The sequence below is a fragment of the Saccoglossus kowalevskii genome, chromosome 22, assembly GCF_978046115.1.
Source record: "Saccoglossus kowalevskii chromosome 22, keSacKowa6.1, whole genome shotgun sequence".
Classification (NCBI taxonomy): domain Eukaryota; kingdom Metazoa; phylum Hemichordata; class Enteropneusta; family Harrimaniidae; genus Saccoglossus; species Saccoglossus kowalevskii.
In genome coordinates, this window is record NC_140662.1 from 13,258,486 (window position 1) to 13,330,574 (window position 72,089).

General features: G+C 33.5%; 3 protein-coding genes and 6 long non-coding RNA genes across 9 annotated transcripts; all 9 read left to right on the plus strand.

Moving 5' to 3' along the window:
• The first annotated feature begins 6,131 nt into the window (after window positions 1–6,131).
• Window positions 6,132–6,862, plus strand: LOC146729018 (uncharacterized). The gene is made up of 2 exons (XR_014928224.1): window positions 6,132–6,309; window positions 6,686–6,862. It is a non-coding gene; the product is annotated as an uncharacterized LOC146729018 (long non-coding RNA).
• A 3,442-nt stretch (window positions 6,863–10,304) lies between these two features.
• On the plus strand, window positions 10,305–12,202 carry LOC146729019 (uncharacterized). The gene is made up of 3 exons (XR_014928220.1): window positions 10,305–10,379; window positions 11,509–11,649; window positions 12,026–12,202. It is a non-coding gene; the product is annotated as an uncharacterized LOC146729019 (long non-coding RNA).
• A 3,406-nt stretch (window positions 12,203–15,608) lies between these two features.
• LOC102801016 (uncharacterized) lies at window positions 15,609–17,538 on the plus strand. Its single transcript, XR_438068.3, has 3 exons — window positions 15,609–15,715; window positions 16,845–16,985; window positions 17,362–17,538. It is a non-coding gene; the product is annotated as an uncharacterized LOC102801016 (long non-coding RNA).
• Window positions 17,539–20,756: 3,218 nt separating this feature from the next.
• Window positions 20,757–22,865, plus strand: LOC146729020 (uncharacterized). The gene is made up of 3 exons (XM_085495755.1): window positions 20,757–21,043; window positions 22,172–22,312; window positions 22,689–22,865. Exons 1-3 carry the CDS (start codon window positions 20,757–20,759, stop codon window positions 22,756–22,758), a joined length of 498 nt encoding a protein of 165 aa, XP_085351881.1. The 3' UTR covers window positions 22,759–22,865.
• Window positions 22,866–26,094: 3,229 nt separating this feature from the next.
• Window positions 26,095–28,204, plus strand: LOC146729021 (uncharacterized). The gene is made up of 3 exons (XM_085495756.1): window positions 26,095–26,381; window positions 27,511–27,651; window positions 28,028–28,204. Exons 1-3 carry the CDS (start codon window positions 26,095–26,097, stop codon window positions 28,095–28,097), a joined length of 498 nt encoding a protein of 165 aa, XP_085351882.1. The 3' UTR covers window positions 28,098–28,204.
• Window positions 28,205–31,767: 3,563 nt separating this feature from the next.
• LOC146729022 (uncharacterized) lies at window positions 31,768–35,318 on the plus strand. The gene is made up of 3 exons (XR_014928268.1): window positions 31,768–31,787; window positions 34,624–34,764; window positions 35,141–35,318. It is a non-coding gene; the product is annotated as an uncharacterized LOC146729022 (long non-coding RNA).
• Window positions 35,319–41,729: 6,411 nt separating this feature from the next.
• Window positions 41,730–42,418, plus strand: LOC146729023 (uncharacterized). The gene is made up of 2 exons (XR_014928245.1): window positions 41,730–41,867; window positions 42,244–42,418. It is a non-coding gene; the product is annotated as an uncharacterized LOC146729023 (long non-coding RNA).
• Window positions 42,419–54,019: 11,601 nt separating this feature from the next.
• Window positions 54,020–54,750, plus strand: LOC146729024 (uncharacterized). The gene is made up of 2 exons (XR_014928237.1): window positions 54,020–54,197; window positions 54,574–54,750. It is a non-coding gene; the product is annotated as an uncharacterized LOC146729024 (long non-coding RNA).
• A 3,213-nt stretch (window positions 54,751–57,963) lies between these two features.
• Window positions 57,964–60,052, plus strand: LOC102801104 (uncharacterized). Its single transcript, XM_085495758.1, has 3 exons — window positions 57,964–58,250; window positions 59,359–59,499; window positions 59,876–60,052. The coding sequence occupies exons 1-3, from the start codon at window positions 57,964–57,966 to the stop codon at window positions 59,943–59,945; spliced, it is 498 nt and encodes a 165-aa protein (XP_085351884.1). The 3' UTR covers window positions 59,946–60,052.
• Window positions 60,053–72,089: the final 12,037 nt, after the last annotated feature.

The following is a 72,089-nucleotide window of genomic DNA, read 5'->3' on the forward strand; positions in this document are numbered from 1 at the left end:
CACTGTAAATCATGAATATAATGTTCACCTGAGGCAAACGATGCGAGACTTGCTGTTTAAAAACTAGAAGCATGTAATTAGCAAAATAATAAAAATTGCAACCTATCAAAAAAATTAGTTAAATGTAGCTTAAAATAGTACAGTACAGTACAGACTAGTGATAATCCCTTAAGATGACGTTGTAGGGAAAATGCATTTAGGAGTGAGATTTAACTTTTCAACTTTTTATACAACAGAAAACGTCCTTATTCTTGTGTGAACATTTCAAAATTCTATTGTGAGTTGAACACCCAATAAACTAGGTTTAAATTATTGTCTTAATTTAAATACGTCTTGCATAATTACTGTTTGGGGAAGACGAGTTTAGTTTCCTGTGTATTTCATTTCACAAACGCCGTTCATATGCACATCGCCTTATTTATAATACACAACAATGCCACGCGGAGAGAAAGGGAGAAGAGGTTCGAAAAAAAGACGGACACTATGTCAGAAGAATCATACCGTGGTTCCTATCATAACCAAAGAGAAGACCATTTTTGGTGCATATTATACCGAAAATGACAGCTCTACAATAGAGTCCGACTCGCAGTATGAAACAGACACAGGATCATACATCGGTACAGTAGAGGAAACAGATATGCCAATTTCTGCCTCGGCAAACAAAGTGGGCCGTAATGACAATGTAATGGAAGAAGATTTTGAAGTTCTGAAAATAATCGAGGTTATGTCCCTGAACGAATGTTTGAACTGTGCCCTCTGTGGGAAAGGAACTTAGATGAAAAATCGCGACTGGAGGAGTTTTCTCGAGTTGAGATGTTTGAATGGCGACTGTCGTCGAGCTGTCGAGATGACTTCTTCAAAACAAAATGAAAAACATTTCGAGATTAACAGGAAGAAAATTCTGGGAATGAGAGCAATCAGCAAAAGAAGTTTTGTTGGACTTCCGCCACCAATTTTCGCTCACCCACACAAAAACACCGCCATTTTGGCATTCCAGGGTATAGTGATGAATTACAGTTAATGGCTTCTGCACAACAACAATGAATAAAAACAGGAGTCTTGCTTGCAGAGGAATGGTGTTATTCTGGAGAGCACCGGTGAAAGCAGGGGATCGCAGATCAGTTCATACAAGTCTCACAGAATGATGGTTGATGCCTGTATCAATTGTCTCACAATATTGCAGCAGCAACATACAGGGTACTCAGTGAAATGAAAGACCACAATGTCCTCAGTCTAGTCTATTTATAGGCAAATTTAGGTACACCAGCTAGGTTTCCATATGAGCTAATTAGAATGTGGTCTTGCTAGCAGCTGTCTCACGTAGGCAAGTCAGTAGATTGTAAACATCTTTTGTTATGTAAATCACAAGCACACCTGGTAGACTCCAAATGTCCTCACAGGGTTGAAAACAAGTATGACCTGTCAATCACCTTTAAGACAGTTATCACGATGCATACTGTTTCTTCCCATGATTCCATGCACATATTTTAGTTGTAGGGTTTGAGGTAATATGACAAAAAACATTGAATAAAGGATGCTAACAACCTGTTTGAAATACAAAATTGGTTAAAACCCGACCAAAGGCAGTTGAAAGCAAATGGATGTGAATGTGAACAACAGTCTAATTGCTCATTTTAGTCCAAGGTATGACACTTGGTTTTAGCATATCAAAGAAACGATACTGACAGACAAGACCCTGGTCACAAGTACTCATTCCATTGTTCAATCCAATGGTTATAAAGGCTTCACCCGTGTACTTGCATTCACAATGCATTTCATCTACCAAGTACATTTTACCCAACACGTAATATATCTGAATTTGCATTATTATTCATAATAGATTTGCCTGGTTTACTTGACAAGTATGAAATTGCATCAACAAAACTCTTATTTGATTTACTAGCAATAGTAATACTTTGGTAATTAAAACTATTTGCTGTTTTGATATGCTAGTAATAATGTTTATTCTGTCATTGTATTGCATGATATTTTCAACACTGTGTTTCACGTCACTTGAGTTATTATGCATTCAAACCACATTACAACAGTTCATGTATTCAGGTCACTTTACATCAGTTTGTATCATTTGAGTTCATGCATACAGGTTATATTACAACAGTTCACGCAATCAGGTCACATTACAACAGTTCATGTATTCAGGTCACTTTACATCAGTTTGTATCATTTGAGTTCATGCATACAGGTTATATTACAACAGTTCACGCAATCAGGTCACATTACAACAGTTCATGTATTCAGGTCACTTTACAACAATTCATGTATTCGGCAAAATTACGATGAAAACGAAAAATAAATGAAAACAACATGTAACCCATTATACCTAGCCTTTGTACAAAATTCAACCCAAATCTGTACAATCATCTCTGTAAAATGAGACGAACACTTGGAAAAACAAAATCCACCAGTCCGCCATTTTGAATCGAATCACGAAAAAAATTACGTGCATCAGTAACCCACCATAACAGATGTTAATGCCAAGTTTGAATGAAATCCAATGTCCAAGAAACAGTTGATGACATGTATAAATGCTGATTTTTGGTGTTTTTTAGGACAAAATGGCCACCAGTCTGTCAAAGATCCACCAAATCAAAAATAAATCGATGTGCACATGTCTCCCATTATGACTTGTCGTTGTACCAGCTTTGAAGAAAATCTGTCCAGGCCAGGCGACTCTGAGAAATGACGATGAACACGGACGGACGCACGGTCGGACGAAACCCATAACATAGGTCCCCGTTTTGGATTACTTAAAATTTATTCTAGATTGATTGACCCTGAATTAAAAATTACCTTTGCAATGCAATAATCGTCGAGCATTTTTTACGTTCGGTTGACAAAATGTATGACACGGTTGTACTGATCGGACCTGAGTATTAATTAATATAATATAATATTGTTTTTGTTGTTATTTTGTTCGTTTTTCCGATAATAAATTATCAACAGAACGTAGCAGTTACAATTTGTAAATCGTCGTTTAATTGTCGTTCTGGTTTTCACAGGCGCTAAAGTTAAATATTTTCAGTTTTAACTATCCATTTCTTACCTTACAATGAAAAAAAAAATCATGAGTATTCCGACATAAAAATTATTGAAAATGTGTTTGTGGTTTTCAGATTGTGATCCAAGCAGGTTGTTGTACCATTCAATCACCCTTGTACTAATTCACTTGTTCTTAGTGCTGTGATGTTCGACTGAGATTCATATTTCGGTATATTTCGACAAAAGAGAAGGATATGACCTCAGTTCAAAAAAATAGACTGAGATACATTAGTGTAGTACATGGCGAATACGTTTATTTGCAAATTGTGAAAATGAAGACAACCAGACTATGTTTTTTTTCAAACTGTTCATCGACCGACCACCAAATATTTACGGCTACATCTAAATTTAGCAATTTGTTTATTCCTGGAGCCCAATAAATTATTTATACATGTCATGTCGCTCGTTTTTACTTGCTTGGTTGTGAGAATGCCTTGACAACACTGATAGTTGCCTAATTTTGATGTCAAAATTTACCAGACCGACGTGGCATTGGATTTGTTATTTTTAGGGAGAACACATCACTATTTTCCTAGTTTTCTTTTGAAACACGGTCCACTCACTAACGTCTTGTTAAAAATTGTAATAATAGTTGTATCTTCAAATTTTACCATTCAAACCAAAATTTGGACCAATCATGTGCCAGAGAATAATGTTCGGGCGAGCGGTCGGTGTTTTTAATGAGCAAGAAAAGAAAGCGATACAAATGTGTTTTTTTCGGTTGGAAGAGACCGCGCAGTCGAAAATTAGGACATACCTATACAGAATTTGATTTGCCAGTAATTAATCCATTTTTAAAACCTTGTCTACTCTATTGACATTGGCTGTTTATCCTATTGATTTAGTTAGCACTTGAGTTGATAACAAATAAGTTGTAAGCACAATTGTTCATATGAAGTCATGTGATTCCGTGAGGTGGCATGGCAAAGTTGTTTCATCCATCGTAACTCATAAAAACAGAATATATGAGGATAAATGTTGCACTTTCGTATTCAACCAAAAGCAATCTGTGTTACATGGACAGGATCCTATCCTATGGTGCATTTTAATAATAAATCAACTCGACATAACCCTTCGACAGGTAAGCACTAAAACATTGATCCGTAGATTTATTCCTATATGATAACTGTTTTTCATTAAATGTGCATTTGTCCGCCTATATTGTGTTCTGCATTATCTGCAATTTGCTACTGTACACTTAGTATTGCATGTGAAATGTCACTTAACAATTTGGGCATACGGCATTGTAAATAATCATCAAAGCTTATTCAGTTTAAGGATGATAATTCACATTTCAGATTGTACCATATTGTGTCATATTGATTCGTTTGCCGAAGTTGTAATATAGTGCTTGTTTGTAATGTATCGTTAATTGTCATTATATACCTATAATAAAACAATAATTCGTAGCTGCGATTGACTGTGTATACTTGCCTTTTTTTGTTTGCACGTTGACTGATACACACACTCCTCTGAGCTGGTTCCATCTTTTTATATAATCGTGTATTCACAGAGGCCTGCTGATAAACCTGTATAAATCACGTATATATTGCTCACTTTGGGCAAACAATATGGGAATTAAAATAAAATACGTCAAAAATTACTCCTGAAAAACTAGCCGCATTTAAATATCAAAATAATAAAAATTGCCGAAAAACAACCCGTCACATGATAACGTATCTTAAAATAGCACAGTACAGAATAATATGTCATAAAATCAACAACAAAAAAGTTCATGGCCTCAGAATATAATCAGTGCAATCATTCAATAAGATATGTTGAAGAATTAATGGATAATTAAATAATAACACATGCTGTAAGGGTAATATCAAAATTGTTTGCCTGCCCAAAGGATGGTCGTGACCAACATTTATCATATCGAACAGACATCAACCATTCACAAACACATCTACCATACATCACTCACATCCGCTCTCCCACAAAATAACATTTATATTTGAAGTAGGCAATATTTTATCTATTATAACAAGTTTCACACTACTTAATAACATAGATACATTGTTTGCTAAAAAAAAATGAAATACACTCAGTATGTTATTTTCAGCCACGGATACATCATATAGTAACCGTGTTTCAGCAGTGTGAATCATATATTACATAACAGAATCACATCCCTGTGATGAATAATCACAATATGGTCCAAATAGTGCTCATAATAGTCGTCAAGGCTCACTCAGTTTCTGAACAGTCACAGTTTCCGGACATTTGAATTTTGGGTTGTTTTTCCATCTTCGATAGTTTTAAGTAATAGATTTAACGTGGGCACTATGATATAGGGCTTGTTGGAATACAATTTTAATTTGAAAATTATTTTGACATTTATCGTAAATTGTCATTATATACCTCTATATATTGTTCACCAGAATCAGATTTGGGTGGAAAATACATGATATTATCATTACTCTTGAAAAAATAGGCGTATGTGCATATAAACATAATAACAACCCGTCAAATTAATTAGTTAAACATGTCTCAAAATAAAACAGTAGAGTAAAGGCTAGTAAAAATTCCATACTACTATAACTCGATTGTGAACCACAAATAAAAAATGCTTCTGGCGAGTTGTTTTGTTTTTTGCTGAAATATTATACAGATTTTACAGGTTACACCAATCCGCATACCGAGTGTACTATGCAGCAGTGGAATAAGTAAAAAAATAGACCTGCGCATGTGGACTGAATTTATTCGTCCGGTCACAGCCTAATTAGTGATAAATCCCATGGAAAGCAATATTCATAAACCTCAGAATAAAATCAGTTTTATCATGAGATAAAATATGTTGGGAAATAATATAAATACCATACATATTTTCCTAATGATCACGATAAGAAACTACATAGCTCATTTAGCAAGAATTTTTTAAAGTGATACTCAAGTAATTTCAAGAAGTGAAAGGAAAGATTGCTCGCTCCATACTCGAATACTCCTGACACAATAGAAAGAAAACTAAGTTCTGCAGTTGATCAGAATTTCCAACAAGAAGTTATCTATATTTAGCATTTTTGTTCTATCAAATTGGGCCAACATGTATGTTATGTTAATTATGTCTTCTTTTCCGTATAAGTATTATTTTATTCTGGTATGCAGGGACTCTTATTCATACATCGTGCCATTGTCCAATATGAAGAAACTAGTGTTGATTCTGATCATGTTACTTATTGTGACTTCGTTTATTGATAATGGTGGTACCACTCGTCGACAACGATTATTGAACAAAAAACACCTCACGTAAGTTCCTGTAATTGTCCATGCAGTAAATACCAAAAAAATGGTCGAATAAATCTAAACTGCAAAAAACACTATCATGCCATGGTTTTACATATTAATTAAATGTCGCATGACAAAATCACATTATTTAGTAAATTCATTGAATCTAAGTGTCATGTTAACACGAATTCGTCAAATTAATTTTACAAATGTAAGAATACAAGGGTGTAAAAAAGTTACCTAAAACAGCACACCTACCTGTATTAAACAATTCCTAGTGTACTTAAATTTACAGATTGAACAGATGATTTTAATCTGAGATTGTTGGTAGAATTTGATTGCACATACTATAATATAAATATAATTCGTCACTATCAATTAATACCTTTACTTTCAGTGACAACATACAAGAAGTCGTGGATTTGGAAGAAAGGGTAAAAGAATTACAAGGTCGAGAAAGCGGAAGATACTATCTCAATCAAGAAATGGAAACACCATGTTGCTGTTGGCTTATACATACTATCTTGTTTAGATGGTAGATTATGTCAATAAAAATATGGCCTTATAACTTGCATATCATGTTATGACTTTTTATAGTGGGATTGCGTTTTGGGAATGTTTTGATATATGCTAATATGCCACACCCTCTATAGAAGCGTTTCTCTAAAGAAGGAGGTTGTCAGTAAAACTGTTTAAATATGTTTAGCTATGTTTGGTTGTGAAGCTGTGGTTATACATTACACCACATAAACCATGATGAAAACAGTATAGACACTCTGACCTCAGAGAAAATATATGTAAAAGAGGAGAGTTTCGGTAGAGGGTGCTATATATAGGGCAGTTGTTTGACATGTGTTTAGAGTGAATGCACAATTGTGGTTTAAATTCCACGAAGGTTACAATGCTAGTATATTACTTTCCATCAAGACATTTTGGATAACATTGTCAGTGCATACCCTGGTGGTTTGAAACATTGTGACAAATAAACTAAAGTTAAAGACAGAAGAGTTCCGAGAACAACAATTTATTCTGATCAACTTCTGATTCTGACATCGAATCGGCATCATTCTTTTTTTCTAAAAGTATTTAAATTGTCATAATGAGTCCAGATTAAACTATAGGACATCCACAAAAGGCTAACTTTTGCAAATTCAGCAAAGATCTGTTCTTTTGTTTATTTGTCTTGTTATTTGGACATTTGTCATTGTTATCACTATATTCACTCCAATTCACTGGAACATTATGTAGATATCACCATCAAACTTAGAGTGACTTTATGTCCCTGATTTCATGTTTACAATGATACATATACGGGAATGAAAACATAATTAACATGACATACAAGTTGACCTTTTTTGGTAGATGAAATTAACTGAATATATAAAACATTTTGTTGGACCTTTGGATGAGTTGTAGAATTTAATTTGCCTTTGTATCGTGTTAGGAGTATTCGAGTATGGGGCGAGGAGCTTTTCCTTTTCACTTATTGAAAAGCATGAGTATTACTTTAAACCATTTTTGAGCGAAAGGCTAAGCAATCTCTTATGATGATCATTAGGATATATGAATGTTTATCTATACATTTTTCAACATATCTTATTCAATGAGTGCACTGATTTTATTCTGAGGCCATGAACATTGTTTTTTCTAGGATTTATGACTAGTTAACCTGGGAAAGAAACACACAATATTCTGTCAACATTCGCGCCAAACAAATGTGCGGGTTTACTTTTTTCCCGTATTCTACCACTGCAAAGTGTTCTTGGTTGGCGCATTGATGTACCAATGCAATTTGCATAATATTTCATCAAAAAACAAATAGTCGCATGATTTTGGGAAAAAAATCTGAGCAGATCTGTTGTGAGATCGAATGTCGTCATTATTCTATATTGTACTGTGCTATTTTGAGATACGTTATAATGTGGCGGGTTGTTTGTCAGCAATTGTTATTATTTTGATATTTAGATGCGGCTAGTTTTTCAAAAGTAATTTTTGACAATTTGTATTTTGTAAATCGTTTGCCCCAGATTAAACTATAGGATACCCACAAAAGGCAAACTTTTGCAAATTCAGCAATGATTTGCTCTTATGTTTACTTTGTCTGGCTATTTGGACATTTGTAATTGTTATCACTATATTCACTCCAATTCGATCAAAAATTAGGCAATCATTATTTCCTCTTAGTATGTATAATATTGTAACTTGTAACCTTGAGGTTTACGCTCATGGTATTGCAATGTGCGACAACTGCTGGACATCAATTCCCGATACTAAATTACCGTCAGACATGTTATAATTCAATATGTCTATGCTAAGGACAACAATATAAAATGTCAAAAGACACCGGTATATATGCATCCCGGTAGTCAGCTGCATATTTAAAGATAGCGGAGTAAGTGTGGTTGGGTACAAACAAAGGAAGCTAGAAGAAATATTTAAGACAACTGAGAAACTTTGATTTCCATTTGAAAAACAGATGATTTTTCAGAGAAAATGAACTGAAATAGAAATGGTACGTGTGTGTTACGTGTTTAATGTGTCAATAGCAACTGCATCTTTCACATACACTGAGCGTCATGAAATATGCCAATAAGATCATTATATTACATTTTTCTACCCTTAGCTAAAACTTACATTTTGTTTCTCAAAATTATTTTTTTATAACACCATTCAGAATTAAACGTCTAACAGTCAATTTTAACAAGACTGTACGTATAACAAGCAACATTTGTGTAAATACTTTTTGTTTGTATCTATTAATACAACATTCTTAAATCTTTCTGGTATTTTTATCTCGCTTCTTGATCTACTCACTGAAATACTATCTTTCTCACACGCCTCTATATTTCAGTGAAAAATTGGAAATAGACCCCTGTGTTGAGTTATTGTAAGAAGTGTTTTAGACTCTTCATCTAAAAATAATTAATTGCCAGCATCGGACAAATCATGTTTTGTAAATCTTTCACCACCTGCCAGTTGTGACATCAAATACTCGAAAGGAGGAATAGGATATTGTTCAACAGATGATGCTTTGTTGTATATCCACCAGAATTTGAATTGCTAGACTTCCCAAGTAGTTGATCGGATAGGCAGTGCCCAAAAACATTGTCATATATTATGGTTGGGTATCACTGCTCGCTCCTTCTGATTCAGTCATGTGATCGGCAGCCTTAAATCGCTTAAGCTTTTCACATGCAACTTTAATGTGTCCACTTCTCTTATAATAGTGAAAAATTTCATTTTAAAATTTGCAAACATTTTGTAGATGCTTTTTATTAGTGCCCACATTTCTTTTCCGATATGGTGCTTGCTTGCCAGGCTTTCGTTTCTATTTTTACGTCTTGAACGCATTCACACTGCCAGAAGGAGGAATATAGTCTACATAGCTCATGCCATGTCACCCATGGTGCTGTGTAGTAATAAATGAACACCGTAAATCATGAATATATTTTTCATCTGAGGCAAACGATGTGGGACTTACTGTTTAAAAACTAGATGCATGTAATAAGCAAAATAATAAAAATTTCTGGTAAACAAGCCGCAAAGGATTTAGTTAAATGTATCTTTAAATAGTACAGTACAGTACTGTACAGAATAGTGATAATCCCCTAGGCTGGCGGTACAGGAAAAATGCATTTAGATATGAAATTTCATTTTTTCAACTTTATATATAGCACACAACGTCTTTGTTCCTGATTGAACATTTCAAAATTCTATTGTGACACGTAATAAACCAGGTTTAAATTTTTTACAAACATATTTTCTTACTTTAACAGTTTAATTTGCATACAAATTTCATAATTAATGTTGATTGATTGCTGGAGTTTAACAGTAATATGCAAATCATGTTTCGGGAAGACCAGTTTTGTTTTCTGTGTACTTCATTTCACAAACACTTATCAATTATTTCCTTACGAGCACGGCAAAACTGTTTTATCCATCATTGTAGCAACTTTCATAAATTATTATAATAGAATAAAAGCTGCAGTTTTGTTTCCTACCAATAGCAATCTGTGTTACGTAGAGCAGATTTGCTATGCTATCCCATGGTGTTGCCTAATAATAAATCACTCAACAGAATCCTTCGACAGGTAAGCATTCAAATATATTTCATGTAGATGTGTTCCTAGATGACAACTTTTGTTAATTAACTGTGCACCTGCCTGTTAACCTCTTAGATTATTCGGTATTATTCACAATTTTCTATTGTAGACGTAGTGTAATATTACATAACAGAATCACATCCCTGTGATGAATAATCACAATATGGTCCAAATAGTGCTCATAATAGTCGTCAAGGCTCACTCAGTTTCTGAACAGTCACAGTTTCCGGACATTTGAATTTTGGGTTGTTTTTCCATCTTCGATAGTTTTAAGTAATAGATTTAACGTGGGCACTATGATATAGGGCTTGTTGGGAATACAATTTTAATTTGAACATTATTTTGACATTTATCGTAAATTGTCATTATATACCTCTATATATTGTTCACCAGAATCAGATTTGGGTGGAAAATACATAATATTATCATTACTCTTGAAAAAATAGGCGTATGTGAATATAAACATAATAACAACCCGTCAAATTAATTAGTTAAACATGTCTCAAAATAAAACAGTAGAGTAAAGGCTAGTAAAAATTCCATACTACTATAACTCGATTGTGAACCACAAATAAAAAATGCTTCTGGCGAGTTGTTTTGTTTTTTGCTGAAATATTATACAGATTTTACAGGTTACACCAATCCGCATACCGAGTGTACTATGCAGCAGTGGAATAAGTAAAAAAATAGACCTGAGCATGTGGACTGAATTTATTCGTCCGGTCACAGCCTAATTAGTGATAAATCCCATGGAAAGCAATATTCATGAACCTCAGAATAAAATCAGTTTTATCATGAGATAAAATATGTTGGGAAATAATATAAATACCATACATATTTTCCTAATGATCACGATAAGAAACTACATAGCTCATTTAGCAAGAATTTTTTAAAGTGATACTCAAGTAATTTCAAGAAGTGAAAGGAAAGATTGCTCGCTCCATACTCGAATACTCCTGACACAATAGAAAGAAAACTAAGTTCTGCAGTTGATCAGAATTTCCAACAAGAAGTTATCTATATTTAGCATTTTTGTTCTATCAAATTGGGCCAACATGTATGTTATGTTAATTATGTCTTCTTTTCCGTATAAGAATTATTTTATTCTGGTATGCAGGGACTCTTATTCATACATCGTGCCATTGTCCAATATGAAGAAACTAGTGTTGATTCTGATCATGTTACTTATTGTGACTTCGTTTATTGATAATGGTGGTACCACTCGTCGACAACGATTATTGAACAAAAAACGCCTCACGTAAGTTCCTGTAATTGTCCATGCAGTAAATACCAAAAAAATGGTCGAATAAATCTAAACTGCAAAAAACACTATCATGCCATGGTTTTACATATTAATTAAATGTCGCATGACAAAAGCACATTATTTAGTAAATTCATTGAATCTAAGTGTCATGTTAACACGAATTCGTCAAATTAATTTTACAAATGTAAGAATACAAGGGTGTAAAAAAGTTACCTAAAACAGCACACCTACCTGTATTAAACAATTCCTAGTGTACTTAAATTTAGAGGTTGAACAGATAATTTTAATCTGAGATTGTTGGTAGAATTTGATTGTACATACTATAATATAAATATAATTCGTCTCTATCAATTAATACCTTTACTTTCAGTGACAACATACAAGAAGTCGTGGATTTGGAAGAAAGGGTAAAAGAATTACAAGGTCGAGAAAGCGGATGATACTATCTCAATCAAGAAATGGAAACACCATGTTGCTGTTGGCTTATACATACTATCTTGTTTAGATGGTAGATTATGTCAATAAAAATATGGCCTTATAACTTGCATATCATGTTATGACTTTTTATAGTGGGATTGCGTTTTGGGAATGTTTTGATATATGCTAATATGCCACACCCTCTATAGAAGCGTTTCTCTAAAGAAGGAGGTTGTCAGTAAAACTGTTTAAATATGTTTAGCTATGTTTGGTTGTGTAGCTGTGGTTATACATTACACCACATAAACCATGATGAAAACAGTATAGACACTCTGACCTCAGAGAAAATATATGTAAAAGAGGAGAGTTTCGGTAGAGGGTGCTATATAAAGGGCAGTTGTTTGACATGTGTTTAGAGTGAATGCACAATTGTGGTTTAAATTCCACGAAGGTTACAATGCTAGTATATTACTTTCCATCAAGACATTTTGGATAACATTGTCAGTGCATACCCTGGTGGTTTGAAACATTGTGACAAATAAACTAAAGTTAAAAACTGAAGAGTTCCGAGAACAACAATTTATTCTGATCAACTTCTGATTCTGACATCGAATCGGCATCATTCTTTTTTTCTAAAAGTATTTAAATTGTCATGATGAGTCCAGATTAAACTATAGGACATCCACAAAAGGCTAACTTTTGCAAATTCAGCAAAGATCTGTTCTTTTGTTTATTTGTCTTGTTATTTGGACATTTGTCATTGTTATCACTATATTCACTCCAATTCACTGGAACATTATGTAGATATCACCATCAAACTTAGAGTGACTTTATGTCCCTGATTTCATGTTTACAATGATACATATACGGGAATGAAAACATAATTAACATGACATACAAGTTGACCTTTTTTGGTAGATGAAATTAACTGAATATATAAAACATTTTGTTGGACCTTTGGATGAGTTGTAGAATTTAATTTGCCTTTGTATCGTGTTAGGAGTATTCGAGTATGGGGCGAGGAGCTTTTCCTTTTCACTTATTGAAAAGCATGAGTATTACTTTAAATCATTTTTGAGCGAAAGGCTAAGCAATCTCTTATGATGATCATTAGGATATATGAATGTTTATCTATACATTTTTCAACATATCTTATTCAATGAGTGCACTGATTTTATTCTGAGGCCATGAACATTGTTTTTTCTAGGATTTATGACTAGTTAACCTGGGAAAGAAACACACAATATTCTGTCAACATTCGCGCCAAACAAATGTGCGGGTTTACTTTTTTCCCGTATCCTACCACTGCAAAGTGTTCTTGGTTGGCGCATTGATGTACCAATGCAATTTGCATAATATTTCATCAAAAAAACAAATAGTCGCATGATTTTGGGAAAAAAATCTGAGCAGATCTGTTGTGAGATCGAATGTCGTCATTATTCTATATTGTACTGTGCTATTTTGAGATACGTTATAATGTGGCGGGTTGTTTGTCAGCAATTGTTATTATTTTGATATGTAGATGCGGCTAGTTTTTCAAAAGTAATTTTTGACAATTTGTATTTTGTAAATCGTTTGCCCCAGATTAAACTATAGGATACCCACAAAAGGCAAACTTTTGCAAATTCAGCAATGATTTGCTCTTATGTTTACTTTGTCTGGCTATTTGGACATTTGTAATTGTTATCACTATATTCACTCCAATTCGATCAAAAATTAGGCAATCATTATTTCCTCTTAGTATGTATAATATTGTAACTTGTAACCTTGAGGTTTACGCTCATGGTATTGCAATGTGCGACAACTGCTTGACATCAATTCCCGATACTAAATTACCGTCAGACATGTTATAATTCAATATGTCTATGCTAAGGACAACAATATAAAATGTCAAAAGACACCGATATATATGCATCCCGGTAGTCAGCTGCATATTTAAAGATAGCGGAGTAAGTGTGGTTGGGTACAAACAAAGGAAGCTAGAAGAAATATTTAAGACAACTGAGAAACTTTGATTTCCATTTGAAAAACAGATGATTTTTCAGAGAAAATGAACTGAAATAGAAATGGTACGTGTGTGTTACGTGTTTAATGTGTCAATAGCAACTGCATCTTTTACATACACTGAGCGTCATGAAATATGCCAATAAGACCATTATATTACATTTTTCTACCCTTAGCTAAAACTTACATTTTGTTTCTCAAAATTATTTTTTTATAACACCATTCAGAATTAAACGTCTAACAGTCAATTTTAACAAGACTGTATAACAAGCAACATTTGTGTAAATACTTTTTGTTTGTATCTATTAATACAACATTCTTAAATCTTTCTGGTATTTTTATCTCGCTTCTTGATCTACTCACTGAAATACTATCTTTCTCACACGCCTCTATATTTCAGTGAAAAATTGGAAATAGACCCCTGTGTTGAGTTATTGTAAGAAGTGTTTTAGACTCTTCATCTAAAAATAATTAATTGCCAGCATCGGACAAATCATGTTTTGTAAATTTTCACCACCTGCCAGTTGTGACATCAAATACTCGAAAGGAGGAATAGGATATTGTTCAACAGATGATGCTTTGTTGTATATCCACCAGAATTTGAATTGCTAGACTTCCCAAGTAGTTGATCGGATAGGCAGTGCCCAAAAACATTGTCATATATTATGGTTGGGTATCACTGCTCGCTCCTTCTGATTCAGTCATGTGATCGGCAGCCTTAAATCGCTTAAGCTTTTCACATGCAACTTTAATGTGTCCACTTCTCTTATAATAGTGAAAAATTTCATTTTAAAATTTGCAAACATTTTGTAGATGCTTTTTATTAGTGCCCACATTTCTTTTCCGATATGGTGCTTGCTTGCCAGGCTTTCGTTTCTATTTTTACGTCTCGAACGCATTCACACTGCCAGATGGAGGAATATAGTCTACATAGCTCATGCCATGTCACCCATGGTGCTGTGTAGTAATAAATGAACACCGTAAATCATGAATATATTTTTCATCTGAGGCAAACGATGTGGGACTTACTGTTTAAAAACTAGATGCATGTAATAAGCAAAATAATAAAAATTTCTGGTAAATAAGCCGCAAAGGATTTTGTTAAATGTATCTTTAAATAGTACAGTACAGTACTGTACAGAATAGTGATAATCCCCTAGGCTGGCGGTACAGGAAAAATGCATTTAGATATGAAATTTCATTTTTTCAACTTTATATATAGCACACAACGTCTTTGTTCCTGATTGAACATTTCAAAATTCTATTGTGACACGTAATAAACCAGGTTTAAATTCTTTACAAACATATTTTCTTACTTTAACAGTTTAATTTGCATACAAATTTCATAATTAATGTTGATTGATTGCTGGAGTTTAACAGTAATATGCAAATCATGTTTCGGGAAGACCAGTTTTGTTTTCTGTGTACTTCATTTCACAAACACTTATCAATTATTTCCTTACGAGCACGGCAAAACTGTTTTATCCATCATTGTAGCAACTTTCATAAATTATTATAATAGAATAAAAGCTGCAGTGTTGTTTCCTACCAATAGCAATCTGTGTTACATAGAGCGGATTTGCTATGCTATCCCATGGTGTTGCCTAATAATAAATCACTCAACAGAATCCTTCGACAGGTAAGCATTCAAATATATTTCATGTAGATGTGTTCCTAGATGACAACTTTTGTTAATTAACTGTGCACCTGCCTGTTAACCTCTTAGATTATTCGGTATTATTCACAATTTTCTATTGTAGACGTAGTGTAATATTACATAACAGAATCACATCCCTGTGATGAATAATCACAATATGGTCCAAATAGTGCTCATAATAGTCGTCAAGGCTCACTCAGTTTCTGAACAGTCACAGTTTCCGGACATTTGAATTTTGGGTTGTTTTTCCATCTTCGATAGTTTTAAGTAATAGATTTAACGTGGGCACTATGATATAGGGCTTGTTGGGAATACAATTTTAATTTGAACATTATTTTGACATTTATCGTAAATTGTCATTATATACCTCTATATATTGTTCACCAGAATCAGATTTGGGTGGAAAATACATAATATTATCATTACTCTTGAAAAAATAGGCGTATGTGAATATAAACATAATAACAACCCGTCAAATCAATTAGTTAAACATGTCTCAAAATAAAACAGTAGAGTAAAGGCTAGTAAAAATTCCATACTACTATAACTCGATTGTGAACCACAAATAAAAAATGCTTCTGGCGAGTTGTTTTGTTTTTTGCTGAAATATTATACAGATTTTACAGGTTACACCAATCCGCATACCGAGTGTACTATGCAGCAGTGGAATAAGTAAAAACATAGACCTGCGCATGTGGACTGAATTTATTCGTCCGGTCACAGCCTAATTAGTGATAAATCCCATGGAAAGCAATATTCATGAACCTCAGAATAAAATCAGTTTTATCATGAGATAAAATATGTTGGGAAATAATATAAATACCATACATATTTTCCTAATGATCACGATAAGAAACTACATAGCTCATTTAGCAAGAATTTTTTAAAGTGATACTCAAGTAATTTGAAGAAGTGAAAGGAAAGATTGCTCGCTCCATACTCGAATACTCCTGACACAATAGAAAGAAAACTAAGTTCTGCAGTTGATCAGAATTTCCAACAAGAAGTTATCTATATTTAGCATTTTTGTTCTATCAAATTGGGCCAACATGTATGTTATGTTAATTATGTCTTCTTTTCCGTATAAGTATTATTTTATTCTGGTATGCAGGGACTCTTATTCATACATCGTGCCATTGTCCAATATGAAGAAACTAGTGTTGATTCTGATCATGTTACTTATTGTGACTTCGTTTATTGATAATGGTGGTACCACTCGTCGACAACGATTATTGAACAAAAAACACCTCACGTAAGTTCCTGTAATTGTCCATGCAGTAAATACCAAAAAAATGGTCGAATAAATCTAAACTGCAAAAAACACTATCATGCCATGGTTTTACATATTAATTAAATGTCGCATGACAAAAGCACATTATTTAGTAAATTCATTGAATCTAAGTGTCATGTTAACACGAATTCGTCAAATTAATTTTACAAATGTAAGAATACAAGGGTGTAAAAAAGTTACCTAAAACAGCACACCTACCTGTATTAAACAATTCCTAGTGTACTTAAATTTAGAGGTTGAACAGATAATTTTAATCTGAGATTGTTGGTAGAATTTGATTGTACATACTATAATATAAATATAATTCGTCACTATCAATTAATACCTTTACTTTCAGTGACAACATACAAGAAGTCGTGGATTTGGAAGAAAGGGTAAAAGAATTACAAGGTCGAGAAAGCGGATGATACTATCTCAATCAAGAAATGGAAACACCATGTTGCTGTTGGCTTATACATACTATCTTGTTTAGATGGTAGATTATGTCAATAAAAATATGGCCTTATAACTTGCATATCATGTTATGACTTTTTATAGTGGGATGGCGTTTTGGGAATGTTTTGATAGATGCTAATATGCCACACCCTCTATAGAAGCGTTTCTCTAAAGAAGGAGGTTGTCAGTAAAACTGTTTAAATATGTTTAGCTATGTTTGGTTGTGTAGCTGTGGTTATACATTACACCACATAAACCATGATGAAAACAGTATAGACACTCTGACCTTAGGAAAATATATGTAAAAGAGGAGAGTTTCGGTAGAGGGTGCTATATATAGGGCAGTTGTTTGACATGTGTTTAGAGTGAATGCACAATTGTGGTTTAAATTCCACGAAGGTTATAATGCTAGTGTATTACTTTCCATCAAGACATTTTGGATAACATTGTCAGTGCATACCCTGGTGGTTTGAAACATTGTGACAAATAAACTAAAGTTAAAGACAGAAGAGTTCCGAGAACAACAATTTATTCTGATCAACTTCTGATTCTGACATCGAATCGGCATCATTCTTTTTTTCTAAAAGTATTTAAATTGTCATGATGAGTCCAGATTAAACTATAGGACATCCACAAAAGGCTAACTTTTGCAAATTCAGCAAAGATCTGTTCTTTTGTTTATTTGTCCGGCTATTTGGACATTTGTCATTGTTATCACTATATTCACTCCAATTCACTGGAACATTATGTAGATATCACCATCAAACTTAGAGTGACTTTATGTCCCTGATTTCATGTTTACACTGATACATATACGGGAATGAAAACATAATTAACATGACATACAAGTTGACCTTTTTTGGTAGATGAAATTAACTGAATATATAAAACATTTTGTTGGACCTTTGGATGAGTTGTAGAATTTAATTTGCCTTTGTATCGTGTTAGGAGTATTCGAGTATGGGGCGAGGAGCTTTTCCTTTTCACTTATTGAAAAGCATGAGTATTACTTTAAATCATTTTTGAGCGAAAGGCTAAGCAATCTCTTATGATGATCATTAGGATATATGAATGTTTATCTATACATTTTTCAACATATCTTATTCAATGAGTGCACTGATTTTATTCTGAGGCCATGAACATTGTTTTTTCTAGGATTTATGACTAGTTAACCTGGGAAAGAAACACACAATATTCTGTCAACATTCGCGCCAAACAAATGTGCGGGTTTACTTTTTTCCCGTATTCTACCACTGCAAAGTGTTCTTGGTTGGCGCATTGATGTACCAATGCAATTTGCATAATATTTCATCAAAAAAACAAATAGTCGCATGATTTTGTGAAAAAAATCTGAGCAGATCTGTTGTGAGATCGAATGTCGTCATTATTCTATATTGTACTGTGCTATTTTGAGATACGTTATAATGTGGCGGGTTGTTGTTATTATTTTGATATTTAGATGCGGCTAGTTTTTCAAAAGTAATTTTTGACAATTTGTATTTTGTAAATCGTTTGCCCCAGATTAAACTATAGGATACCCACAAAAGGCAAACTTTTGCAAATTCAGCAATGATTTGCTCTTATGTTTACTTTGTCTGGCTATTTGGACATTTGTAATTGTTATCACTATATTCACTCCAATTCGATCAAAAATTAGGCAATCATTATTTCCTCTTAGTATGTATAATATTGTAACTTGTAACCTTGAGGTTTACGTCCATGGTATTGCAATGTGCGACAACTGCTGGACATCAATTCCCGATACTAAATTACCGTCAGACATGTTATAATTCAATATGTCTATGCTAAGGACAACAATATAAAATGTCAAAAGACACCGGTATATATGCATCCCGGTAGTCAGCTGCATATTTAAAGATAGCGGAGTAAGTGTGGTTGGGTACAAACAAAGGAAGCTAGAGGAAATATTTAAGACAACTGAGAAACTTTGATTTCCATTTGAAAAAAAGATGATTTTTCAGAGAAAATGAACTGAAATAGAAATGGTACGTGTGTGTTACGTGTTTAATGTGTCAATAGCAACTGCATCTTTTACATACACTGAGCGTCATGAAATATGTCAATAAGACCATTATATTACATTTTTCTACCCTTAGCTAAAACTTACATTTTGTTTCTCAAAATTATTTTTTTATAACACCATTCAGAATTAAACGTCTAACAGTCAATTTTAACAAGACTGTACGTATAACAAGCAACATTTGTGTAAATACTTTTTGTTTGTATCTATTAATACAACATTCTTAAATCTTTCTGGTATTTTTATCTCGCTTCTTGATCTACTCACTGAAATACTATCTTTCTCACACGCCTCTATATTTCAGTGAAAAATTGGAAATAGACCCCTGTGTTGAGTTATTGTAAGAAGTGTTTTAGACTCTTCATCTAAAAATAATTAATTGCCAGCATCGGACAAATCATGTTTTGTAAATTTTCACCACCTGCCAGTTGTGACATCAAATACTCGAAAGGAGGAATAGGATATTGTTCAACAGATGATGCTTTGTTGTATATCCACCAGAATTTGAATTGCTAGACTTCCCAAGTAGTTGATCGGATAGGCAGTGCCCAAAAACATTGTCATATATTATGGTTGGGTATCACTGCTCGCTCCTTCTGATTCAGTCATGTGATCGGCAGCCTTAAATCGCTTAAGCTTTTTACATGCAACTTTAATGTGTCCACTTCTCTTATAATAGTGAAAAATTTCATTTTAAAATTTGCAAACATTTTGTAGATGCTTTTTATTAGTGCCCACATTTCTTTTCCGATATGGTGCTTGCTTGCCAGGCTTTCGTTTCTATTTTTACGTCTTGAACGCATTCACACTGCCAGAAGGAGGAATATAGTCTACATAGCTCGTGCCATGTCACCCATGGTGCTGTGTAATAATAAATGAACACCGTAAATCATGAATATATTTTTCATCTGAGGCAAACGATGTGGGACTTACTGTTTAAAAACTAGATGCATATAATAAGCAAAATAATAAAAATTTCTGGTAAACAAGCCGCAAAGGATTTTGTTAAATGTATCTTTAAATAGTACAGTACAGTACTGTACAGAATAGTGATAATCCCCTAGGCTGGCGGTACAGGAAAAATGCATTTAGATATGAAATTTCATTTTTTCAACTTTATATATAGCACACAACGTCTTTGTTCCTGATTGAACATTTCAAAATTCTATTGTGACACGTAATAAACCAGGTTTAAATTCTTTACAAACATATTTTCTTACTTTAACAGTTTAATTTGCATACAAATTTCATAATTAATGTTGATTGATTGCTGGAGTTTAACAGTAATATGCAAATCATGTTTCGGGAAGACCAGTTTTGTTTTCTGTGTACTTCATTTCACAAACACTTATCAATTATTTCCTTACGAGCACGGCAAAACTGTTTTATCCATCATTGTAGCAACTTTCATAAATTATTATAATAGAATAAAAGCTGCAGTTTTGTTTCCTACCAATAGCAATCTGTGTTACATAGAGCGGATTTGCTATGCTATCCCATGGTGTTGCCTAATAATAAATCACTCAACAGAATCCTTCGACAGGTAAGCATTCAAATATATTTCATGTAGATGTGTTCCTAGATGACAACTTTTGTTAATTAACTGTGCACCTGCCTGTTAACCTCTTAGATTATTCGGTATTATTCACAATTTTCTATTGTAGACGTAGTGTAATATTACATAACAGAATCACATCCCTGTGATGAATAATCACAATATGGTCCAAATAGTGCTCATAATAGTCGTCAAGGCTCACTCAGTTTCTGAACAGTCACAGTTTCCGGACATTTGAATTTTGGGTTGTTTTTCCATCTTCGATAGTTTTAAGTAATAGATTTAACGTGGGCACTATGATATAGGGCTTGTTGGGAATACAATTTTAATTTGAACATTATTTTGACATTTATCGTAAATTGTCATTATATACCTCTATATAATGTTCACCAGAATCAGATTTGGGTGGAAAATACATAATATTATCATTACTCTTGAAAAAATAGGCGTATGTGAATATAAACATAATAACAACCCGTCAAATTAATTAGTTAAACATGTCTCAAAATAAAACAGTAGAGTAAAGGCTAGTAAAAATTCCATACTACTATAACTCGATTGTGAACCACAAATAAAAAATGCTTCTGCGAGTTGTTTTGTTTTTTGCTGAAATATTATACAGATTTTACAGGTTACACCAATCCGCATACCGAGTGTACTATGCAGCAGTGGAATAAGTAAAAAAATAGACCTGCGCATGTGGACTGAATTTATTCGTCCGGTCACAGCCTAATTAGTGATAAATCCCATGGAAAGCAATATTCATGAACCTCAGAATAAAATCAGTTTTATCATGAGATAAAATATGTTGGGAAATAATATAAATACCATACATATTTTCCTAATGATCACGATAAGAAACTACATAGCTCATTTAGCAAGAATTTTTTAAAGTGATACTCAAGTAATTTCAAGAAGTGAAAGGAAAGATTGCTCGCTCCATACTCGAATACTCCTGACACAATAGAAAGAAAACTAAGTTCTGCAGTTGATCAGAATTTCCAACAAGAAGTTATCTATATTTAGCATTTTTGTTCTATCAAATTGGGCCAACATGTATGTTATGTTAATTATGTCTTCTTTTCCGTATAAGTATTATTTTATTCTGGTATGCAGGGACTCTTATTCATACATCGTGCCATTGTCCAATATGAAGAAACTAGTGTTGATTCTGATCATGTTACTTATTGTGACTTCGTTTATTGATAATGGTGGTACCACTCGTCGACAACGATTATTGAACAAAAAACACCTCACGTAAGTTCCTGTAATTGTCCATGCAGTAAATACCAAAAAAATGGTCGAATAAATCTAAACTGCAAAAAACACTATCATGCCATGGTTTTACATATTAATTAAATGTCGCATGACAAAATCACATTATTTAGTAAATTCATTGAATCTAAGTGTCATGTTAACACGAATTCGTCAAATTAATTTTACAAATGTAAGAATACAAGGGTGTAAAAAAGTTACCTAAAACAGCACACCTACCTGTATTAAACAATTCCTAGTGTACTTAAATTTACAGATTGAACAGACGATTTTAATCTGAGATTGTTGGTAGAATTTGATTGCACATACTATAATATAAATATAATTCGTCACTATCAATTAATACCTTTACTTTCAGTGACAACATACAAGAAGTCGTGGATTTGGAAGAAAGGGTAAAAGAATTACAAGGTCGAGAAAGCGGATGATACTATCTCAATCAAGAAATGGAAACACCATGTTGCTGTTGGCTTATACATACTATCTTGTTTAGATGGTAGATTATGTCAATAAAAATATGGCCTTATAACTTGCATATCATGTTATAACTTTTTATAGTGGGATTGCGTTTTGGGAATGTTTTGATATATGCTAATATGCCACACCCTCTATAGAAGCGTTTCTCTAAAGAAGGAGGTTGTCAGTAAAACTGTTTAAATATGTTTAGCTATGTTTGGTTGTGAAGCTGTGGTTATACATTACACCACATAAACCATGATGAAAACAGTATAGACACTCTGACCTCAGAGAAAATATATGTAAAAGAGGAGAGTTTCGGTAGAGGGTGCTATATATAGGGCAGTTGTTTGACATGTGTTTAGAGTGAATGCACAATTGTGGTTTAAATTCCACGAAGGTTACAATGCTAGTATATTACTTTCCATCAAGACATTTTGGATAACATTGTCAGTGCATACCCTGGTGGTTTGAAACATTGTGACAAATAAACTAAAGTTAAAGACAGAAGAGTTCCGAGAACAACAATTTATTCTGATCAACTTCTGATTCTGACATCGAATCGGCATCATTCTTTTTTTCTAAAAGTATTTAAATTGTCATGATGAGTCCAGATTAAACTATAGGACATCCACAAAAGGCTAACTTTTGCAAATTCAGCAAAGATCTGTTCTTTTGTTTATTTGTCTTGTTATTTGGACATTTGTCATTGTTATCACTATATTCACTCCAATTCACTGGAACATTATGTAGATATCACCATCAAACTTAGAGTGACTTTATGTCCCTGATTTCATGTTTACAATGATACATATACGGGAATGAAAACATAATTAACATGACATACAAGTTGACCTTTTTTGGTAGATGAAATTAACTGAATATATAAAACATTTTGTTGGACCTTTGGATGAGTTGTAGAATTTAATTTGCCTTTGTATCGTGTTAGGAGTATTCGAGTATGGGGCGAGGAGCTTTTCCTTTTCACTTATTGAAAAGCATGAGTATTACTTTAAATCATTTTTGAGCGAAAGGCTAAGCAATCTCTTATGATGATCATTAGGATATATGAATGTTTATCTATACATTTTTCAACATATCTTATTCAATGAGTGCACTGATTTTATTCTGAGGCCATGAACATTGTTTTTTCTAGGATTTATGACTAGTTAACCTGGGAAAGAAACACACAATATTCTGTCAACATTCGCGCCAAACAAATGTGCGGGTTTACTTTTTTCCCGTATTCTACCACTGCAAAGTGTTCTTGGTTGGCGCATTGATGTACCAATGCAATTTGCATAATATTTCATCAAAAAAACAAATAGTCGCATGATTTTGGGAAAAAAATCTGAGCAGATCTGTTGTGAGATCGAATGTCGTCATTATTCTATATTGTACTGTGCTATTTTGAGATACGTTATAATGTGGCGGGTTGTTTGTCAGCAATTGTTATTATTTTGATATTTAGATGCGGCTAGTTTTTCAAAAGTAATTTTTGACAATTTGTATTTTGTAAATCGTTTGCCCCAGATTAAACTATAGGATACCCACAAAAGGCAAACTTTTGCAAATTCAGCAATGATTTGCTCTTATGTTTACTTTGTCTGGCTATTTGGACATTTGTAATTGTTATCACTATATTCACTCCAATTCGATCAAAAATTAGGCAATCATTATTTCCTCTTAGTATGTATAATATTGTAACTTGTAACCTTGAGGTTTACGCCCATGGTATTGCAATGTGCGACAACTGCTGGACATCAATTCCCGATACTAAATTACCGTCAGACATGTTATAATTCAATATGTCTATGCTAAGGACAACAATATAAAATGTCAAAAGACACCGGTATATATACATCCCGGTAGTCAGCTGCATATTTAAAGATAGCGGAGTAAGTGTGGTTGGGTACAAACAAAGGAAGCTAGAAGAAATATTTAAGACAACTGAGAAACTTTGATTTCCATTTGAAAAAAAGATGATTTTTCAGAGAAAATGAACTGAAATAGAAATAGTACGTGTGTATTACGTGTTTAATGTGTCAATAGCAACTGCATCTTTTACATACACTGAGCGTCATGAAATATGCCAATAAGACCATTATATTACATTTTTCTACCCTTAGCTAAAACTTACATTTTGTTTCTCAAAATTATTTTTTTATAACACCATTCAGAATTAAACGTCTAACAGTCAATTTTAACAAGACTGTACGTATAACAAGCAACATTTGTGTAAATACTTTTTGTTTGTATCTATTAATACAACATTCTTAAATCTTTCTGGTATTTTTATCTCGCTTCTTGATCTACTCACTGAAATACTATCTTTCTCACACGCCTCTATATTTCAGTGAAAAATTGGAAATAGACCCCTGTGTTGAGTTATTGTAACAAGTGTTTTAGACTCTTCATCTAAAATAATTAATTGCCAGCATCGGACAAATCATGTTTTGTAAATCTTTCACCACCTGCCAGTTGTGACATCAAATACTCGAAAGGAGGAATAGGATATTGTTCAACAGATGATGCTTTGTTGTATATCCACCAGAATTTGAATTGCTAGACTTCCCAAGTAGTTGATCGGATAGGCAGTGCCCAAAAACATTGTCATATATTATGGTTGGGTATCACTGCTCGCTCCTTCTGATTCAGTCATGTGATCGGCAGCCTTAAATCGCTTAAGCTTTTCACATGCAACTTTAATGTGTCCACTTCTCTTATAATAGTGAAAAATTTCATTTTAAAATTTGCAAACATTTTGTAGATGCTTTTTATTAGTGCCCACATTTCTTTTCCGATATGGTGCTTGCTTGCCAGGCTTTCGTTTCTATTTTTACGTCTTGAACGCATTCACACTGCCAGAAGGAGGAATATAGTCTACATAGCTCATGCCATGTCACCCATGGTGCTGTGTAGTAATAAATGAACACCGTAAATCATGAATATATTTTTCATCTGAGGCAAACGATGTGGGACTTACTGTTTAAAAACTAGATGCATATAATAAGCAAAATAATAAAAATTTCTGGTAAACAAGCCGCAAAGGATTTTGTTAAATGTATCTTTAAATAGTACAGTACAGTACTGTACAGAATAGTGATAATCCCTAGGCTGGCGGTACAGGAAAAATGCATTTAGATATGAAATTTCATTTTTTCAACTTTATATATAGCACACAACGTCTTTGTTCCTGATTGAACATTTCAAAATTCTATTGTGACACGTAATAAACCAGGTTTAAATTCTTTACAAACATATTTTCTTACTTTAACAGTTTAATTTGCATACAAATTTCATAATTAATGTTGATTGATTGCTGGAGTTTAACAGTAATATGCAAATCATGTTTCGGGAAGACCAGTTTTGTTTTCTGTGTACTTCATTTCACAAACACTTATCAATTATTTCCTTACGAGCACGGCAAAACTGTTTTATCCATCATTGTAGCAACTTTCATAAATTATTATAATAGAATAAAAGCTGCAGTTTTGTTTCCTACCAATAGCAATCTGTGTTACATAGAGCGGATTTGCTATGCTATCCCATGGTGTTGCCTAATAATAAATCACTCAACAGAATCCTTCGACAGGTAAGCATTCAAATATATTTCATGTAGATGTGTTCCTAGATGACAACTTTTGTTAATTAACTGTGCACCTGCCTGTTAACCTCTTATATTATTCGGTATTATTCACAATTTTCTATTGTAGACGTAGTGTAATATTACATAACAGAATCACATCCCTGTGATGAATAATCACAATATGGTCCAAATAGTGCTCATAATAGTCGTCAAGGCTCACTCAGTTTCTGAACAGTCACAGTTTCCGGACATTTGAATTTTGGGTTGTTTTTCCATCTTCGATAGTTTTAAGTAATAGATTTAACGTGGGCACTATGATATAGGGCTTGTTGGGAATACAATTTTAATTTGAACATTATTTTGACATTTATCGTAAATTGTCATTATATACCTCTATATATTGTTCACCAGAATCAGATTTGGGTGGAAAATACATAATATTATCATTACTCTTGAAAAAATAGGCGTATGTGAATATAAACATAATAACAACCCGTCAAATCAATTAGTTAAACATGTCTCAAAATAAAACAGTAGAGTAAAGGCTAGTAAAAATTCCATACTACTATAATTCGATTGTGAACCACAAATAAAAAATGCTTCTGGCGAGTTGTTTTGTTTTTTGCTGAAATATTATACAGATTTTACAGGTTACACCAATCCGCATACCGAGTGTACTATGCAGCAGTGGAATAAGTAAAAACATAGACCTGCGCATGTGGACTGAATTTATTCGTCCGGTCACAGCCTAATTAGTGATAAATCCCATGGAAAGCAATATTCATGAACCTCAGAATAAAATCAGTTTTATTATGAGATAAAATATGTTGGGAAATAATATAAATACCATACATATTTTCCTAATGATCACGATAAGAAACTACATAGCTCATTTAGCAAGAATTTTTTAAAGTGATACTCAAGTAATTTCAAGAAGTGAAAGGAAAGATTGCTCGCTCCATACTCGAATACTCCTGACACAATAGAAAGAAAACTAAGTTCTGCAGTTGATCAGAATTTCCAACAAGAAGTTATCTATATTTAGCATTTTTGTTCTATCAAATTGGGCCAACATGTATGTTATGTTAATTATGTCTTCTTTTCTGTATAAGTATTATTTTATTCTGGTATGCAGGGACTCTTATTCATACATCGTGCCATTGTCCAATATGAAGAAACTAGTGTTGATTCTGATCATGTTACTTATTGTGACTTCGTTTATTGATAATGGTGGTACCACTCGTCGACAACGATTATTGAACAAAAAACACCTCACGTAAGTTCCTGTAATTGTCCATGCAGTAAATACCAAAAAAATGGTCGAATAAATCTAAACTGCAAAAAACACTATCATGCCATGGTTTTACATATTAATTAAATGTCGCATGACAAAAGCACATTATTTAGTAAATTCATTGAATCTAAGTGTCATGTTAACACGAATTCGTCAAATTAATTTTACAAATGTAAGAATACAAGGGTGTAAAAAAGTTACCTAAAACAGCACACCTACCTGTATTAAACAATTCCTAGTGTACTTAAATTTAGAGGTTGAACAGATAATTTTAATCTGAGATTGTTGGTAGAATTTGATTGTACATACTATAATATAAATATAATTCGTCACTATCAATTAATACCTTTACTTTCAGTGACAACATACAAGAAGTCGTGGATTTGGAAGAAAGGGTAAAAGAATTACAAGGTCGAGAAAGCGGATGATACTATCTCAATCAAGAAATGGAAACACCATGTTGCTGTTGGCTTATACATACTATCTTGTTTAGATGGTAGATTATGTCAATAAAAATATGGCCTTATAACTTGCATATCATGTTATGACTTTTTATAGTGGGATTGCGTTTTGGGAATGTTTTGATATATGCTAATATGCCACACCCTCTATAGAAGCGTTTCTCTAAAGAAGGAGGTTGTCAGTAAAACTGTTTAAATATGTTTAGCTATGTTTGGTTGTGTAGCTGTGGTTATACATTACACCACATAAACCATGATGAAAACCTCAGAGAAAATATATGTAAAAGAGGAGAGTTTCGGTAGAGGGTGCTATATATAGGGCAGTTGTTTGACATGTGTTTAGAGTGAATGCACAATTGTGGTTTAAATTCCACGAAGGTTACAATGCTAGTATATTACTTTCCATCAAGACATTTTGGATAACATTGTCAGTGCATACCCTGGTGGTTTGAAACATTGTGACAAATAAACTAAAGTTAAAGACAGAAGAGTTCCGAGAACAACAATTTATTCTGATCAACTTCTGATTCTGACATCGAATCGGCATCATTCTTTTTTTCTAAAAGTATTTAAATTGTCATGATGAGTCCAGATTAAACTATAGGACATCCACAAAAGGCTAACTTTTGCAAATTCAGCAAAGATCTGTTCTTATGTTACTTTGTCCGGCTATTTGTCATTGTTATCACTATATTCACTTCAATTCAATGAACAATATGTAGATATCAGCATCAAACGTAGAGTGACTTTATGTCCCTGATTTCATGTTTACAATGATACATATACGGGAATGAAGACATAATTGACATGACATACATGTTTGGTAGATGAAATAAACTGAATATAGACAACTTTTTGTTGGACCTTCGGATGAGTTGTAGAACTTAATTTGCCCTTGTATCGTGTTAGGAGTATTCGAGTATGGGGCGAGAAGCTTTTTTCTTTTCACTTGTTGAAAAGCATGAGTATTACTTTAAAACATTTTTGAGCGAAAGGCTAAGCAATCTCTTATGATGATTATAAGATCATGTATGTTTATCAATTAATTCTTAAACATATCTTATGATTGCACTGCTTTTATTCTGAGGCCATGAACATTGTTTATTCTGGGATTTATGACCCGGAAACGAACACACAATATTCGGTCAACATTGGCGCCAAACATATGTTCGGGTTTACTTTTTTCACTTATTCTACCACAGCAAAGTGCACTTGGTTGGTGCATTGATGTACCAGTGCAATTTGCATACTATTTCAGCAAAAAATAAATAGTTGCCTGATTTTTGGAAAAAAATCTGACCAGAAGCATCTGTTGTGAGGTCGAATGTCGTCATTATTCTATACTGTATTGTGCTATTTTGAGATACGTTATAATGTGACGGGTTGTTTGTCAGCAATTGTTATTATTTTGATATTTAGATGCGCCTAGTTTTTTCAAAAATAATTTTTGACAATTTGTATTTTGTAAGTCGTTTGCCCCAGGTGAACAATATATGCATGATTTATACAGATTTATCTGCATTAATAGGCCTATGTGAATGCATGATTATATTAAAAAACTGGAACCAGTTCAGTGGAGTGTGTGTATCACAACATAACAAAAGGATGTTTTATAATGACAAATACCGATAAATTACGAATAATCACTATACTGCAAGATATATGTTGAATCTAACTGCTGCAATAAAATCGAACGTAAATGACGCAATGTGAAATGTAATTTACCATAAAACTGCGACTATCCAAAAACTGAATAAGCTCTGATGATTATTTACAATGCTGTTTGCCCATGTTGTGTTATCCATCACAGTGATGAGATTTTGTTATGTGATATTACACTAAGTTTACAATAGTAATTTACAAATAATGCAAAGTATACTATAGACCGACAAATGCACATTTATTTAACAGTTATCATCTAGGAATAACTTTACGGAATGAATGTTTTAGTGCTTACCTGTCGAAGGGTTGTGTCGAGTGGATTTATTATTACACAGCACCATGGGATAGCATACCAGATCGTCGGTATGTAGCACGGATTGCTATTGGTTGAATAGGAAAGTGCAGCTTTAACAGAATTGTATGAAAGTTGCCATGATCGATGAAACAACTTTATATGACAATTTGTGCTTATGATTGATTTTTATCAGTCAGCCTTAGTGCTAAATCAATAGGATAAATAGAAAATTTCAATAGAGTAGCCAAGGTGTTAAAATGGATTAAGTACTGGCAAATCAAATTCTGCTAAGTTATAATCTAGCGCATATAACATGTAAAAACACAAAAAAATCCTTCGAGATTTCACGTTTTCCTCGTAAAGGAGTGTTGGCTGTTCTTTCTCTGGACTTCCTCCCCGCGTGTAGTACCAACATTCCTGTCATGCTCTCACTTCGATTGCGCTTGTCAAGCTATACACGGGCTACAATACTCATTTCGTGTTGTGCATATTCATATCCATTTGTTTTCAACTGCCTTTGGCCAAGTTTTAACAAAATTTTGTTGATGCTTGTCTTTATCATTTGTCGAGCACGTCCACTAAGCATATGAACATCAATGCGCAACTGCAGCAAATCAGTTATGCAAGTTGATAAAAATAGCTGACTTTTAACTGTCACGTGCATCCTTCTTGTCCGTCATTTCTAGAGCATGCCTAGGTAAATTTTTGGTGCGTCACAAGTCGTAATACATGTGAATATCGCTTTGTTTAATTTTGTTGACCTTCAACTGACAGCCGATAACTGCCCAAAAAAATCAACATTATACATCTGTCACAGTAACGCCATAAGTTACAGCGTGATGTAACTTGAGGTATTTTACGGGCTATTTTTATCCTACCGTATTAGGAAATGCGAATTTCAAATATGGAATGATTACGCGCTTAATCGTCCTCTATTAATAAAAACAAACATGGCTACCACCATGGTTTGGCCGGACTCCATACCAAAAATGTTGCTGACTCAGTTCTGAATATGTTGGATTCCGGCAATCCCATGATGTATCCTTGGAAAGAAAAGATACCCTGACATAGATTTATTGCACTGTTACATATAAATTAAAGTGTTGGGATGATGGTGTGTAATACTATTTATGTAACAAAACCATAGATCGACTGGATTTTGTTTGTAGCTATCTCGATCTTACCCACATAAATTGTTTGGTTGTGAACGTTTGACACACATTCAACTGGCGTACAGGAAATAATAAAATATATAGGAAACAATTACTGATATTTATTATATATGGAGCAACCATCATGAATGCAGCTTGAAACGTAACATAGAGCAAGTTGAGAAACGGATTATTTACGAAATATCATACTTTCATAGCCAAACTATTCACTTGGGGTAACTTTGAGACAACCGAAAAAAATAATGCAGTCGACGTTTTTGTGTGAAAAAATCTATTGCATACGATCACCTCATTACAATAAGAACCTAAATTATCGTTCAATTGCAAGACTGTCGTCAATTATCTCCTTACGAGCACGGCAAAACTGTTTTATCCATCATTGTAGCAACTTTCATAAATCATTATAATAGAATACAAGTTGCAGTTTTGTTTCCTACCAATAGCAATCTGTGTTACATAGAGCGGATTTGCTATGCTATCCCATGGTGTTGTCTAATAATAAATCAACTCAACAGAATCCTTCGACAGGTAAGCATTAAAATATATTTCATGTAGATGTTTTCCTAGATGACAACTTTTGTTCATTAAATGTGCACCTGCCTGGTAACCTCTTAGTTTATTCGGCATTATTCACAATTTTCTATTGTAGACGTAGTGTAATATTACATAACAGAATCACATCCCTGTGATGGCTAATCACAATATGGTCAAATAGTGTTCTAAATAGCCGTCAAGGCTCACTCAGTTTCTGAACAGTCACAGTTTCCGGACATTTGAATTTTGGGTTGTCTTCTCCATCTTCGATAGTTTTAAAGTGCCTGTGCAATGCTCACCCTCACGTTTCCCATTTTAGATCTGCGTCCCACTGAAATGGGCAGTTATTGATTTTTTGCTGAAAATGATTACTCGTATCCAAGTAAATTTGGGATATTTCTCGTGTTGTAGCCACGCCCACCTATCCTGAAACAGTCGACTGTTTCCGGTTTTCCGACTCTCGCCGAAAGTGCGCCACCAAATGCCAAAATGTGAGAGAAAGTCATACCCCTGAGCCGTAATAACACTGCTTTTTCAGTATACTTTTAAACGATATACATTTTTCGGTCGGCATTTTTTCCTTTTTTTTTCTATTTTTTTTTTTTTTTTTTGAGAGAGAAACTTTTTAGATGTTGTGTTATGGGCAGTTGCAGTGAAACGTATAGTCATAGTGTAAGTATTTACACGTTTCTAATCGATCCGAAAGTGCGACATCAGTGGACGAAAGCCACTTAACCTCAGCTTCTTTTTTTTGGAAAAACTGTCCTCGTCCATGAAAAAAACATCCAGGTTTAAAGAGAAACGCCGACAACATAAACCTGGCGCAACACTTTTGAAAGAAATAGATTCCGGACCATGATCACCGAGGCGGATTTCAGAAGAGAGAGAGAGACGGCAAGTGTTTCAAATGAGTTGACATTTTTTGCGATCCTGATTATCGTTTTATAGAGACCATTTAGTCCCTGTTAAGAAAAGAGTAGCAATAATTTTGACAGTGACACGAAAACGAAGCGTCGGACAAACAGGAAATTACACAGCCCTTACACACTGCTAATTGTTTTCATTTTCGAAGGCTAAACGTTTCTGAGTTGTTTGGTGATTGGTGTTGAATGTCGAATTCACACCTCTATTCTTTTTTTACCTCCATGCTTGCAGCTTGATCTGCGTAATAATTTATGAAATAAGAATCCGCGCTTGGTCAATGTGTTTCCACTAAATAAAGTTTTAATATGATGTTATAATTATGACAATCACGCCATGGATCACGCTAACTCGAATCCACTCTGAATTTATCTCTATGTGTGTCGATCTCGATTATGTTGTTATCGAATTGAACGCCGCTTTTAACGCACTTGCCCTCGTCGTGACCCGACACGTTAACCTACTTCAACAAAATTTCAATTTATTTCCACACGGCTGTCATTTATTTAGTAACTGTGATTTGTCATTTTTTAGTTATTTAATAGTGATCACTATAGTCTAATGTTTAGAATGTCAAAATATGTTTGCTTTTATTTTAATTTTGAAAGTTTTACGATCGATGAAATAAAACAGAGTAGTGACCTGCCTAGTAACCTATTTTGTCTAGCCACAGTGTACAAACGTGTTCCTGTGACCAGCTACACCAGAGCGGACATATTTCGCATCTAACTCAACTGCATGCAACAAAAAATGATATTATGTGTTCATTATGGTCCATTCCTCCTCGACGAACAAGTACATATAAGTGAAAATTTAGTCAAAGACGAGAAAACTGCACAAGAAATTTGCCTTATTTACACGTATCGGCAACGCAAGCTGCCATGCGACTTTCCCTTCTGACGTCACAAGGGGAATTTCTGTATGCAAGTAAGAAGCCAATGAGGAGCCTCGTTTTAAAATACACAAAAATAAAGTTGCCGTAGATTGAGTTTAAAACACATTTTTTCATTTAAAAAAATAATTCATGCTTAAAAACTTAAAAATTAAAAATATTTATGTATCAATGGATAATTTTAGGCATGAAAATAGCAGCCATTTCACAGGCACTTTAAGTAATAGATTTAACCTGGGCACTATGATATAAGGCTTGTTGGGAAAAAATTTTTAATTTGAACATTATTTTGTCACTTATCGTAAATTGTCATTATATATCTTTATATATTGTTCACCAGAATCAGATTTGGGACGAAAATACATAATATTGTCATTACTCTTGAAAAACTAGGCGCATGTGAATATAAAAAATAATAACAACCCTTCAATTTAATTAGTTAAACATATCTCAAAATAAAACAGTACAGTATAGGCTAGTAAAAACTTCATACTACTCGATTGACGACATTGTGAATCACAAATAAAAAATGCTTCCGGCGATTTGTTTTGTTTTCTGCTTAACTATTATACAGATTTTACACGTTACATCAATCCGCATACCGAGTGTACTATGCAGCGGTGGAATAAGTAAAAAAATAGATCTGCGCATGTTGACTGAATTCATTCGTTCGGTCACAGCCTAACTAGTGATAAAACCCATGGAAAGCAATATTCATGAACCTCATAATAAAATCAGTTCAATCATGAGATAAAATATGTTGGGAAATAATATAAATACCATAGATATTTTCCTAATGATCACGATAAGAAACTACATAGCTCATTTAGCAAGAATTTTTTAAAGTTATACTCAAGTAATATCAAGATAATGGTGGTAAGTTCTGCAGTTGATCAGAATTTCCAACAAGAAGTTATCTATATTTAGCATTTTTGTTCTATCAAATTGGGCCAACATGTATGTTATGTTAATTATGTCTTCTTTTCCGTATAAGTATTATTTTATTCTGGTATGCAGGGACTCTTATTCATACATCGTGCCATTGTCCAATATGAAGAAACTAGTGTTGATTCTGATCATGTTACTTATTGTGACTTCGTTTATTGATAATGGTGGTACCACTCGTCGACAACGATTATTGAACAAAAAACACCTCACGTAAGTTCCTGTAATTGTCCATGCAGTAAATACCAAAAAAATGGTCGAATAAATCTAAACCTCAAAAAACACTATCATGCCGTGGTTTTACATATTAATTAAATGTCGCATGACAAAATTACATTATTTAGTAAATTCATTGAATCTAAGTGTCATGTTAACACGAATTGGTCAAATTAAGTTTACAAATGTAAGAGTACAAGTGTGTGAAAAAATCACACAAAACAGCACACCTACCTGTATTAAACAATTCCTAGTGTACTTAAATTTAGAGGTTGAACAGATAATTTTAATCTGAGATTGTTGGTAGAATTTGATTGTACATACTATAATATAAATATAATTCGTCACTATCAATTAATACCTTTACTTTCAGTGACAACATACAAGAAGTCGTGGATTTGGAAGAAATGATAAACGAATTACAAGGTCGAGAAAGCGGATGATACTATTTCAATCAAGAAAAGGAAAAAACATGTTGCTGTTGGCTTATACTATCTTGTTTAGATGGTAGATTATGTCAATAAAAATATGGCCTTATAAGTTGCATATCATGTTATGACTTTTTATAGTGGGATTGCGTTTTGGATATGTTTTGATACTATTCTAATAAGCCACACCCTCTATAGAAGCGTTTCTCTAAAGTAGGAGGTTTAAATATGTTTAGCTATGTTTGGTTGTGTAGCTGTTGTTTGGTTGCAATATACCAAATAAAACCATAATGAAAACAGTATAGACACTCTGACCATAGGAAAATATATGTAAAAGAGAAGAGTTTCGGTAGAGGGTGCAATATATAGAGAAGTTGTTTGACATGTGTTTAGAGTGAATGCACAATTGTGGTTTAAATTTCACGAAGGTTACAATGCTAGTGTATTACTTTCCATCAAGAAATCTTGGATAACATTGTCAGTGCATACCCTGGTGGTTTGAAACATTGTGACAAATAAACTAAAGTTAAGTCAGAAGAGTTACGACAACAACTATTTATTCTGATCAACTTCTGATTCTGACATCGAATTGGCATCATTCTTTTTTTTTAAAGTATTTAAATTTTCATGATGAGTCAAAATTAAACTATAGGACATCTTCAAAAGGCAAACTTTCGCAAATTCAGCAAAGATCTGTTCTTATGTTTATTTGTCTTGTTATTTGGACATTTGTCATTGTTATCACGATATTCACTCTAGTGAAAATTGGAAATAGACCCTTATCAAGTGGTTTCGATCTTTTGAACTGAACCTTCACATTTTTCAATGTTAATAGTAAGGCCAGTGACTCATGAGAAATTGTGTACCAATGCAAACACATCTGCACTTGACTCAACATCACCTAAAAAAGCAGGCAAGGTCATATGCAAATGTTGCATATTTAATTTCTGTTTCCCCAAGGTGTATATTTTTTTCATAATTTCCAACGCTATTACAAAATGCATCAGTGTAATGCAATCCCCCTGTCGTACACCTCTATGCAACTCAAAGTATCAAGTGCTGAAACCCTTATTCATTTGTATATAAAGTTTTGACCCATTTAATAAAACTTTTGCTAAAATTAAATGCTCTCATTGAATCAAATAGGAACCCCTATCCAAGGAATCAAATGCTTTTTGATAGTCAATTGTAGTCATTATCCTTGGCTAATTTGTTTCATCAGTATAATCCATGATATTGTCTATGAGCATCTCCTATATTTCTGTTTTTTTTCTCATGAATTATTTTTGGTACTTTTTTTTATTCTTTTTGCTAGACATTGTGTAACAATTTTGTAGTCTACGTTTAACAAAGTTATCGGTCTCCAGTTCTTCGCGAATCTACTGTCTTTTTTTTCTAATGAAGTTATCACCTCTTGTCTCCGTGAAGAAGAAAATTCTTCATTTTTCCGTTAGATGAGACGAAATAGTAAATGGTTGACTTTCAAGATGGTGTTTTTCCATAAGATGAGATGTAGCCACCAAATCTAGGAACCAGTATTGTTCCTTTTCTGCCAGTGATCATTCACATAAGTAACAACAATCGGACCTCGTGGATGCACTCTGACTGTTTTGATGAGTGAAAGTGATAATATTGATGCGGTTTCTTATTAATTTGCTTGGGTGGAAAAGCTCATACTACAGGGTCGGTGTTTTGTGTATCATAATCCCTCTAGTGCTGTTCACCGCATTTGAACCATTGACTTGGTAGTTATTTTGTTCAAGTTTTCCAACTCAACCTAAAAAAACTTTGTTGTTTTCACTGAGTACTTCTACAACTGCAGCCATAATTTCCAAACTATGATTTACAGTGACCCAATCCATGAAGTATAACGGTTTTTTTGCATGTTGTATTTCTATCTCCTCCGTTTTTTTATGTTTTCTATTTGACTGCCATAAACAATGCACGTTATTGCACGTTGTAGTTTTCTTTTTCATTGTGGTTGAAGTTGATGTATTCATTGTGCTCACAATGTAAACAACCAACGCATTCAGGTCAGAATGAATTTGCATACATTATGTTAATATAATTTATTTCGTGATGTTGCATGAACTATGAATTATTCATATTAACTGGAAACCTGCAGACGGGAAAGCTTCGCATGTACAAATGTAATATCAAGTGCCCTCGGCGTTTGAATGTTTAGGATGCACAATTACATCAGGCCCGAGGACTGTCGACTGACTATGTACTTCCTTCAACCCTGATCGACTTAGCCGAGAGTCGACTGTGAATCATGAGATGTATATCAAGTTGAACATTAATAATTAATTAATATCACTCAGAGGCCAAGTGAAACAGATGAAATTTAACAGCCCTTCACCGATCACTGAGGTCAACCCAAGGAAAGGAGAAAGTCAGAATGCATATTTAGATAAGCATGAGCTTTGCAATAGGCTGACATTTAACTTATTGCGATCAAAGTTTGACCTCTTTAGAAGACGCATGATATATGCCGTTTCAAAACACTAAGATACAATGCCATAAAGCAGTTTTTTTTTTATAATATATGTTATTAATGGGAGAAGAACATCCAAGCAGATTTTAACTAGCTACATTGGAAGCGAGTGACGCCAGCACAACTTGGATGATCATCCATTATTACCTTACGAACACTATATGCACAATTACAAAATTGTTCATCGTATTACTTTGTGTATACTGAAATGGGTCAGTGATTCTCACTAGAACTCCTCGTATTAGATTGCGTATATTAGTACACTACATTTACATTATTACATGAATTAGTATTCCAGAATGGTACGATGAATGAATATATGGAATGAATTATTAAAAAGGAGAACAAAACAAACTTGATAACCTTGTATACATTTATATTTATTGCCAAGAACTTAAAGGTAATGACCAGCATTGTACCATGAACAAAACAAATCACTACTGGACCTTCGATCAGTGCACAACCCACTGAAATCAACTGCCTTTTCACATTTGCAATTGTACAGAACATTATTGGTTTGTTCAAACAAATATTTTAAGGGTTGTGTGTAGCATGGCGCTCAACATGTTTCGCTAGCTGACTTGTCAGTGAATGACTCGGTTTTTCATGGTATTATACTGCTGGACATTGTTTTCAAATCAACACAGATACACAAAATTCGCACTACTCTACCATTTCCCTAATATTTAAAAGATCCTTATTTAGGTCATAATCGATTAGTTGAATCATTGTTCCCAGGGTAACTAAATTGCAAGGTCGCACAAAAGCGGAATCACAAATTGACTCGTACATTCATTGACATTGCATGTGGTTTCACAAGCATTAAAAATAAGAGCGGGTGTCCATTAATCGGTCGATCAAATCACATAATTAATTACACTTACATTGTTATTTAACAAAGTTCAACTCTAAAATTCAATGAAAGACGTCGCTTAATGGTGTCAGTAATAAATACAAACAAGTTCGTTGATATGCGTATCAATTTGAAACAACTCATACTTATCAAAGTTGGTCTGAACCCCCACTTTACATAAATTAGATCCAAGTGCTACACTGAAGCCAATGTGAATAATCCATTAAAACACATCTAATTGAAATTAAACATGTGATACAAACTGCTATTCAATTACCAATGCTTGTCAGACGTTTTTTTTTTTTTGTTATTTATTTATCCACGAGGATTTGTCAATCGAACATCTGACGGGAATTTGTAATATTCTAAATTTGCTAGACTAAAAATAGCACATCTATCAGCTTAAAAACGCGATGACAACTATAGTGGGCGCTGCAGAAATTTCGCGTCAATACAAGACATTCTCCAAACTCGTTTTTACTTGCTTGGTTGTGAGAATGCCTTGACAACACTGATAGTTGCCTAATTTTGATGTCAAAATTTACCAGACCGACGTGGCATTGGATTTGTTATTTTTAGGGAGAACACATCACTATTTTCCTAGTTTTCTTTTGAAACACGGTCCACTCACTAACGTCTTGTTAAAAATTGTAATAATAGTTGTATCTTCAAATTTTACCATTCAAACCAAAATTTTGACCAATCATGTGCCAGAGAATAATGTTCGGGCGAGCGGTCGGTGTTTTCAATGAGCAAGAAAAGAAAGCAATACAAATGTGTTTTTTTCGGTTGGAAGAGACCGCGCGGTCGAAAATTAGGACATACCTATACAGAATTTGATGTGCCAGTAATTAATCCATTTTTAAAACCTTGTCTACTCTATTGACATTGGCTGTTTATCCTATTGATTTAGTTAGCACTTGAGTTGATAACAAATAAGTTGTAAGCACAATTGTTCATATGAAGTCATGTGATTCCGTGAGGTGGCATGGCAAAGTTGTTTCATCCATCGTAACTCATAAAAACAGAATATATGAGGATAAATGTTGCACTTTCGTATTCAACCAAAAGCAATCTGTGTTACATGGACAGGATCCTATCCTATGGTGCATTTTAATAATAAATCAACTCGACATAACCCTTCGACAGGTAAGCACTAAAACATTGATCCGTAGATTTATTCCTATATGATAACTGTTTTTCATTAAATGTGCATTTGTCCGCCTATATTGTGTTCTGCATTATCTGCAATTTGCTATTGTACACTTAGTATTGCATGTGAAATGTCACTTAACAATTTGGGCATACGGCATTGTAAATAATCATCAAAGCTTATTCAGTTTAAGGATGATAATTCACATTTCAGATTGTACCATATTGTGTCATATTGATTCGTTTGCCGAAGTTGTAATATAGTGCTTGTTTGTAATGTATCGTTAATTGTCATTATATACCTATAATAAAACAATAATTCGTAGCTGCGATTGACTGTGTATACTTGCCTTTTTTTGTTTGCACGTTGACTGATACACACACTCCTCTGAGCTGGTTCCATCTTTTTATATAATCGTGTATTCACAGAGACCTGCTGATAAACCTGTATAAATCACGTATATATTGCTCACTTTGGGCAAACAATATGGGAATTAAAATAAAATACGTCAAAAATTACTCCTGAAAAACTAGCCGCATTTAAATATCAAAATAATAAAAATTGCCGAAAAACAACCCGTCACATGATAACGTATCTTAAAATAGCACAGTACAGAATAATATGTCATAAAATCAACAACAAAAAAGTTCATGGCCTCAGAATATAATCAGTGCAATCATTCAATAAGATATGTTGAAGAATTAATGGATAATTAAATAATAACACATGCTGTAAGGGTAATATCAAAATTGTTTGCCTGCCCAAAGGATGGTCGTGACCAACATTTATCATATCGAACAGACATCAACCATTCACAAACACATCTACCATACATCACTCACATCCGCTCTCCCACAAAATAACAACATTTATATTTGAAGTAGGCAATATTTTATCTATTATAACAAGTTTCACACTACTTAATAACATAGATACATTGTTTGCTCAAAAAAAAATGAAATACACTCAGTATGTTATTTTCAGCCACGGATACTTCATATAGTAACCGTGTTTCAGCAGTGTGAATCATATATTACATAACAGAATCACATCCCTGTGATGAATAATCACAATATGGTCGAAATAGTGCTCATAATAGTCGTCAAGGCTCACTCAGTTTCTGAACAGTCACAGTTTCCGGACATTTGAATTTTGGGTTGTTTTTCCATCTTCGATAGTTTTAAGTAATAGATTTAACGTGGGCACTATGATATAGGGCTTGTTGGGAATACAATTTTAATTTGAACATTATTTTGACATTTATCGTAAATTGTCATTATATACCTCTATATAATGTTCACCAGAATCAGATTTGGGTGGAAAATACATAATATTATCATTACTCTTGAAAAAATAGGCGTATGTGAATATAAACATAATAACAACCCGTCAAATGAATTAGTTAAACATGTCTCAAAATAAAACAGTAGAGTAAAGGCTAGTAAAAATTCCATACTACTATAACTCGATTGTGAACCACAAATAAAAAATGCTTCTGGCGAGTTGTTTTGTTTTTTGCTGAAATATTATACAGATTTTACAGGTTACACCAATCCGCATACCGAGTGTACTATGCAGCAGTGGAATAAGTAAAAAAATAGACCTGCGCATGTGGACTGAATTTATTCGTCCGGTCACAGCCTAATTAGTGATAAATCCCATGGAAAGCAATATTCATGAACCTCAGAATAAAATCAGTTTTATCATGAGATAAAATATGTTGGGAAATAATATAAATACCATACATATTTTCCTAATGATCACGATAAGAAACTACATAGCTCATTTAGCAAGAATTTTTTAAAGTGATACTCAAGTAATTTCAAGAAGTGAAAGGAAAGATTGCTCGCTCCATACTCGAATACTCCTGACACAATAGAAAGAAAACTAAGTTCTGCAGTTGATCAGAATTTCCAACAAGAAGTTATCTATATTTAGCATTTTTGTTCTATCAAATTGGGCCAACATGTATGTTATGTTAATTATGTCTTCTTTTCCGTATAAGTATTATTTTATTCTGGTATGCAGGGACTCTTATTCATACATCGTGCCATTGTCCAATATTAAGAAACTAGTGTTGATTCTGATCATGTTACTTATTGTGACTTCGTTTATTGATAATGGTGGTACCACTCGTCGACAACGATTATTGAACAAAAAACACCTCACGTAAGTTCCTGTAATTGTCCATGCAGTAAATACCAAAAAAATGGTCGAATAAATCTAAACTGCAAAAAACACTATCATGCCATGGTTTTACATATTAATTAAATGTCGCATGACAAAATCACATTATTTAGTAAATTCATTAAATCTAAGTGTCATGTTAACACGAATTCGTCAAATTAATTTTACAAATGTAAGAATACAAGGGTGTAAAAAAGTTACCTAAAACAGCACACCTACCTGTATTAAACAATTCCTAGTGTACTTAAATTTACAGATTGAACAGACGATTTTAATCTGAGATTGTTGGTAGAATTTGATTGCACATACTATAATATAAATATAATTCGTCACTATCAATTAATACCTTTACTTTCAGTGACAACATACAAGAAGTCGTGGATTTGGAAGAAAGGGTAAAAGAATTACAAGGTCGAGAAAGCGGATGATACTATCTCAATCAAGAAATGGAAACACCATGTTGCTGTTGGCTTATACATACTATCTTGTTTAGATGGTAGATTATGTCAATAAAAATATGGACTTATAACTTGCATATCATGTTATAACTTTTTATAGTGGGATTGCGTTTTGGGAATGTTTTGATATATGCTAATATGCCACACCCTCTATAGAAGCGTTTCTCTAAAGAAGGAGGTTGTCAGTAAAACTGTTTAAATATGTTTAGCTATGTTTGGTTGTGTAGCTGTGGTTATATATTACACCACATAAACCATGATGAAAACAGTATAGACACTCTGACCTCAGAGAAAATATATGTAAAAGAGGAGAGTTTCGGTAGAGGGTGCTATATATAGGGCAGTTGTTTGACATGTGTTTAGAGTGAATGCACAATTGTGGTTTAAATTCCACGAAGGTTACAATGCTAGTATATTACTTTCCATCAAGACATTTTGGATAACATTGTCAGTGCATACCCTGGTGGTTTGAAACATTGTGACAAATAAACTAAAGTTAAAGACAGAAGAGTTCCGAGAACAACAATTTATTCTGATCAACTTCTGATTCTGACATCGAATCGGCATCATTCTTTTTTTCTAAAAGTATTTAAATTGTCATGATGAGTCCAGATTAAACTATAGGACATCCACAAAAGGCTAACTTTTGCAAATTCAGCAAAGATCTGTTCTTTTGTTTATTTGTCTTGTTATTTGGACATTTGTCATTGTTATCACTATATTCACTCCAATTCACTGGAACATTATGTAGATATCACCATCAAACTTAGAGTGACTTTATGTCCCTGATTTCATGTTTACAATGATACATATACGGGAATGAAAACATAATTAACATGACATACAAGTTGACCTTTTTTGGTAGATGAAATTAACTGAATATATAAAACATTTTGTTGGACCTTTGGATGAGTTGTAGAATTTAATTTGCCTTTGTATCGTGTTAGGAGTATTCGAGTATGGGGCGAGGAGCTTTTCCTTTTCACTTATTGAAAAGCATGAGTATTACTTTAAATCATTTTTGAGCGAAAGGCTAAGCAATCTCTTATGATGATCATTAGGATATATGAATGTTTATCTATACATTTTTCAACATATCTTATTCAATGAGTGCACTGATTTTATTCTGAGGCCATGAACATTGTTTTTTCTAGGATTTATGACTAGTTAACCTGGGAAAGAAACACACAATATTCTGTCAACATTCGCGCCAAACAAATGTGCGGGTTTACTTTTTTCCCGTATTCTACCACTGCAAAGTGTTCTTGGTTGGCGCATTGATGTACCAATGCAATTTGCATAATATTTCATCAAAAAAACAAATAGTCGCATGATTTTGGGAAAAAAATCTGAGCAGATCTGTTGTGAGATCGAATGTCGTCATTATTCTATATTGTACTGTGCTATTTTGAGATACGTTATAATGTGGCGGGTTGTTTGTCAGCAATTGTTATTATTTTGATATTTAGATGCGGCTAGTTTTTCAAAAGTAATTTTTGACAATTTGTATTTTGTAAATCGTTTGCCCCAGATTAAACTATAGGATACCCACAAAAGGCAAACTTTTGCAAATTCAGCAATGATTTGCTCTTATGTTTACTTTGTCTGGCTATTTGGACATTTGTAATTGTTATCACTATATTCACTCCAATTCGATCAAAAATTAGGCAATCATTATTTCCTCTTAGTATGTATAATATTGTAACTTGTAACCTTGAGGTTTACGCCCATGGTATTGCAATGTGCGACAACTGCTGGACATCAACTCCCGATACTAAATTACCGTCAGACATGTTATAATTCAATATGTCTATGCTAAGGACAACAATATAAAATGTCAAAAGACACCGGTATATATGCATCCCGGTAGTCAGCTGCATATTTAAAGATAGCGGAGTAAGTGTGGTTGGGTACAAACAAAGGAAGCTAGAAGAAATATTTAAGACAACTGAGAAACTTTGATTTCCATTTGAAAAAAAGATGATTTTTCAGAGAAAATGAACTGAAATAGAAATAGTACGTGTGTGTTACGTGTTTAATGTGTCAATAGCAACTGCATCTTTTACATACACTGAGCGTCATGAAATATGCCAATAAGACCATTATATTACATTTTTCTACCCTTAGCTAAAACTTACATTTTGTTTCTCAAAATTATTTTTTTATAACACCATTCAGAATTAAACGTCTAACAGTCAATTTTAACAAGACTGTACGTATAACAAGCAACATTTGTGTAAATACTTTTTGTTTGTATCTATTAATACAACATTCTTAAATCTTTCTGGTATTTTTATCTCGCTTCTTGATCTACTCACTGAAATACTATCTTTCTCACACGCCTCTATATTTCAGTGAAAAATTGGAAATAGACCCCTGTGTTGAGTTATTGTAACAAGTGTTTTAGACTCTTCATCTAAAATAATTAATTGCCAGCATCGGACAAATCCTGTTTTGTAAATCTTTCACCACCTGCCAGTTGTGACATCAAATACTCGAAAGGAGGAATAGGATATTGTTCAACAGATGATGCTTTGTTGTATATCCACCAGAATTTGAATTGCTAGACTTCCCAAGTAGTTGATCGGATAGGCAGTGCCCAAAAACATTGTCATATATTATGGTTGGGTATCACTGCTCGCTCCTTCTGATTCAGTCATGTGATCGGCAGCCTTAAATCGCTTAAGCTTTTCACATGCAACTTTAATGTGTCCACTTCTCTTATAATAGTGAAAAATTTCATTTTAAAATTTGCAAACATTTTGTAGATGCTTTTTATTAGTGCCCACATTTCTTTTCCGATATGGTGCTTGCTTGCCAGGCTTTCGTTTCTATTTTTACGTCTTGAACGCATTCACACTGCCAGAAGGAGGAATATAGTCTACATAGCTCATGCCATGTCACCCATGGTGCTGTGTAGTAATAAATGAACACAGTAAATCATGAATATATTTTTCATCTGAGGCAAACGATGTGGGACTTACTGTTTAAAAACTTGATGCATATAATAAGCAAAATAATAAAAATTTCTGGTAAACAAGCCGCAAAGGATTTTGTTAAATGTATCTTTAAATAGTACAGTACAGTACTGTACAGAATAGTGATAATCCCCTAGGCTGGCGGTACAGGAAAAATGCATTTAGATATGAAATTTCATTTTTTCAACTTTATATATAGCACACAACGTCTTTGTTCCTGATTGAACATTTCAAAATTCTATTGTGACACGTAATAAACCAGGTTTAAATTCTTTACAAACATATTTTCTTACTTTAACAGTTTAATTTGCATACAAATTTCATAATTAATGTTGATTGATTGCTGGAGTTTAACAGTAATATGCAAATCATGTTTCGGGAAGACCAGTTTTGTTTTCTGTGTACTTCATTTCACAAACACTTATCAATTATTTCCTTACGAGCACGGCAAAACTGTTTTATCCATCATTGTAGCAACTTTCATAAATTATTATAATAGAATAAAAGCTGCAGTTTTGTTTCCTACCAATAGCAATCTGTGTTACGTAGAGCAGATTTGCTATGCTATCCCATGGTGTTGCCTAATAATAAATCACTCAACAGAATCCTTCGACAGGTAAGCATTCAAATATATTTCATGTAGATGTGTTCCTAGATGACAACTTTTGTTAATTAACTGTGCACCTGCCTGGTAACCTCTTAGATTATTCGGTATTATTCACAATTTTCTATTGTAGACGTAGTGTAATATTACATAACAGAATCACATCCCTGTGATGAATAATCACAATATGGTCCAAATAGTGCTCATAATAGTCGTCAAGGCTCACTCAGTTTCTGAACAGTCACAGTTTCCGGACATTTGAATTTTGGGTTGTTTTTCCATCTTCGATAGTTTTAAGTAATAGATTTAACGTGGGCACTATGATATAGGGCTTGTTGGGAATACAATTTTAATTTGAACATTATTTTGACATTTATCGTAAATTGTCATTATATACCTCTATATAATGTTCACCAGAATCAGATTTGGGTGGAAAATACATAATATTATCATTACTCTTGAAAAAATAGGCGTATGTGAATATAAACATAATAACAACCCGTCAAATGAATTAGTTAAACATGTCTCAAAATAAAACAGTAGAGTAAAGGCTAGTAAAAATTCCATACTACTATAACTCGATTGTGAACCACAAATAAAAAATGCTTCTGGCGAGTTGTTTTGTTTTTTGCTGAAATATTATACAGATTTTACAGGTTACACCAATCCGCATACCGAGTGTACTATGCAGCAGTGGAATAAGTAAAAAAATAGACCTGCGCATGTGGACTGAATTTATTCGTCCGGTCACAGCCTAATTAGTGATAAATCCCATGGAAAGCAATATTCATGAACCTCAGAATAAAATCAGTTTTATCATGAGATAAAATATGTTGGGAAATAATATAAATACCATACATATTTTCCTAATGATCACGATAAGAAACTACATAGCTCATTTAGCAAGAATTTTTTAAAGTGATACTCAAGTAATTTCAAGAAGTGAAAGGAAAGATTGCTCGCTCCATACTCGAATACTCCTGACACAATAGAAAGAAAACTAAGTTCTGCAGTTGATCAGAATTTCCAACAAGAAGTTATCTATATTTAGCATTTTTGTTCTATCAAATTGGGCCAACATGTATGTTATGTTAATTATGTCTTCTTTTCCGTATAAGTATTATTTTATTCTGGTATGCAGGGACTCTTATTCATACATCGTGCCATTGTCCAATATGAAGAAACTAGTGTTGATTCTGATCATGTTACTTATTGTGACTTCGTTTATTGATAATGGTGGTACCACTCGTCGACAACGATTATTGAACAAAAAACACCTCACGTAAGTTCCTGTAATTGTCCATGCAGTAAATACCAAAAAATGGTCGAATAAATCTAAACTGCAAAAAACACTATCATGCCATGGTTTTACATATTAATTAAATGTCGCATGACAAAATCACATTATTTAGTAAATTCATTGAATCTAAGTGTCATGTTAACACGAATTCGTCAAATTAATTTTACAAATGTAAGAATACAAGGGTGTTAAAAAGTTACCTAAAACAGCACACCTACCTGTATTAAACAATTCCTAGTGTACTTAAATTTACAGGTTGAACAGATAATTTTAATCTGAGATTGTTGGTAGAATTTGATTGCACATACTATAATATAAATATAATTCGTCACTATCAATTAATACCTTTACTTTCAGTGACAACATACAAGAAGTCGTGGATTTGGAAGAAAGGGTAAAAGAATTACAAGGTCGAGAAAGCGGATGATACTATCTCAATCAAGAAATGGAAACACCATGTTGCTGTTGGCTTATACATACTATCTTGTTTAGATGGTAGATTATGTCAATAAAAATATGGCCTTATAACTTGCATATCATGTTATGACTTTTTATAGTGGGATTGCGTTTTGGATATGTTTTGATACTATTCTAATAAGCCACACCCTCTATAGAAGCGTTTCTCTAAAGTAGGAGGTTTAAATATGTTTAGCTATGTTTGGTTGTGTAGCTGTTGTTTGGTTGCAATATACCAAATAAAACCATAATGAAAACAGTATAGACACTCTGACCATAGGAAAATATATGTAAAAGAGAAGAGTTTCGGTAGAGGGTGCAATATATAGAGAAGTTGTTTGACATGTGTTTAGAGTGAATGCACAATTGTGGTTTAAATTTCACGAAGGTTACAATGCTAGTATATTACTTTCCATCAAGACATTTTGGATAACATTGTCAGTGCATACCCTGGTGGTTTGAAACATTGTGACAAATAAACTAAAGTTAAGTCAGAAGAGTTACGACAACAACTATTTATTCTGATCAACTTCTGATTCTGACATCGAATTGGCATCATTCTTTTTTTTTAAAGTATTTAAATTTTCATGATGAGTCAAAATTAAACTATAGGACATCTTCAAAAGGCAAACTTTCGCAAATTCAGCAAAGATCTGTTCTTATGTTTATTTGTCTTGTTATTTGGACATTTGTCATTGTTATCACGATATTCACTCTAGTGAAAATTGGAAATAGACCCTTATCAAGTGGTTTCGATCTTTTGAACTGAACCTTCACATTTTTCAATGTTAATAGTAAGGCCAGTGACTCATGAGAAATTGTGTACCAATGCAAACACATCTGCACTTGACTCAACATCACCTAAAAAAGCAGGCAAGGTCATATGCAAATGTTGCATATTTAATTTCTGTTTCCCCAAGGTGTATATTTTTTTCATAATTTCCAACGCTATTACAAAATGCATCAGTGTAATGCAATCCCCCTGTCGTACACCTCTATGCAACTCAAAGTATCAAGTGCTGAAACCCTTATTCATTTGTATATAAAGTTTTGACCCATTTAATAAAACTTTTGCTAAAATTAAATGCTCTCATTGAATCAAATAGGAACCCCTATCCAAGGAATCAAATGCTTTTTGATAGTCAATTGTAGTCATTATCCTTGGCTAATTTGTTTCATCAGTATAATCCATGATATTGTCTATGAGCATCTCCTATATTTCTGTTTTTTTTCTCATGAATTATTTTTGGTACTTTTTTTTATTCTTTTTGCTAGACATTGTGTAACAATTTTGTAGTCTACGTTTAACAAAGTTATCGGTCTCCAGTTCTTCGCGAATCTACTGTCTTTTTTTTCTAATGAAGTTATCACCTCTTGTCTCCGTGAAGAAGAAAATTCTTCATTTTTCCGTTAGATGAGACGAAATAGTAAATGGTTGACTTTCAAGATGGTGTTTTTCCATAAGATGAGATGTAGCCACCAAATCTAGGAACCAGTATTGTTCCTTTTCTGCCAGTGATCATTCACATAAGTAACAACAATCGGACCTCGTGGATGCACTCTGACTGTTTTGATGAGTGAAAGTGATAATATTGATGCGGTTTCTTATTAATTTGCTTGGGTGGAAAAGCTCATACTACAGGGTCGGTGTTTTGTGTATCATAATCCCTCTAGTGCTGTTCACCGCATTTGAACCATTGACTTGGTAGTTATTTTGTTCAAGTTTTCCAACTCAACCTAAAAAAACTTTGTTGTTTTCACTGAGTACTTCTACAACTGCAGCCATAATTTCCAAACTATGATTTACAGTGACCCAATCCATGAAGTATAACGGTTTTTTTGCATGTTGTATTTCTATCTCCTCCGTTTTTTTATGTTTTCTATTTGACTGCCATAAACAATGCACGTTATTGCACGTTGTAGTTTTCTTTTTCATTGTGGTTGAAGTTGATGTATTCATTGTGCTCACAATGTAAACAACCAACGCATTCAGGTCAGAATGAATTTGCATACATTATGTTAATATAATTTATTTCGTGATGTTGCATGAACTATGAATTATTCATATTAACTGGAAACCTGCAGACGGGAAAGCTTCGCATGTACAAATGTAATATCAAGTGCCCTCGGCGTTTGAATGTTTAGGATGCACAATTACATCAGGCCCGAGGACTGTCGACTGACTATGTACTTCCTTCAACCCTGATCGACTTAGCCGAGAGTCGACTGTGAATCATGAGATGTATATCAAGTTGAACATTAATAATTAATTAATATCACTCAGAGGCCAAGTGAAACAGATGAAATTTAACAGCCCTTCACCGATCACTGAGGTCAACCCAAGGAAAGGAGAAAGTCAGAATGCATATTTAGATAAGCATGAGCTTTGCAATAGGCTGACATTTAACTTATTGCGATCAAAGTTTGACCTCTTTAGAAGACGCATGATATATGCCGTTTCAAAACACTAAGATACAATGCCATAAAGCAGTTTTTTTTTTATAATATATGTTATTAATGGGAGAAGAACATCCAAGCAGATTTTAACTAGCTACATTGGAAGCGAGTGACGCCAGCACAACTTGGATGATCATCCATTATTACCTTACGAACACTATATGCACAATTACAAAATTGTTCATCGTATTACTTTGTGTATACTGAAATGGGTCAGTGATTCTCACTAGAACTCCTCGTATTAGATTGCGTATATTAGTACACTACATTTACATTATTACATGAATTAGTATTCCAGAATGGTACGATGAATGAATATATGGAATGAATTATTAAAAAGGAGAACAAAACAAACTTGATAACCTTGTATACATTTATATTTATTGCCAAGAACTTAAAGGTAATGACCAGCATTGTACCATGAACAAAACAAATCACTACTGGACCTTCGATCAGTGCACAACCCACTGAAATCAACTGCCTTTTCACATTTGCAGTTGTACAGAACATTATTGGTTTGTTCAAACAAATATTTTAAGGGTTGTGTGTAGCATGGCGCTCAACATGTTTCGCTAGCTGACTTGTCAGTGAATGACTCGGTTTTTCATGGTATTATACTGCTGGACATTGTTTTCAAATCAACACAGATACACAAAATTCGCACTACTCTACCATTTCCCTAATATTTAAAAGATCCTTATTTAGGTCATAATCGATTAGTTGAATCATTGTTCCCAGGGTAACTAAATTGCAAGGTCGCACAAAAGCGGAATCACAAATTGACTCGTACATTCATTGACATTGCATGTGGTTTCACAAGCATTAAAAATAAGAGCGGGTGTCCATTAATCGGTCGATCAAATCACATAATTAATTACACTTACATTGTTATTTAACAAAGTTCAACTCTAAAATTCAATGAAAGACGTCGCTTAATGGTGTCAGTAATAAATACAAACAAGTTCGTTGATATGCGTATCAATTTGAAACAACTCATACTTATCAAAGTTGGTCTGAACCCCCACTTTACATAAATTAGATCCAAGTGCTACACTGAAGCCAATGTGAATAATCCATTAAAACACATCTAATTGAAATTAAACATGTGATACAAACTGCTATTCAATTACCAATGCTTGTCAGACGTTTTTTTTTTTGTTATTTATTTATCCACGAGGATTTGTCAATCGAACATCTGACGGGAATTTGTAATATTCTAAATTTGCTAGACTAAAAATAGCACATCTATCAGCTTAAAAACGCGATGACAACTATAGTGGGCGCTGCAGAAATTTCGCGTCAATACAAGACATTCTCCAAACTCGTTTTTACTTGCTTGGTTGTGAGAATGCCTTGACAACACTGATAGTTGCCTAATTTTGATGTCAAAATTTACCAGACCGACGTGGCATTGGATTTGTTATTTTTAGGGAGAACACATCACTATTTTCCTAGTTTTCTTTTGAAACACGGTCCACTCACTAACGTCTTGTTAAAAATTGTAATAATAGTTGTATCTTCAAATTTTACCATTCAAACCAAAATTTTGACCAATCATGTGCCAGAGAATAATGTTCGGGCGAGCGGTCGGTGTTTTCAATGAGCAAGAAAAGAAAGCAATACAAATGTGTTTTTTTCGGTTGGAAGAGACCGCGCGGTCGAAAATTAGGACATACCTATACAGAATTTGATGTGCCAGTAATTAATCCATTTTTAAAACCTTGTCTACTCTATTGACATTGGCTGTTTATCCTATTGATTTAGTTAGCACTTGAGTTGATAACAAATAAGTTGTAAGCACAATTGTTCATATGAAGTCATGTGATTCCGTGAGGTGGCATGGCAAAGTTGTTTCATCCATCGTAACTCATAAAAACAGAATATATGAGGATAAATGTTGCACTTTCGTATTCAACCAAAAGCAATCTGTGTTACATGGACAGGATCCTATCCTATGGTGCATTTTAATAATAAATCAACTCGACATAACCCTTCGACAGGTAAGCACTAAAACATTGATCCGTAGATTTATTCCTATATGATAACTGTTTTTCATTAAATGTGCATTTGTCCGCCTATATTGTGTTCTGCATTATCTGCAATTTGCTATTGTACACTTAGTATTGCATGTGAAATGTCACTTAACAATTTGGGCATACGGCATTGTAAATAATCATCAAAGCTTATTCAGTTTAAGGATGATAATTCACATTTCAGATTGTACCATATTGTGTCATATTGATTCGTTTGCCGAAGTTGTAATATAGTGCTTGTTTGTAATGTATCGTTAATTGTCATTATATACCTATAATAAAACAATAATTCGTAGCTGCGATTGACTGTGTATACTTGCCTTTTTTTGTTTGCACGTTGACTGATACACACACTCCTCTGAGCTGGTTCCATCTTTTTATATAATCGTGTATTCACAGAGGCCTGCTGATAAACCTGTATAAATCACGTATATATTGCTCACTTTGGGCAAACAATATGGGAATTAAAATAAAATACGTCAAAAATTACTCCTGAAAAACTAGCCGCATTTAAATATCAAAATAATAAAAATTGCCGAAAAACAACCCGTCACATGATAACGTATCTTAAAATAGCACAGTACAGAATAATATGTCATAAAATCAACAACAAAAAAGTTCATGGCCTCAGAATATAATCAGTGCAATCATTCAATAAGATATGTTGAAGAATTAATGGATAATTAAATAATAACACATGCTGTAAGGGTAATATCAAAATTGTTTGCCTGCCCAAAGGATGGTCGTGACCAACATTTATCATATCGAACAGACATCAACCATTCACAAACACATCTACCATACATCACTCACATCCGCTCTCCCACAAAATAACAACATTTATATTTGAAGTAGGCAATATTTTATCTATTATAACAAGTTTCACACTACTTAATAACATAGATACATTGTTTGCTCAAAAAAAAATGAAATACACTCAGTATGTTATTTTCAGCCACGGATACTTCATATAGTAACCGTGTTTCAGCAGTGTGAATCATATATTACATAACAGAATCACATCCCTGTGATGAATAATCACAATATGGTCCAAATAGTGCTCATAATAGTCGTCAAGGCTCACTCAGTTTCTGAACAGTCACAGTTTCCGGACATTTGAATTTTGGGTTGTTTTTCCATCTTCGATAGTTTTAAGTAATAGATTTAACGTGGGCACTATGATATAGGGCTTGTTGGGAATACAATTTTAATTTGAACATTATTTTGACATTTATCGTAAATTGTCATTATATACCTCTATATATTGTTCACCAGAATCAGATTTGGGTGGAAAATACATAATATTATCATTACTCTTGAAAAAATAGGCGTATGTGAATATAAACATAATAACAACCCGTCAAATTGTTTTTTGCTGAAATATTATACAGATTTTACAGGTTACACCAATCCGCATACCGAGTGTACTATGCAGCAGTGGAATAACTAAAAAAATAGACCTGCGCATGTGGACTGAATTTATTCGTCCGGTCACAGCCTAATTAGTGATAAATCCCATGGAAAGCAATATTCATGAACCTCAGAATAAAATCAGTTTTATCATGAGATAAAATATGTTGGGAAATAATATAAATACCATACATATTTTCCTAATGATCACGATAAGAAACTACATAGCTCATTTAGCAAGAATTTTTTAAAGTGATACTCAAGTAATTTCAAGAAGTGAAAGGAAAGATTGCTCGCTCCATACTCGAATACTCCTGACACAATAGAAAGAAAACTAAGTTCTGCAGTTGATCAGAATTTCCAACAAGAAGTTATCTATATTTAGCATTTTTGTTCTATCAAATTGGGCCAACATGTATGTTATGTTAATTATGTCTTCTTTTCCGTATAAGTATTATTTTATTCTGGTATGCAGGGACTCTTATTCATACATCGTGCCATTGTCCAATATGAAGAAACTAGTGTTGATTCTGATCATGTTACTTATTGTGACTTCGTTTATTGATAATGGTGGTACCACTCGTCGACAACGATTATTGAACAAAAAACACCTCACGTAAGTTCCTGTAATTGTCCATGCAGTAAATACCAAAAAAATGGTCGAATAAATCTAAACTGCAAAAAACACTATCATGCCATGGTTTTACATATTAATTAAATGTCGCATGACAAAAGCACATTATTTAGTAAATTCATTGAATCTAAGTGTCATGTTAACACGAATTCGTCAAATTAATTTTACAAATGTAAGAATACAAGGGTGTAAAAAAGTTACCTAAAACAGCACACCTACCTGTATTAAACAATTCCTAGTGTACTTAAATTTAGAGGTTGAACAGATAATTTTAATCTGAGATTGTTGGTAGAATTTGATTGTACATACTATAATATAAATATAATTCGTCACTATCAATTACTACCTTTACTTTCAGTGACAACATACAAGAAGTCGTGGATTTGGAAGAAAGGGTAAAAGAATTACAAGGTCGAGAAAGCGGATGATACTATCTCAATCAAGAAATGGAAACACCATGCTGCTGTTGGCTTATACATACTATCTTGTTTAGATGGTAGATTATGTCAATAAAAATATGGCCTTATAACTTGCATATCATGTTATGACTTTTTATAGTGGGATTGCGTTTTGGGAATGTTTTGATATATGCTAATATTCCACACCCTCTATAGAAGCGTTTCTCTAAAGAAGGAGGTTGTCAGTAAAACTGTTTAAATATGTTTAGCTATGTTTGGTTGTGTAGCTGTGGTTATACATTACACCACATAAACCATGATGAAAACCTCAGAGAAAATATATGTAAAAGAGGAGAGTTTCGGTAGAGGGTGCTATATATAGGGCAGTTGTTTGACATGTGTTTAGAGTGAATGCACAATTGTGGTTTAAATTCCACGAAGGTTACAATGCTAGTATATTACTTTCCATCAAGACATTTTGGATAACATTGTCAGTGCATACCCTGGTGGTTTGAAACATTGTGACAAATAAACTAAAGTTAAAGACAGAAGAGTTCCGAGAACAACAATTTATTCTGATCAACTTCTGATTCTGACATCGAATCGGCATCATTCTTTTTTTCTAAAAGTATTTAAATTGTCATGATGAGTCCAGATTAAACTATAGGACATCCACAAAAGGCTAACTTTTGCAAATTCAGCAAAGATCTGTTCTTTTGTTTATTTGTCTTGTTATTTGGACATTTGTCATTGTTATCACTATATTCACTCCAATTCACTGGAACATTATGTAGATATCACCATCAAACTTAGAGTGACTTTATGTCCCTGATTTCATGTTTACAATGATACATATACGGGAATGAAAACATAATTAACATGACATACAAGTTGACCTTTTTTGGTAGATGAAATTAACTGAATATATAAAACATTTTGTTGGACCTTTGGATGAGTTGTAGAATTTAATTTGCCTTTGTATCGTGTTAGGAGTATTCGAGTATGGGGCGAGGAGCTTTTCCTTTTCACTTATTGAAAAGCATGAGTATTACTTTAAATCATTTTTGAGCGAAAGGCTAAGCAATCTCTTATGATGATCATTAGGATATATGAATGTTTATCTATACATTTTTCAACATATCTTATTCAATGAGTGCACTGATTTTATTCTGAGGCCATGAACATTGTTTTTTCTAGGATTTATGACTAGTTAACCTGGGAAAGAAACACACAATATTCTGTCAACATTTGCGCCAAACAAATGTGCGGGTTTACTTTTTTCCCGTATTCTACCACTGCAAAGTGTTCTTGGTTGGCGCATTGATGTACCAATGCAATTTGCATAATATTTCATCAAAAAAACAAATAGTCGCATGATTTTGGGAAAAAAATCTGAGCAGATCTGTTGTGAGATCGAATGTCGTCATTATTCTATATTGTACTGTGCTATTTTGAGATACGTTATAATGTGGCGGGTTGTTTGTCAGCAATTGTTATTATTTTGATATTTAGATGCGGCTAGTTTTTCAAAAGTAATTTTTGACAATTTGTATTTTGTAAATCGTTTGCCCCAGATTAAACTATAGGATACCCACAAAAGGCAAACTTTTGCAAATTCAGCAATGATTTGCTCTTATGTTTACTTTGTCTGGCTATTTGGACATTTGTAATTGTTATCACTATATTCACTCCAATTCGATCAAAAATTAGGCAATCATTATTTCCTCTTAGTATGTATAATATTGTAACTTGTAACCTTGAGGTTTACGCTCATGGTATTGCAATGTGCGACAACTGCTGGACATCAATTCCCGATACTAAATTACCGTCAGACATGTTATAATTCAATATGTCTATGCTAAGGACAACAATATAAAATGTCAAAAGACACCGGTATATATGCATCCCGGTAGTCAGCTGCATATTTAAAGATAGCGGAGTAAGTGTGGTTGGGTACAAACAAAGGAAGCTAGAAGAAATATTTAAGACAACTGAGAAACTTTGATTTCCATTTGAAAAAAAGATGATTTTTCAGAGAAAATGAACTGAAATAGAAATGGTACGTGTGTGTTACGTGTTTAATGTGTCAATAGCAACTGCATCTTTTACATACACTGAGCGTCATGAAATATGCCAATAAGACCATTATATTACATTTTTCTACCCTTAGCTAAAACTTACATTTTGTTTCTCAAAATTATTTTTTTATAACACCATTCAGAATTAAACGTCTAACAGTCAATTTTAACAAGACTGTACGTATAACAAGCAACATTTGTGTAAATACTTTTTGTTTGTATCTATTAATACAACATTCTTAAATCTTTCTGGTATTTTTATCTCGCTTCTTGATCTACTCACTGAAATACTATCTTTCTCACACGCCTCTATATTTCAGTGAAAAATTGGAAATAGACCCCTGTGTTGAGTTATTGTAAGAAGTGTTTTAGACTCTTCATCTAAAAATAATTAATTGCCAGCATCGGACAAATCATGTTTTGTAAATCTTTCACCACCTGCCAGTTGTGACATCAAATACTCGAAAGGAGGAATAGGATATTGTTCAACAGATGATGCTTTGTTGTATATCCACCAGAATTTGAATTGCTAGACTTCCCAAGTAGTTGATCGGATAGGCAGTGCCCAAAAACATTGTCATATATTATGGTTGGGTATCACTGCTCGCTCCTTCTGATTCAGTCATGTGATCGGCAGCCTTAAATCGCTTAAGCTTTTCACATGCAACTTTAATGTGTCCACTTCTCTTATAATAGTGAAAAATTTCATTTTAAAATTTGCAAACATTTTGTAGATGCTTTTTATTAGTGCCCACATTTCTTTTCCGATATGGTGCTTGCTTGCCAGGCTTTCGTTTCTATTTTTACGTCTTGAACGCATTCACACTGCCAGAAGGAGGAATATAGTCTACATAGCTCATGCCATGTCACCCATGGTGCTGTGTAGTAATAAATGAACACCGTAAATCATGAATATATTTTTCATCTGAGGCAAACGATGTGGGACTTACTGTTTAAAAACTAGATGCATGTAATAAGCAAAATAATAAAAATTTCTGGTAAACAAGCCGCAAAGGATTTTGTTAAATGTATCTTTAAATAGTACAGTACAGTACTGTACAGAATAGTGATAATCCCTAGGCTGGCGATACAGGAAAAATGCATTTAGATATGAAATTTCATTTTTTCAACTTTATATATAGCACACAACGTCTTTGTTCCTGATTGAACATTTCAAAATTCTATTGTGACACGTAATAAACCAGGTTTAAATTCTTTACAAACATATTTTCTTACTTTAACAGTTTAATTTGCATACAAATTTCATAATTAATGTTGATTGATTGCTGGAGTTTAACAGTAATATGCAAATCATGTTTCGGGAAGACCAGTTTTGTTTTCTGTGTACTTCATTTCACAAACACTTATCAATTATTTCCTTACGAGCACGGCAAAACTGTTTTATCCATCATTGTAGCAACTTTCATAAATTATTATAATAGAATAAAAGCTGCAGTTTTGTTTCCTACCAATAGCAATCTGTGTTACATAGAGCGGATTTGCTATGCTATCCCATGGTGTTGCCTAATAATAAATCACTCAACAGAATCCTTCGACAGGTAAGCATTCAAATATATTTCATGTAGATGTGTTCCTAGATGACAACTTTTGTTAATTAACTGTGCACCTGCCTGTTAACCTCTTAGATTATTCGGTATTATTCACAATTTTCTATTGTAGACGTAGTGTAATATTACATAACAGAATCACATCCCTGTGATGAATAATAACAATATGGTCCAAATAGTGCTCATAATAGTCGTCAAGGCTCACTCAGTTTCTGAACAGTCACAGTTTCCGGACATTTGAATTTTGGGTTGTTTTTCCATCTTCCATAGTTTTAAGTAATAGATTTAACGTGGGCACTATGATATAGGGCTTGTTGGGAATACAATTTTAATTTGAACATTATTTTGACATTTATCGTAAATTGTCATTATATACCTCTATATATTGTTCACCAAAATCAGATATTATCATTACTCTTGAAAAAATAGGCGTATGTGAATATAAACATAATAACAACCCGTCAAATTAATTAGTTAAACATGTCTCAAAATAAAACAGTAGAGTAAAGGCTAGTAAAAATTCCATACTACTATAACTCGATTGTGAACCACAAATAAAAAATGCTTCTGGCGAGTTGTTTTGTTTTTTGCTGAAATATTATACAGATTTTACAGGTTACACCAATCCGCATACCGAGTGTACTATGCAGCAGTGGAATAAGTAAAAAATAGACCTGCGCATGTGGACTGAATTTATTCGTCCGGTCACAGCCTAATTAGTGATAAATCCCATGGAAAGCAATATTCATGAACCTCAGAATAAAATCAGTTTTATCATGAGATAAAATATGTTGGGAAATAATATAAATACCATACATATTTTCCTAATGATCACGATAAGAAACTACATAGCTCATTTAGCAAGAATTTTTTAAAGTGATACTCAAGTAATTTGAAGAAGTGAAAGGAAAGATTGCTCGCTCCATACTCGAATACTCCTGACACAATAGAAAGAAAACTAAGTTCTGCAGTTGATCAGAATTTCCAACAAGAAGTTATCTATATTTAGCATTTTTGTTCTATCAAATTGGGCCAACATGTATGTTATGTTAATTATGTCTTCTTTTCCGTATAAGTATTATTTTATTCTGGTATGCAGGGACTCTTATTCATACATCGTGCCATTGTCCAATATGAAGAAACTAGTGTTGATTCTGATCATGTTACTTATTGTGACTTCGTTTATTGATAATGGTGGTACCACTCGTCGACAACGATTATTGAACAAAAAACACCTCACGTAAGTTCCTGTAATTGTCCATGCAGTAAATACCAAAAAAATGGTCGAATAAATCTAAACTGCAAAAAACACTATCATGCCATGGTTTTACATATTAATTAAATGTCGCATGACAAAATCACATTATTTAGTAAATTCATTGAATCTAAGTGTCATGTTAACACGAATTCGTCAAATTAATTTTACAAATGTAAGAATACAAGGGTGTAAAAAAGTTACCTAAAACAGCACACCTACATGTATTAAACAATTCCTAGTGTACTTAAATTTACAGGTTGAACAGATAATTTTAATCTGAGATTGTTGGTAGAATTTGATTGCACATACTATAATATAAATATAATTCGTCACTATCAATTAATACCTTTACTTTCAGTGACAACATACAAGAAGTCGTGGATTTGGAAGAAAGGGTAAAAGAATTACAAGGTCGAGAAAGCGGATGATACTATCTCAATCAAGAAATGGAAACACCATGTTGCTGTTGGCTTATACATACTATCTTGTTTAGATGGTAGATTATGTCAATAAAAATATGGCCTTATAACTTGCATATCATGTTATGACTTTTTATAGTGGGATTGCGTTTTGGGAATGTTTTGATATATGCTAATATGCCACACCCTCTATAGAAGCGTTTCTCTAAAGAAAGAGGTTGTCAGTAAAACTGTTTAAATATGTTTAGCTATGTTTGGTTGTGTAGCTGTGGTTATACATTACACCACATAAACCATGATGAAAACAGTATAGACACTCTGACCTCAGAGAAAATATATGTAAAAGAGGAGAGTTTCGGTAGAGGGTGCTATATATAGGGCAGTTGTTTGACATGTGTTTAGAGTAAATGCACAATTGTGGTTTAAATTCCACGAAGGTTACAATGCTAGTATATTACTTTCCATCAAGACATTTTGGATAACATTGTCAGTGCATACCCTGGTGGTTTGAAACATTGTGACAAATAAACTAAAGTTAAAGACAGAAGAGTTCCGAGAACAACAATTTATTCTGATCAACTTCTGATTCTGACATCGAATCGGCATCATTCTTTTTTTCTAAAAGTATTTAAATTGTCATGATGAGTCCAGATTAAACTATAGGACATCCACAAAAGGCTAACTTTTGCAAATTCAGCAAAGATCTGTTCTTATGTTACTTTGTCCGGCTATTTGGACATTTGTCATTGTTATCACTATATTCACTTCAATTCAATGAACAGTATGTAGATATCAGCATCAAACGTAGAGTGACTTTATGTCCCTGATTTCATGTTTACAATGATACATATACGGGAATGAAGACATAATTGACATGACATACATGTTTGGTAGATGAAATAAACTGAATATAGACAACTTTTTGTTGGACCTTCGGATGAGTTGTAGAACTTAATTTGCCCTTGTATCGTGTTAGGAGTATTCGAGTATGGGGCGAGAAGCTTTTTCTTTTCACTTGTTGAAAAGCATGAGTATTACTTTAAAACATTTTTGAGCGAAAGGCTAAGCAATCTCTTATGATGATTATAAGATCATGTATGTTTATCAATTAATTCTTAAACATATCTTATGATTGCACTGCTTTTATTCTGATTCCATGAACATTGTTTATTCTGGGATTTATGACCCGGAAACGAACACACAATATTCGGTCAACATTGGCGCCAAACATATGTTCGGGTTCACTTTTTTCACTTATTCTACCACAGCAAAGTGCACTTGGTTGGTGCATTGATGTACCAGTGCAATTTGCATACTATTTCAGCAAAAAATAAATAGTTGCCTGATTTTTGGAAAAAAATCTGACCAGAAGCATCTGTTGTGAGGTCGAATGTCGTCATTATTCTATACTGTATTGTGCTATTTTGAGATACGTTATAATGTGACGGGTTGTTTGTCAGCAATTGTTATTATTTTGATATTTAGATGCGCCTAGTTTTTTCAAAAATAATTTTTGACAATTTGTATTTTGTAAGTCGTTTGCCCCAGGTGAACAATATATGCATGATTTATACAGATTTATCTGCATTAATAGGCCTATGTGAATGCATGATTATATTAAAAAACTGGAACCAGTTCAGTGGAGTGTGTGTATCACAACATGACAAAAGGATGTTTTATAATGACAAATACCGATAAATTACGAATAATCACTATACTGCAAGATATATGTTGAATCTAACTGCTGCAATCAAATCGAACGTAAATGACGCAATGTGAAATGTAAATTACCATAAAACTGCGACTATCCAAAAACTGAATAAGCTCTGATGATTATTTACAATGCTGTTTGCCCATGTTCTGTTATCCATCACAGTGATGAGATTTTGTTATGTGATATTACACTAAGTTTACAATAGTAATTTACAAATAATGCAAAGTATACTATAGACCGACAAATGCACATTTATTTAACAGTTATCATCTAGGAATAACTTTACGGAATGAATGTTTTAGTGCTTACCTGTCGAAGGGTTGTGTCGAGTGGATTTATTATTACACAGCACCATGGGATAGCATACCAGATCGTCGGTATGTAGCACGGATTGCTATTGGTTGAATAGGAAAGTGCAGCTTTAACAGAATTGTATGAAAGTTGCCATGATCGATGAAACAACTTTATATGACAATTTGTGCTTATGATTGATTTTTATCAGTCAGCCTTAGTGCTAAATCAATAGGATAAATAGAAAATTTCAATAGAGTAGCCAAGGTGTTAAAATGGATTAAGTACTGGCAAATCAAATTCTGCTAACTTATAATCTAGCGCATATAACATGTTAAAACACAAAAAAATCCTTCGAGATTTCACGTTTTCCTCGTAAAGGAGTGTTGGCTGTTCTTTCTCTGGACTTCCTCCCCGCGTGTAGTACCAACATTCCTGTTATGCTCTCACTTCGATTGCGCTTGTCAAGCTATACACGGGCTACAATACTCATTTCGTGTTGTGCATATTCATATCCATTTGTTTTCAACTGCCTTTGGCCAAGTTTTAACAAAATTTTGTTGATGCTTGTCTTTATCATTTGTCGAGCACATCCACTAAGCTTATGAACATCAAGTATAATGCGCAACTGCAGCAAATCAGTTATGCAAGTTGATAAAAATAGCTGACTTTTAACTGTCACGTGCATCCTTCTTGTCCGTCATTTCTAGAGCATGCCTAGGTAAATTTTTGGTGCATCACAAGTCGTAATACATGTGAATATCGCTTTGTTTAATTTTGTTGACCTTCAACTGACAGCCGATAACTGCCCAAAAAAAATCAACATTATACATCTGTCACAGTAACGCCATAAGTTACAGCGTGATGTAACTTGAGGTATTTTACGGGCTATTTTTATCCTACCGTATTAGGAAATGCGAATTTCAAATATGGAATGATTACGCGCTTAATCGTCCTCTATTAATAAAAACAAACATGGCTACCACCATGGTTTGGCCGGACTCCACACCAAAAATGTTGCTGACTCAGTTCTGAATATTTTGGATTCCGGCAATCCCATGATGTATCCTTGGAAAGAAAAGATACCCTGACATAGATTTATTGCACTGTTACATATAAATTAAAGTGTTGGGATGATGGTGTGTAATACTATTTATGTAACAAAACCATAGATCGACTGGATTTTGTTTGTAGCTATCTCGATCTTACCCACATAAATTGTTTGGTTGTGAACGTTTGACACACATTCAACTGGCGTACAGGAAATAATAAAATATATAGGAAACAATTACTGATATTTATTATATATGGAGCAACCATCATGAATGCAGCTTGAAACGTAACATAGAGCAAGTTGAGAAACGGATTATTTACGAAATATCATACTTTCATAGCCAAACTATTCACTTGGGGTAACTTTGAGACAACCGAAAAAAATAATGCAGTCGACGTTTTTGTGTGAAAAAATCTATTGCATACGATCACCTCATTACAATAAGAACCTAAATTATCGTTCAATTGCAAGACTGTCGTCAATTATCTCCTTACGAGCACGGAAAAACTGTTTTATCCATCATTGTAGCAACTTTCATAAATCATTATAATAGAATACAAGTTGCAGTTTTGTTTCCTACCAATAGCAATCTGTGTTACATAGAGCGGATTTGCTATGCTATCCCATGGTGTTGTCTAATAATAAATCAACTCAACAGAATCCTTCGACAGGTAAGCATTAAAATATATTTCATGTAGATGTTTTCCTAGATGACAACTTTTGTTCATTAAATGTGCACCTGCCTGGTAACCTCTTAGTTTATTCGGTATTATTCACAATTTTCTATTGTAGACGTAGTGTAATATTACATAACAGAATCACATCCCTGTGATGGCTAATCACAATATGGTCAAATAGTGTTCTAAATAGCCGTCAAGGCTCACTCAGTTTCTGAACAGTCACAGTTTCCGGACATTTGAATTTTGGGTTGTCTTCTCCATCTTCGATAGTTTTAAAGTGCCTGTGCAATGCTCACCCTCACGTTTCCCATTTTAGATCTGCGTCCCACTGAAATGGGCAGTTATTGATTTTTTTGCTGAAAATGATTACTCGTATCCAAGTAAATTTGGGATATTTCTCGTGTTGTAGCCACGCCCACCTATCCTGAAACGGTCGACTGTTTCCGGTTTTCTGCCTCTCGCCGAAAGTGCACCACCAAATGCCAAAATGTGAGAGAAAGTCATACCCCTGAGCCGTAATAACACTGCTTTTTCAGTATACTTTTAAACGATATACATTTTTCGGTCGGCATTTTTTCCTTTTTTTCTATTTTATTTTTTTTTTTTTGAGAGAGAGAAACTTTTTAGATGTTGTGTTATGGGCAGTTGCAGTGAAACGTATGGTCATAGTGTAAGTATTTACACGTTTCTAATCGATCCGAAAGTGCGACATCAGTGGACGAAAGCCACTTAACCTCAGCTTCTTTTTTTTGGAAAAACTGTCCTCGTCCATGAAAAAAACATCCAGGTTTAAAGAGAAACGCCGACAACATAAACCTGGCACAACACTTTTGAAAGAAATAGATTCCGGACCATGATCACCGAGGCGGATTTCAGAAGAGAGAGAGAGACGGCAAGTGTTTCAAATGAGTTGACATTTTTTGCGATCCTGATTATCGTTTTATAGAGACCATTTAGTCCCTGTTAAGAAAAGAGTAGCAATAATTTTGACAGTAACACGAAAACGAAGCGTCGGACAAACAGGAAATTACACAGCCCTTACACACTGCTAATTGTTTTCATTTTCGAAGGCTAAACGTTTCTGAATTGTTTGGTGATTGGTGTTGAATGTCGAATTCACACCTCTGTTCTTTTTTTACCTCCATGCTTGCAGCTTGATCTGCATAATAATTTATGAAATAAAAATCCGCGCTTGGTCAATGTGTTTCCGCTAGATAAAGTTTTAATATGATGTTATAATTATGACAATCACGCCATGGATCACGCTAACTCGAATCCACTCTGAATTTATCTCTATGTGTGTCGATCTCGATTATGTTGTTATCGAATTGAACGCCGCTTTTAACGCACTTGCCCTCGTCGTGACCCGACACGTTAACCTACTTCAACAAAATTTCAATTTATTTCCACGCGGCTGTCATTTATTTAGTAACTGTGATTTGTCATTTTTTAATTATTTTATAGTGATCACTATAGTCTAATGTTTAGAATGTCAAAATATGTTTGCTTTTATTTTAATTTTGAAAGTTTTACGATTGATGAAATAAAACAGAGTAGTGACCTGCCTAGTAACCTATTTTGTCTAGCCACAGTGTACAAACGTGTTCCTGTGACCAGCTACACCAGAGCGGACATATTTCGCATCTAACTCAACCCCATGCAACAAAAAATGATATTATGTGTTCATTATGGTCCATTCCTCCTCGACGAACAAGTACATATAAGTGAAAATTTAGTCAAAGACGAGAAAACTGCACAAGAAATTTGCCTTATTTACACGTATCGGCAACGCAAGCTGCCATGCGACTTTCCCTTCTGACGTCACAAGGGGAATTTCTGTATGCAAATAAGAATCCAATGAGGAGCCTCGTTTTAAAATACACAAAAATAAAGTTGCCGTAGATTGAGTTAAAACACATTTTTTCATTTAAAAAAATAATTCATGCTTAGAAACTTAAAAATTAAAAATATTTATGTGTCAATGGATAATTTTAGGCATGAAAATAGCAGCCATTTCACAGGCACTTTAAGTAATAGATTTAACGTGGGCACTATGATATAAGGCTTGTTGGGGAAAAAATTTAATTTGAACATTATTTTGTCACTTATCGTAAATTGTCATTATATATCTTTATATATTGTTCACCAGAATCAGATTTGGGACGAAAATACATAATATTGTCATTACTCTTGAAAAACTAGGCGCATGTGAATATAAAAAATAATAACAACCCTTCAATTTAATTAGTTAAACATATCTCAAAATAAAACAGTACAGTATAGGCTAGTAAAAACTTCATACTACTCGATTGACGACATTGTGAATCACAAATAAAAAATGCTTCCGGCGATTTGTTTTGTTTTCTGCTTAACTATTATACAGATTTTACACGTTACATCAATCCGCATACCGAGTGTACTATGCAGCGGTGGAATAAGTAAAAAAATAGATCTGCGCATGTTGACTGAATTCATTCGTTCGGTCACAGCCTAACTAGTGATAAAACCCATGGAAAGCAATATTCATGAACCTCATAATAAAATCAGTTCAATCATGAGATAAAATATGTTGGGAAATAATATAAATACCATAGATATTTTCCTAATGATCACGATAAGAAACTACGTAGCTCATTTAGCAAGAATTTTTTAAAGTTATACTCAAGTAATTTCAAGATAATGGTGGTACCACTCGTCGACGACGATTTTTGAACAAAAAACACCTCACGTAAGTTCCTGTAATTGTCCATGCAGTAAATACCAAAAAAATGGTCGAATAAATCTAAACCTCAAAAAACACTATCATGTCGTGGTTTTACATATTAATTAAATGTCGCATGACAAAATTACATTATTTAGTAAATTCATTGAATCTAAGTGTCATGTTAACACGAATTGGTCAAATTAATTTTTAAATGTAAGAGTACAAGTGTGTGAAAAAATCACACAAAACAGCACACCTACCTGTATTAAACAATTCCTAGTGTACTTAAATTTACAGGTTGAACAGATAATTTTAATCTGAGATTGTTGGTAGAATTTGATTGTACATACTATAATATAAATATAATTCGTCACTATCAATTAATACCTTTACTTTCAGTGACAACATACAAGAAGTCGTGGATTTGGAAGAAATGGTAAACGAATTACAAGGTCGAGAAAGCGGATGATACTATTTCAATCAAGAAAAGGAAAAAAACATGTTGCTGTTGGCTTATACATACTATCTTGTTTAGATGGTAGATTATGTCAATAAAAATATGGCCTTATAAGTTGCATATCATGTTATGACTTTTTATAGTGGGATTGCGTTTTGGATATGTTTTGATACTATTCTAATAAGCCACACCCTTTATAGAAGCGTTTCTCTAAAGTAGGAGGTTTAAATATGTTTAGCTATGTTTGGTTGTGTAGCTGTGGTTTGGTTGCAATATACCAAATAAAACCATAATGAAAACAGTATAGACACTCTGACCTTAGGAAAATATATGTAAAAGAGGAGAGTTTCGGTAGAGGGTGCTATATATAGGGCAGTTGTTTGACATGTGTTTAGAGTGAATGCACAATTGTGGTTTAAATTCCACGAAGGTTACAATGCTAGTATATTACTTTCCATCAAGACATTTTGGATAACATTGTCAGTGCATACCCTGGTGGTTTGAAACATTGTGACAAATAAACTAAAGTTAAGTCAGAAGAGTTACGACAACAACTATTTATTCTGATCAACGTCTGATTCTGACATCGAATTGGCATCATTCTTTTTTTAAAGTATTTAAATTTTCATGATGAGCCAAATTAAACTATAGGACATCTTCAAAAGGCAAACTTTCGCAAATTCAGCAAAGATCTGTTCTTATGTTTATTTGTCTTGTTATTTGGACATTTGACATTGTTATCACGATATTCACTCTAGTGAAAATTGGAAATAGACCCTTATCAAGTGGTTTCGTTCTTTTGAACTGAACCTTCACATTTTTCAATGTTAATAGTAAGGCCAGTGACTCTTGAGAAATTGTGTACCAATGCAAACACATCTGCACTTGACTCAACATCACCTAAAAAAGCAGGCAAGGTCATATGCAAATGTTGCATATTTAATTTCTGTTTCCCCAAGGTGTATATTTTTTTCATAATTTCCAACGCTATTACAAAATGCATCAGTGTAATACAATCCCCCTGTCGTACACCTCTATGCAACTCAAAGTATCAAGTGCTGAAACCCTTATTCATTTGTATATAAAGTTTTGACCCATTTAATAAAACTTTTGCTAAAATTAAATGCTCTCATTGAATCAAATAGGAACCCCTATCCAAGGAATCAAATGTTTTTTGATAGTCAATTGTAGTCATTATCCTTGGCTAATTTGTTTCATCAGTATAATCCATGATATTGTCTATGAGCATCTCCTATATTTCTGTTTTTTTTCTCATGAATTATTTTTGGTACTTTTTTTTATTCTTTTTGCTAGACATTGTGTAACAATTTTGTAGTCTACGTTTAACAAAGTTATCGGTCTCCAGTTCTTCGCGAATCTACTGTCTTTTTTTTCTAATGCAGTTATCACCTCTTGTCTCCGTGAAGAAGAAAATTCTTCATTTTTCCGTTAGATGAGACGAAATAGTAAATGGTTGACTTTCAAGATGGTGTTTTTCCATAAGATGAGATGTAGCCACCAAATCTAGGAACCAGTATTGTTCCTTTTCTGCCAGTGATCATTCACATAAGTAACAACAATCGGACCTCGTGGATGCACTCTGACTGTTTTGATGAGTGAAAGTGATAATATTGATGCGGTTTCTTATTAATTTGCTTGGGTGGAAAAGCTCATACTACAGGGTCGGTGTTTTGTGTATCATAATCCCTCTAGTGCTGTTCACCGCATTTGAACCATTGACTTGGTATGGTAGTTATTTTGTTCAAGTTTTCCAACTCAACCTAAAAAAACTTTGTTGTTTTCACTGAGTACTTCTACAACTGCAGCCATAATTTCCAAACTATGATTTACAGTGACCCAATCCATGAAGTATAACGGTTTGTTTTGCATGTTGTATTTCTATCTCCTCCGTTTTTTTATGTTTTCTATTTGACTGCCATAAACAATGCACGTTGTGGTTGAAGTTGATGTATTCATTGTGCTCACAATGTAAACAACCAACGCATTCAGGTCAGAATGAATTTGCATACATTATGTTAATATAATTTATTTCGTGATGTTGCATGAACTATGAATTATTCATATTAACTGGAAACCTGCAGACGGGAAAGCTTCGCATGTACAAATGTAATATCAAGTGCCCTCGGCGTTTGAATGTTTAGGATGCACAATTACATCAGGCCCGAGGACTGTCGACTGACTATGTACTTCCTTCAACCCTGATCGACTTAGCCGAGAGTCGACTGTGAATCATGAGATGTATATCAAGTTGAACATTAATAATTAATTAATATCACTCAGAGGCCAAGTGAAACAGATGAAATTTAACAGCCCTTCACCGATCACTGAGGTCAACCCAAGGAAAGGAGAAAGTCAGAATGCATATTTAGATAAGCATGAGCTTTCAATAGGCTGACATTTAACTTATTGCGATCAAAGTTTGACCTCTTTAGAAGACGCATGATATATGCCGTTTCAAAACACTAAGATACAATGCCATAAAGCAGATTTTTTTTTATAATATATGTTATTAATGGGAGAAGAACATCCAAGCAGATTTTAACTAGCTACATTGGAAGCGAGTGACGCCAGCACAACTTGGATGATCATCCATTATTACCTTACGAACACTATATGCACAATTACAAAATTGTTCATCGTATTACTTTGTGTATACTGAAATGGGTCAGTGATTCTCACTAGAACTCCTCGTATTAGATTGCGTATATTAGTACACTACATTTACATTATTACATGAATTAGTATTCCAGAATGGTACGATGAATGAATATATGGAATGAATTATTAAAAAGGAGAACAAAACAAACTTGATAACCTTGTATACATTTATATTTATTGCCAAGAACTTAAAGGTAATGACCAGCATTGTACCATGAACAAAACAAATCACTACTGGACCTTCGATCAGTGCACAACCCACTGAAATCAACTGCCTTTTCACATTTGCAGTTGTACAGAACATTATTGGTTTGTTCAAACAAATATTTTAAGGGTTGTGTGTAGCATGGCGCTCAACATGTTTCGCTAGCTGACTTGTCAGTGAATGACTCGGTTTTTCATGGTATTATACTGCTGGACATTGTTTTCAAATCAACACAGATACACAAAATTCGCACTACTCTACCATTTCCCTAATATTTAAAAGATCCTTATTTAGGTCATAATCGATTAGTTGAATCATTGTTCCCAGGGTAACTAAATTGCAAGGTCGCACAAAAGCGGAATCACAAATTGACTCGTACATTCATTGACATTGCATGTGGTTTCACAAGCATTAAAAATAAGAGCTGGTGTCCATTAATCGGTCGATCAAATCACATAATTAATTACACTTACATTGTTATTTAACAAAGTTCAACTCTAAAATTCAATGAAAGACGTCGCTTAATGGTGTCAGTAATAAATACAAACAAGTTCGTTGATATGCGTATCAATTTGAAACAACTCATACTTATCAAAGTTGGTCTGAACCCCCACTTTACATAAATTAGATCCAAGTGCTACACTGAAGCCAATGTGAATAATCCATTAAAACACATCTAATTGAAATTAAACATGTGATACAAACTGCTATTCAATTACCAATGCTTGTCAGACGTTTTTTTTTTGTTATTTATTTATCCACGAGGATTTGTCAATCGAACATCTGACGGGAATTTGTAATATTCTAAATTTGCTAGACTAAAAATAGCACATCTATCAGCTTAAAAACGCGATGACAACTATAGTGGGCGCTGCAGAAATTTCGCGTCAATACAAGACATTCTCCAAACTCGTTTTTTGAGAAATACTAAACAAATATTTGCCATGACTGGGCCAGTCTAATAATGCGACAGTAAATAAAAATGAAAACTATAGTTAGGCATGAAATATACAACATCGTAAGAATATTACACTAGTGTATAATAGTTGTGATGTAATAATGGTGACGTAACTATAAGGCAAAGTACAATTTATAATGTTTTTAATGAGTTTGAAACAAATTAAAGTAATGAGAAAAGCGACCCTTGAACCTGTTCTAACAAATGTAATGTCTTTCATTCTGATTGTTTGGTTTCCAATCTCCCATTATTGTTTATTAATTTATGTATTTTGTTCTCTGTTTAAATAAATAAATCTTCATAATTTGACACACTGCCATTAATTATACAAACCGCTCTTGTAGTTAATTACGAAACAGAGTTGCTCAACTGGCAACATGTGTAAAACCAATAGAATTATACACCGAATATATATCTCATATTAATACAAGTATTGACATAAATAATCATAAATATAACAAATAATATCTGATATAGTTATTATAATATGCAACTGGTAATAACCGACGAGCGAGCGCAGCGGAGCAGTTCATCGAAAAAATAGAACTAAACGCTCTAGTGTCGAATGCGGATTTAGTTTATTGATCGATCAGATGCCGCTTCTTTCTTATATGTATATTTACATGAATACCGGTGTTTATTCATACATACATGCGCAGCAGCGAGCCACAGGTGTTGCATGTATACATCATTTACATCATATCTGACTTGTTTGCATAAATTGAATAGCTTTTTTTTAATAACATGCCTAAAATATCAATGCACAAAAGTCAATACAAACACTAATTTTAGTAACTTACTGTTTCAAACAGCGAAGTCACTCTATCCGATATACGTTTATTTGCTGACAATCTTTTTGTGTCAGCTTCCTGTTTCAATCGCCGCAATTTCGTCATACGTATGTTGTTTTCTTTGCGGACATCCAATCTCTCGGCTTCCTTTCTCTGGAACTCACGCCAAGCAAATTTATAATCATCATCATCCACGAACCATTTGATGTTGATACCTTGCAATAACTGGGAAATGACAACGAATATGATATGTAAACTAACAATATGTGACGTTAAGATATATATAAATTGGACAACACAGCAGACATTTTTCAGTCGCCGTATAACGATTTCATCATGGACGATGCTATTTATAATTTCACGCTCTGTGTTGTTCATCGCATATTAAACGAGTTTTGCATTATATTCACTAAAAGTGAATTTTATAAACACACATTTACAGTAAATAAATGAGTTGTTCATACCTCTGTGTTGGTAGCGAAGAAGCACAGAAATACCAACCAAAAATATGGTATGAATTAAATATTATATAGAAGTGGAAATAATACGTGTGAAAACCAATCCAAAGGTAGGGACCATAAATTGTATGCTTTTATAGAAAATCACTATTACAATAGACC

Excerpts from the sequence above, each read along its gene's own strand:
- LOC146729020 (XM_085495755.1), top strand. The coding sequence starts at position 20,757 with ATGTTGATTGATTGCTGGAGTTTAACAGTAATATGCAAATCATGTTTC. Across the intron at positions 21,044-22,171 it reads TCAACAGAATCCTTCGACAG|GGACTCTTATTCATACATCG; the intron begins GTAAGCATTCAA and ends TCTGGTATGCAG. Across the intron at positions 22,313-22,688 it reads TTGAACAAAAAACACCTCAC|TGACAACATACAAGAAGTCG; the intron begins GTAAGTTCCTGT and ends CTTTACTTTCAG.
- LOC102801104 (XM_085495758.1), top strand. The coding sequence starts at position 57,964 with ATGTTGATTGATTGCTGGAGTTTAACAGTAATATGCAAATCATGTTTC. Across the intron at positions 58,251-59,358 it reads TCAACAGAATCCTTCGACAG|GGACTCTTATTCATACATCG; the intron begins GTAAGCATTCAA and ends TCTGGTATGCAG. Across the intron at positions 59,500-59,875 it reads TTGAACAAAAAACACCTCAC|TGACAACATACAAGAAGTCG; the intron begins GTAAGTTCCTGT and ends CTTTACTTTCAG.
- LOC146729021 (XM_085495756.1), top strand. The coding sequence starts at position 26,095 with ATGTTGATTGATTGCTGGAGTTTAACAGTAATATGCAAATCATGTTTC. Across the intron at positions 26,382-27,510 it reads TCAACAGAATCCTTCGACAG|GGACTCTTATTCATACATCG; the intron begins GTAAGCATTCAA and ends TCTGGTATGCAG. Across the intron at positions 27,652-28,027 it reads TTGAACAAAAAACACCTCAC|TGACAACATACAAGAAGTCG; the intron begins GTAAGTTCCTGT and ends CTTTACTTTCAG.